The following is a 70436-nucleotide window of genomic DNA, read 5'->3' as shown; positions in this document are numbered from 1 at the left end:
CAATAGCTTGCCTGTTGCCATATATTAAAATACCATCCGCCCAGCTTAATGATTATCTTTAGAATTAATAACCTTGCTAGCCCAGGTTTGGGTCCTAATAGTGGGAAATTGTATTAAATACTTTGCTAAGAGCAATCAGCTTTTTGATAAGGCTAATGGCCCCGCCCCTGGCCGTTTCTCATCACTGAGCTCTCTGTTTTCCTTCCCCAGCAGAAGGCCATTTTGTCCATATCGCTTGTCATCTAATGTCAGCGTCACCTGGTGGGGTTCCTGCTCCATCTCTCGCCCCCATCCAATCCATCTTAGGTGCTGCAGTGAGATTTATCTGTGGAAGATGTGGCTCTGGCCCCACCATGCCCCTACTCTATAATCTTTCATGGCTCCCCATTGCCTGCCATATGAACTGCATGAACAGGCATCTAACTTTCTGCAATCTGGCCCCAGTTGCTCCATCCTCTATTCCCTTTCAGTTCAGTTCAGTCGCTTAGTCGTGTCCACCTCTTTGCGACCCCATGAATCGCAGCATGCCAGGCCTCCCTGTCCATCACCAACTCCCAGAGTTCACCCAGACTCACGTCCATGGAGTCAGTAATGCCATCCAGCCATCTCATCCTCTGTCGTCCCCTTCTCCTCCCGCCCCCAATCCCTCCCAGCATCAGAGTCTTTTCCAATGAGTCAGCTCTTCGCATGAGGTGGCCAAAGTACTGGAGTTTCAGCTTTAGCATCATTCCTTCCAAAGAAATCCCAGGGCTGATCTCCTTCAGAATGGACTGGCTGGATCTCCTTGCAGTCCAAGGGACTCTCAAGAGTCTTCTCCAACACCACAGTTCAAAAGCATCAATTCTTTGGCGCTCAGCCTTCTTCACAGTCCAACTCTCACATCCATACATGACCACAGGAAAAACCATAGCCTTGACTAGATGAACCTTTGTTGGCAAAGTAATGTCTCTGCTTTGGACAATTACTTCTCTATTCCCAGGGCATACGCCTGATGTCAGAGACATAATACCTGGGACTGAGATTTAAGACAAAACATGGATTGGGGATTTGGATAACCTCGAGTCAGATCCCAATGCTACCACTTTCTAGTTTGATCTTGTGTAAAATGCTCAACCACTTCAAGCCTCAGTTGCTACATCTGTAGAATGGGAATAAATTGTTGTCTCCCTCATATGGCTTGTTATAAGGATTGCATGTGATCAAGTAGGCCAAGGGCCTAGCCCAGGGTCTGGCATACTTCCAGAACAGGTGTGCAGTTAATGCACACCTTTTTTCTAATTCTGCAACTTTTCATCCCTCTACCTGGTGAATGGAAGAGTGTGGGGCTTCAGAGTTCAAGTAACTGGGAATTTAAATTCAGGCTTGAGTGATCTTGACAAATGTCTTAGTCTCTCTAAGCCTCAGTTTCTTCATCCATGAAATGGTTATGATTGTCCTAACTGATTATCACTATTATGAGCCTTAAGGAACATAATACAGGCAGAACACAATATTACTGCACAGAGCAAGTGTTTGATAAACATTAATTGCATTGTCATTACACTCCCAGACATCAAAACACCAGTCGAAGGCCTTCTCCTCCAGGAAGCCCTCCCACATCTCACTTTTTATGACTCTGTTTTGTATTGTTTGGTACTTTCCACATATTTGGATGTCTCTATATTTCCCCTCTGCCACCTCTTAACTGGACTGAGTGCTCAGGGACCAAACCAAGCCCAGCTCTGCACTCTTTCCCAAGACCCTTGAGGCCTTGCATGAAGTTTGGCACAGAGTGGGTGCTCATTCTTGACGCAAGAATGACAGTAATTATAGCTAATTAATGCTGAGTCTCACTATGTGTCAGGCACTGTGATGAGTACTTTAAAGCAATGAATTCTTGCAGCAGTTAATTTTTAACATTCATAGTAATTAACAAGTAGTTCACTCCTAGAGCAACTAATAGCAATTTATTCTTACAAGCAAACTCTGTTTGTATTCTATTAGTATCTCCAGTTTATAGGGCAGGAACCTGAGGTGTGAAGAGGTCATACAGTTAGGAAGTGAAGGACTGAGGGGTCAAGTGCACCCTGAGGGCTGCTGTGAGTTCTCCACCAACAATAGGGAGCTAGAGTTGGCAGTGTTTCCTAAGCTTTTCTCAGATAATCCCAGTAGGCAGAGCCGTGGTTTTCTTTCCCCAAGGTGGATAGCAGTGCTTGCTCTATGCCCATCTCTAAGTGAGGCCCTCCCCAAAATTATCTCCTTACATTGAACACTGTTATCTTCATGTTATAATAGTAGCAACCGAGGCTCAGAGAGGTGAAGCTATTCACCTAAGGTCACACAGCTGATAACTGGAGGAGCTAGGATTTGAACTGGCATCCAGGGGGTGCCAGTCTCCTTCACAATTGGTAGGTTCAATTAGAGCATGAGTTTTTCCCTCCAATTTTTGCAGGACCTCAGCCCTGTCTTGACCTCTATGCCTCTGTCCTGGGATCCTGACACCCTGCTCTGTGGTCTGCAGCCCCTATTCTTGAGAGTTAGGAGGGCTCTGGGGTCCTTCTCTTCGCCTTCTCCTCCCCACTAGCTGGTGGTCTCATTTTAACACCAACAGAGTTGCCTTCCTGGGGTCCCTGTGCTGCCTGGCCTCTGGTCCTTGTCCTTTTTGGCTCTGGGCAGCTGAGCCCACCTGGTCTCCCTCCTCAAGCCTCAAACACTGGGATTGGGGCATTAGAGGCAGGAGTCCACCTTGTCCTTCCTGGGAACTTATTCCAGGCAGAAGAGGGAAGTCAAAGCTTTGGAGGCAGAGGGAGTGGGAGTGGGAAACACAGGGAGACCTAACATTAATGCTTCCTCCAAAGAGAGATGAGTAGGGGCTGTCAGTGGCAGAGGCCAGAGTCAAAGCCAGTGAGGTCAGTCCTTTGCAGGTAGGGGTGAGCTCTGTGATTCCAGACGAGGTACAGGAACTGGGGCTCACCCTCCTATGTACAGGGGACAAGGAGCAGTGAAGTGAAGAGTACTCAGACTCCAAGAATAGCTGCTCTGTGTCACCTTTTCCCTCCCTCCCAGGAGCCATCACCAGGACAGTGATTAGGTGCTGCCGACAGGTGCCAGGCAGACTGCTTGCTATCACCTGCGAGGCTCCTGACAGCCGCTCCAGCTGCCTCCCGTCAGAGAGAACACACATCTAGGACCAGCCTGATGAGGCTGTCTCCAGACAGGTGGCTGTGGAGAAAGAGAAGCGGAGACAGGTGGCTATTAGAGTGCACACCCTGGCCACCTCCCCAACGCCACCCAACCAGAGGCTCCGAATCACCAGAGGGCCTTCGGGGGCCTTTCTCAGGCTCCTTTGACCTCGCCAGCACATGCATGTGTACAAGCATACCCTTAAACAGGAGTGAGAGCCCATTCACGCACCGTATGACAGATATCTACCTTTGCCCAGACATAGGTGTGCAGAGCCGGCAGTGGAAGCATCTGGACTGGAGTGTAAGCGTATACAAACATGAATATGTGCACACACACACATCACACCTGTTCTCAAACAGAAAAGCTGCCATAGGTGCACACATGTCCTCATTCATGCCTTGATTCCTATGCACTCGTGAACACAAACATGTGTGCAACGTATTCACACATGTACACTCAGAGTCTAAATCTGGCTTCTCTACAAAAAAGATGCTAAGATAGGGATTTGAATACAAGTAGTGGACTTGGGGTGGCAGGAAGCACAGGGCGGAAGACAAGAGACAAGGAGGGTGTGTTAATGAATGATTTGCCCATGGAGGTCCCTGGTATGTAAGTCCTGATGACTTACATACATTCTCAGGAATTGTGGACACACTCTGGAGTGCACTTTGGAACTGTGTAAGGAAGTTGGAATGTTTGTCTGAAAATCCTGTCCCTCAATGGCTGAGTGTTGCTCCTGGGCACTAATTCTCCTGAATTTCTAAGCTGAGTGCACCCAGGAAACGCCCTTAGAAGGAGACACAGAAAGCCACTAGCATAAGCAAGAGCTGTCCACAGGGGCCCGCAGAGTAGGCCAGGAATATGAGTGGGACACTGAAAATGTCCACTACACACAGGGGACACCCCGACACAGGTACCCTCAAAAACATGTAAAGGGGGAGTAAAGATACGCTAAAGACACAGATGGTGACTGCAGCCATGAAATTAAAAGATGCTTGCTCCTTGGAAGATATTATGACCAACCTAGACAGTGTATTAAAAAGCAGAGACATTACTTTGCCAACAAAGGTCCGTCTAGTCCTAGCTATGGTTTTTCCAGTGGTCATGTATGGATGTGAGAGTTGGACTGTAAAGAAAGCTGAGCACAGAATTGATGCTTTTGAACTGTGGTGTTGGAGAAGACTCTTGAGAGTCCCTTGGACTGCAAGGAGATCCAACCAGTCCATCCTAAAGGAAATCAGTCCTGAATGTTCACTGGAAGGACTGATGCTGAAGCTGAAACGCCAATACTTTGGCCACCTGATGCAAAGAACTGACTCATTGGAAAAGCCCCTGATGCTAGGAAAGATTGAAGGCAGGAAGAGAAGGGGACGACAGAGGATGAGATGGTTGGATGCCATCACCGACTCAATGGACATGAGTTTGAGTGAACTCCAGGAATTGGTGATGGACAGGGAGGGCTGGCATGCTACGGTTCATGGGGTCGCAGAGTCGAACACGACTGAGCGACTGAACTGAACTGAACTGAATGATTAGACACTTAAGGTTTTCTTAATTGCTGTGAACCTGTAAGTCTCACAGTCTTTGCCATAGGACTGAGTGTATGTATTGGGGAATTTAAAACTCTGTATTCACTTTCTACTTACATAGAGCCTCAGATCAGCCACAGGTGAAAGATTATGGCCTTCTCACATCTTTCCTAGGCATGCACATGGCCTTCTAGAATCCCGGGATATGTTAGGGATTTTCAAAGTCCCTCATTCATTCCCTCAGTTTTCTTTTAAGATTTTTGGTTACCCTTTTCTTAGCTCTAACTAAGATATTGCTGCCTCAGGGAGCTGTGATGTTAAACAATTGCCTCTGATTGTTGTCACAAAAGCCCTGGGACATAGAACTTTTGCACAGAGAGAGCTCTAATTCAGGACAAATAAAGACCAGTTCTAAAAATGAAATTTTTGAGCAATTTGCCAAACAGGTCAAGTAATGACGGTTCTATAGGAGTGAAACTTTTGGGGATTTCCAAACCTGCTCTGTCTGCTCTAGTGGCTGCTAGGCTGATGGTTTGCACAGTCACTGTGGTTGCAATGCTGTCGGTTTTACCATGGAGCTGGGGAGAGGGGATAAGATTAAAGTAAATCGAAACATCACAAAACTCACTGTTCTTACCAAGATTTGGCCATTTTTCTTGAATTAACACCCCTCACGTTGTTGTATGCCTTTAGTTAATTTCCAACGTTCAAAGCAAATGTATTCGAGAGTTTTTCCAGTGTTCTCGTTGTTTTTATGGAGGATTAGATTTTTGGAAGTCCTTCCTCCATCATTCCAGAAGTCAGCCGCTAAGATGCTGACCTTTCCTCTGTATCTTTTTCATTGTATTAAGTTTTTACCATGTCTAATTATTACCCAAACAAAAAGAAAATATATATGAAAGCAAAATATGGTGTTTACACACATGTTCACACATTGATGCAGGAGCCTACATGCGCAAACACATTAATCTGTCTGTGACACGTATTTCTTCATCCACATGGGGGCGTGACAGCTTTGTGCTTCAGAAAGATCTCCCCACCAGGACCTCCCTGGTTGTCCAGTGACTAAAACTCTACACTCCCAGTGCAGGGTGCCCAGGTTCTAGCTCTGGTCAGGGAACTAAATCCCACATGCCCCAACAAAGATCAAAGATCCCACACGCTACACCTGAGACCTGGTGCAGCCAAATAAATAAAGGTTAAAAAAAAAAAAGTCAAGCTGGGATTCTAAAAGAAAGATCTCCCCTACTCTTGGCTCAATGTGGAGAACAGAGAGGATGCAGTGGGAGGAGAGAAGCAAAGAAGAGGCTGGGAGTCATCTGGCAGCAGTGATGATGTGTCGGGGACTTGGTCCAGGGGCAGCTAAAATTACCCTGGGCATCCCATGGGCACACAAGCCCAGGCACATACATAGGCAGGGACATGATCCACGTGTTCAGGCACGCATGCATCCTGAAACATGCTGTTGAAGTTAAAGAGGGGCTGGAGGACTGGATTGTAAGGGAACTTACAATAAGGGAACTCACCATAAGGGAACTTGGTGAGAAGGACTGGGCTCTACAGGACAGGGAGGAGGGAGGTGTGGTTGTCCAGGCCTGAGTCCCTGGGCCCACCAGCCTCCCCTCTATCAGGCTGAATCCATACACTGCCTTCTGCTCTGGAACATCCCTTTCCAGCTATGCAGACCCCATCCTCATTTTCAGCAACCCATCTCTAGGGCACAGCTTTAACAGTCACTGGGGCCCCTCCTTGGCCCCCTGATGTGTTATCAACTCCTCTTGTATCACCCTAGGTCACTTCTCTTCCCTGTGAGCGGTTTCTACTGATGTGGGTTATGTTTGTTTCCTGACCTCATCCACCTCCAGAGTTCATCTCATCCTTAGCTCTGAGCCATTCCACAGTAGGAAGCATACACACAAAGGATGGAAGCGAGCTGAGTAAGACCCTGGATGTTTCAGACACGCGGTGTGTGTGCTCAGTCGTGTCTGACTTTCTGTGACCCCATGAGCTGCAGCCCACCAAGTTTCTCTGTCCACGGAATTTTCCAGGCAACAATATTGTAGTGGGTTTCCATTTCCTTCTCCAGGGCATCTTCTCGACCCAGAGATCAAACCCACGTTTTCTGCATTGCAGGCAGTTTCTTTACCCCTGAGCCACCTGGGAAGCCCTCATCCTGAATCCCCAGCAACACCAAAGATTACAGGTCTCCTACATCCAAGATTCAGGATTTTTAAAAATACAATTTATTTTTATTATGACTTATTTCAAATATCTAAAGAACAGTGTAATGAAGACCAATGTACTCACTACCCAGTTTTAACTTAGAATGATGCCTGACTTGCTCCTGTTCTTGGTGGCTTAGTCGCTAAATCATGTCCAACTCTTGTGACCCCCTGGGCTGTAGCCTGCGGGGCTCCTCTGCCCATGGAATTCTCCAGGCAAGAATACTGGTATGGGTTGCCATTTCCTTCTCCAGGGGATCTTCCCGACCCAGGAATCGAACCCAGGTCTCCTGCATTGCGGGCAGATTACCAACTGACCTACAAGGGAAGCCCAAAAACCTGGCAGTGGTTTGGTCACTAAAATTTGTATATTTATACTATCTATTTGCATATTTACCCTACAAATTTGTATATTTATAAATATATATTTTATTAGTTATGACCTTTTAAAGAAATAAAATGTTACAGCTACACTTGAAGACCCCTGTATATACCCCTCCTCAATTCAATCCCCTTCTCTTTCTCCCTAGCCCAAGGAAACACTCTCTAGGAATCCTTCTGTGTTGTACTTTAACTGTTTATGAATGTTTCCATACTGCTGGTGAGATTTTGATCTTTACCTACATATTAAATAATACTTAGCCTTCTGTGACTTGCTTTTTATTTTTTTTCCACTCACCATTATAGTTTTGAGATTTATTCATGTCGATACATGTGGCTGAAGTTCATTACCTATAACTGGTATGCTCAGTTTACTAATTTGCCACATTTTATTTATCTATCTTCCAATGGAAGATTGTAATGGGAATTAAGTAATCCTGGTTTTTGTGATTTTGAGATTCCAAAATCCCCAAATTATATCATTCTAATATCTCAGTGTTGAGAACAGAAGGAGAAGGGGGTGACAGAGGATGAAATGGTTGGATGGCATCATCGACTCAATGGACATGAGTCTGAGAAAACTCTGGGAGATAGTGAAGGACAGGGAAGACTGGCATCCTGTAGTCCATGGGGTCACAGAGTTGGACACGACTGAGCAACTGAACAACAAATGTTTCAGGGTAGTCAAATGATCCTTTCGAAGTATGTATCCATTTTCTTATCTCCAACTGGTGTCCTACTGGTCTTAAGTTTGCAAAGCCACACCCTGAAAGGAAGAGGAGGGCTTAGGGGCACAAACAGCAGAGGTGGGAGGCAGGCTGATGGTCTGGAGAGTGTCCAGGCTCTCAGGCACCCCTGAGACCCCAAGACAGCTCCCTCAGCTGGGCTTGGGATGAGGAATCAGAAGGAGCCTTGAAAGCTGAGGCCTCTCGGAAAGGAGTCCCACCCAAATTCCAGGCCTGAGGATGGTAACAGAACTGAGTCAGGTCTGGAGGACTTGAGAGCAGGGGTGTTGTTGTCATTGTTTAGTCTCTAAGTTGGGTCCGATGCTTTGCAACCCCAAGGACTGTAGCCCATCGGGCTCCTCTGTCCACGGGATTCTCCAGGGAAGAATACTGGAGTAGGTTGCCATTTCCTCCTCCAAGGGATCTTCCTGACCCAGGGATTGAAACTGCCCTCTTGCACTGGCAGGCGGATTCTTTACCACTGAGCCGCCAGGGAAGCCTGAGAGCAGGGGTGACTTGTGCCCTACTCCAGACTGAATCCGAGAAGAAAAGTCTGGGTACACAGACCCGAGGTGACCTCTCGGAGGTCCCCGTGCCTGGCATGGTGCATCAGGGAGACTCCCCAGCCCCAGAGGGGCCTCTGGACAGCAGGACCCCAGGATGACCAGCAGCAGAGAGCAGGGCAGCGTGTCTTGATGGTGGACAGCAACTGAGGGTCAACTGTCGTTCCTGTAGACCCACGTCAGTCCCCAAAATGTCCTCCAGCCACATCAAAGAGAAGACCCCCACCTCCCTGGGTTTCTCCCCCCATGGCAGCCCCAGGCCCCTACCTGGAAATGACATTGCCCCATAGGAAAGCGAAGGAAGTGACATTTCTTGTACACCTGGGGTGAGTGGAGAATTACACCCATCGTACTTGACACTGAGGGATCTGGGTCTCCAGGGAGATAAGTGTCCCAGGTTCTAAGATTCCAAGCTTCCCAAACCGCATAGTTCAAGGTCATCGTGGAAGTAGGGAAAGTCTAGTACTGGGGCTCCTGAGGCCTCTGCCGGGATTGTGTCCATTTTTCTGACTCTCCAGGCCACCTCAGAGGGCAGCTAAGGAATAAGGAGGTTTGGGGGGAAGCCGGTGATCTTCTTGGCCCAGATCCTGCCAGGCCTGGATGAGGCAGGGCTCAGAGACCCCCATCAGTCGAAGCTGTAGTGCCTTCCTTTGCAGAGTTCCCAGTCCAGTCACGGGGCCAGGTGGGGAAGCTGAGACCCAGAGAAGACCTGATTTGCTCTGGTCACACAGCCAGCTGCACAAACCCCAGCCCCCTGACACACAGCCTCCCGCCCCTCTCCTGTCCTGACACCTTCCCCGGTCCAGGCTGCATCCGACCCTGTGCGGAGGCAAGCAGCCTGGGTTGGGAGTCAGAGGTCGCCTGGTAACGTGTTCCCCACCGCTTGGGCAGTTGTGGCCGGGCTCCCCGCCCGGCCCCAGGCCTCTCACAGCCCGCAGGTTGCCATCCATTTTCTGTTCACCTCATTTGTCTGCAAACCATGAAGAAAAATTGCCCCATCTCTCTGTGTCAGCTACTGCTATGATAGATGGCCTCCATCAGACCCCTTACCCCGAAGGCACCCTCCTTCTCCCCCAAATTCCCCAAGGCCAACGTTCGACAGTTGGAATGTTACTGAATCAGCTATGGGGGAGCATTTTCAGAGATCATTCAGCACCCGCTCTCCCTGCCTTGTCTTTGTGGAGGGAAGACATTACCCATCATTGCTGTGCAGACTCAGGCAATGCATGTGACCTCTCTGCATAATAACCCCCTCCCACTTCTCCCCCCAGAAGCCACACAAGATCTATTTGCAACTTTTACTTCACTTGTTCTTTCCATCATCGCTGCAGGGTACCTGATGAGAATAATCCTAATTTCTATTTACCTTTTGTGCCAAGGCCTACGCTGAGCACCGGAACCCACAGCCACTGCCCTTGATAAGCCTTGGCATCTTGAGAGAGAGCCTGACACGCTAAAAAATAAGAGCACCACCCCAGTGTAGAAGTGCAGTCATCGAAAACTTCCTAGATACATAGGTGTCAAAGAAGGGGGTCCCTCTGCTGGGATGGAGGTGGGTGTGTGTAGCTGAAGGGATGCTCTGAGGAGGTGGTCTCTGAACTGGGTTCTGAACTTCTGAGGTTGGGAGCATGGTCTCTGAGGTTGGACTGGCTGCACTGGTATCCTGCTGTGTGACCTTGGGCAACTTGCTTGGCTTCTCTGAGCCTTTCCACTGAACTCCAAAGAGCTGGTAACAGGAATCCTTAGGGGGCTGTGAGGGCCAAGCGAGGAAGGCATAAAAAGTGCTAAGTGTAGTGCCTGTTACAGAAGGTTAGCTGATGCTCTCAATTTGTGGAGCACTAAGAGTGCCTAAGTGCTCCCCAAGTGATAAAGAACCCCCCTGTCAATGCAGGTAGATATGGGTTCGATCCCTGGGTTGGGAAGATCCCCTGGAGGAGGACACAGCAACCCACTCCAGTATTCTTGCCTGGAGACTCCCATGGACAGAGGAGCCTGGTGGGCTACAGTCCATAGGGTCCCAAAGAGTTGGACATGACTGAAGCGACTTAGTACACATGTGCCAGAGTGCTTAGAGGGCACGATGGAGGCAAATGGTCCAGGCAGAGGAAACAGTCTATGCACGGGGGTGGACACGGGGGAATATGAGCTGCTGGGAGATGCTGGAGCTTATGGTGTGTGGCACGAAGTGCTGAGAGAAGAGGCTGATGCAGACAGGGCTTGGAAAGCCAGGAACTTGTACCCAAGCCTGAGGGCAATGGGGAGCCATGGGAAGGTCTTGAGTGGAAGAGTGGCAAAGTCAGACTGCATGTTAGAAAGTCACGCTGATGGTGACTGGGGAAGAGAGGTTGGAGGGGTCAAGCTGGGGTCAAATGCCCCTGAATATTTCCAGCAGGACTTCAAATTCTTTGTGAAAAACCAGAGCCTGGTTTTCCTAAAGGCCTCAGGTACCAGTGAGGTTCTCATCTCAGGTATATGCAGACCGGGATGGAGGGAATGGAGGAGTCCAGCTCCCAAGCAGGAGGCCGCTCAGCTAGATTCCGGCTGGGGTGAGGGGGCGGGTTTGTGGGGAGCAGGGCAGCCTCAGCTCATGGGCCCTTCCACTGTGGAGTCGGTCCAGTGATTCCCCCTCCAAGGAGCAGTAGCTGTCAGGCGTGTCCAAGCTGCGCTCCTGGCTGCCTCAATTTCACATCCCCCAGGCAGTGCAGACACCGTGAGTGGCCCAGAAATTGAATGCAAAATCAAAATGCAGCAAATAAATGGATGCAAAAGTCATTTGGAGCCAATAATAGGAACCACCTCCAGACTCTGCAGCCGAGAGAGTCCCGTGGAGGCTGAGCTGGTGGGGCACCCCCCTTCCCCAACTTCCACTGACCCCCAGCTCTCCTTCCACTGACCCACATTACTGGATGAGCTTCAAGGTCACCCCGTTCACCACCTTGGCATACAGACAGAGAAACTAAGGCTTGGAAAGAGAGGCCGAGTGGAACCCAAGGGCCCCAGAGAATTAGGGCCCTGGCATCAGCCAGTTCTGAGTTTTGATCCAGGTCCTCCACTTTCTAACACACATGACTTTGGGTGGGTGGCCCAATGCTCAGCTTCTCCATCAAACAAATGGGGAAGAGAAATCCCTCCTCACAGTTTAAATGGGCAGAAGGAAGGTAATTCTGAGTGTGGAAGGACCCCCAGCCCTGAGCAGAGACAGAAGAGTGGGAGAGGAACGTGGTCATGCCAGGCTTTTTCATGGCTTCTCTCTGAGCCTGCACAGTGCCCAGCATACAGTAGGTGCTCAGTGTGCATCTGCTAAATGCACGGATGGTGGAATGACCGCATGGGAAACCAAAAGCAGGGTTCGGCTTTGTTTGCTCACAGAGCCCAAGTCTTGACTGGTGATAGGCACACAGTAGGCGCTCTGTAATTCACACAGGAAAGAACCGTTTTACACTTCGACTTCCTTCTCCCACTAATCCCCTCACCAAAGAGCTCCAGCACCCCAAATTCCTCCCACTGTGGGTTCCCTGAATGTTGTTGTTGCTCAGCCACTCAGTCCTGTCCAACTCTTCCATCCCATGGACTGCAACTTGCCGGGTTTCCCTGTCCTTTACTATCTCCCGGAGTTTGCTCAAACTCATGTTCATTGAATCAGCGATGCCATCCAACCATCTCATCCTCTTTCACCCCCTTCTCCTCCTGCTCTCAACCTTTCCCAGCACCAGGGTCTTTTCCAATGAGTCAGCTTTTTGCATCAGGTGGCCAAAGTACTGGAGCATCAGCATCAGTCCTTCCAATGAATATTCAGGGTTGATTTCCTTTAGGATTGACTGGTTTGATCTTCTTGCTGTCCAAGGGACTCTCAAGCATCTTTGGCAACACCACAGTTAAAAGCAGCAATTCTTCAGTGCTCAGCCTTCTTTATGATCCAACTCTCACATCTGCACATAACTACTGGAAAAAACAGAGCTTTGACTATACGGACCTTTGTTGGCAAAGTGATACCTCTGCTTTTCAACCGGAGGTGGGGGAACAAATCGGCTTTTCATCTCCTCATTGCTCAGATATCAGAAAAAAATGTGCCAACATCTGCTGGTCACAGACACCAACCAGGCACTTTACGGCTTATTGTGCAGGCACCCATCAAATGCCTCTGTTGCCCACCCCTCACCCCAGCCTCATCAACTTCACAGATGGAGAAAGAAACTCAGAGTATTGTCACGACTTGCCCAAGGTCAGGTGGCGCCAAGCAGGGATGGCAGGAATACGATCTCCTTCTCTTTGTATCACTCATTCCTCCAACAAAAGTACAGTGAGCACCCGCTGGCTGGATCAGGCTTAGGACTTCGGGGTCTCCACTCAGGGCTTTGAGGGTCCTGGATAAGAAGGTTGAGAGCCAAGGCCCACCCTGGGCCACTGGGAGCTGTGGGGACCAGGGGGCCTGAGGTCAAATGAAAGACAAGAGGGGCCTCAGGCTGGGCCAGGTAGGCAGTCAGTAGAGGAGAGAGGTGGAAGGGCAGAAGGAAAGGCAATACACCAAAAGCATCCACCAAGCACCTCCTGAGCCTCCAGTATGGGCTTCCCAGGTGGTGCTAGCGGTGAAGAACCCCGCCTGCCAATGCAGGAGACACGGATTCAATCCCTGGGTTGGGAAGATCCCCTGGAGGGAGGCATGACGACCCACTCCAGTATTCTTGCCTGGAGAATTTCATGGCCAGAGCCTGATGGGCTATAGTCGCTAGGGTCGCAAAGAGTCAGACACAACTGAGGCGACTTAGCACACACACACACACACCCCTCCTGTACACCAGGCATTGAGGATACAATGCTGATTAAGGCAAAAGCAGGCATGAAACTTACACTCCGGTGGAAGATGGAGACAGACATTGAACCAACACCCTGATTTGTAAGCATTCATTAGAAATAGAGGTAAGGGACTTCCCTGGTGGTCCAGTGGTTGGGAGTCCGCCTGCTAATGCAGGGGGCATAGGTTTGATCCCTGGTACAGGAAGATTCCACATGCCGAGGGGCAACAAAGCCCATGCACCGAAACTACTGAAGCCTGTGTGCCCTAGGGCCTGTACTCTGCAACAAGAGAAGCTACTCCAATGAGAAGTCTGAGTACCTCAACTAGAGCAGCCCTGCTCCCTCTCCCCACCCCCACCCCCGCTGCAGCAACTAAAGAAAGCCCAAAAGCAGCAACAAAGACCCAGCACATCCAAAAATAAAAATAAATAAATTAATTAAAAAAAAAAAAGAAATAGCGGTAAGGACTCTGAAGGGAAGGAACACAGTTCTAGGAGCCTGTGACATAGGGACAGAAGCTGGGCCTGGAGGAGGGGTCAGGGAGGGCTTCCTGGAGGAGATGGTGCTGGGGCTGAGATCTGGAGGATGAAGAGGGAGGGAGGGAGAGAGAGAAACAGAGACAAAAGGAGTGAGAGAGGAGTAGAGACAGAGAAACGGGGAGGGAGAAAGACAGAGTTAGAGTTTAAGAGAAGATGCTGGATAAAGAGAAGGAGCCAGAAATGAGAGACAATTGGAGGGCAAGGTAGACAGAAGTGATCCAGACTCAGCAAGCTAGACACATTGACACAGAGAGAGGGCTGGGGAGAGAGGGAGTGAAAAGAGAGACAAAGAGCCAGGGAGGCAGGGAGGGTGAGAGGAAAAGAAAGACTGCAAATGACTCCCAGCTCCCCACCCTCTGTGCCTGGACTTTCATCTCTGACATGGGTAGAACCTGAATTCCCCTCGAGGATGCGAGGGGCGTTTAGGCTGGAGCTGAATAATGCATTTCACGTTCCAGGGCTGTTTTATCTTTCCCTTTGTAAACCTGGGTTCTGGAGTGGAGGCTGGCGGCAACCCATGGAGATATAGAGGCGGAGTGAGGAGGTGGGCGCTGCTGCAGGGGGGCAGGGCCAGGCCAGGCCCCCCATCTTCCCACATCCCCCACCCTCATCCCTCTACACTCCCACACCCCGAAACCCCCACCCCCACAGCACCCCAGTGTCTCATCCTGGTTTTCAGCTGGAATTTAGTTCCTGTTAAGGAATCAGCTGTCAGTGAAGGCGCTTGTTGTTGAGCGGTAACTGTTAACACCAACTGTTGTTGGTGTTAATAGGATGCCTTCCTAGGACGCTTTCACTGCGGGCTAGAGTGCTCATTGTCAACCAAGGTTTTTGTTAAATAGCATGTTTGCAGTTTACTAGGGCGTTAACTGTTAATCAGGATGTTTACTGTTCACTAGGGTGCTAACTAGGATGTTCAACAACAAGAAAGGTTTCTGTTAAGTAGAGTGTTTGTAGTTAATTAGGGTGTTAATAATGAAGGTACTGGCTATTAAGTAGGGTGTTAAATAGGAGGCCTCGGGTCTGATCTCTGGACAGTCACTGACTTGCTGGGCAACACGTGTGAAGCATTGCCCTCTCTGGGCCTCGGATATAAAGCAGGGTGTGGACCAGCATGTGTGTGAGGGTCCAGTCACCTGCACTGTTTGAGGCTGTGCTCATCAGGTCTATTTCCCAGTTATGGAGGCCCACGGGGGTGGCTCTGTCCTCGGTGCGCACCCAGCCTCCTCCGGACCCATCCGTCTCCACTCACCCCGGTCCTTGTCTCCTCCAGCCAGACCCCTCCCGGATCCTGAGAGCCTCCTCCAGCCCCAGGTCAGGGACTCTGCAGTCACCAGCGCTTCTCCTCTCAGGAAACTAAGTACCAGGAGCGGGTGTTGGAGAGGATGCCAAGACTGTCCCGTCAGGCCTCTGCTCAGGGCCTCCACCCCTTTGCCACTCCAGCAGGCTGGTTTGGGGCCATACATACACACACACACAAATCTGCAAACACACATTTGCTCTTAGGGCAAAGGCCACACCCAAACAGGCCCACTGCCCCCCTCAGCTCACTGAACCCCAGCCCCCTCCAGCCGCACCAGCCCCCACACTGAGCCTCCTGAGGCTCTCACTTCTCCAGGCCCGGGCCTTGGCACAGGCTGCTCGTGTGCTTGGGTGCGTGTCCCTCACCCCTTCCTCCTTGCTAGCTGACTGACTTGTGCTCAGCTCAAACACCATCTCTCTGGGAAGCCCTCCCTGAGCCCCAGGCCACCTCAGAGCTGCCTGGTTTATGCACTCCTTAGAAGCACCAGGCATAAAAAATTTTAAAAAAAGGAAAGAAGCACCAGGCAGAGTTGCAATGACCAGGTTTGTGAGGATGTGATGCTCTTCTCTCCTGTCTCCGTTAGGCTGGGTACTCCCTGAGACCATGTCTGTTTTGGCCTCCTTCACACACATCCCCAGTGCCTGTCATACAGCGTGGTACCCAGAACACTTCATATGCATTTATACAATGAAGGAATGAGTAAGTAGATAAAGAAGTGAATGAGTAATGGTCAAATCTTCACACATACACAGCCAGAGAGAGAGAGAAATATGAGAACACACACATACACACACAGAGGATTTAGAATTAGGAGACCCAAAATCAAATCCCGCTTGCTCCTTTCTGTCTAGGTGACCCAGAGAAGTGTCTGGACCACTGAGCTTCAGGTTCCCCATTTGTAAAGATCAGGATAAATAAATAATCCCTGGTGTGACGTGGGGAATGAAATGCACTAGTAAGTGGCAAGTGCCCCACCTTGGTCCCTTTTGGAGGGATGCTGCCCGGTCCACACACACATACGCTAAGCCTGGCCAGAGGCAGAGCTCCCATCTGGGGCCCTGGCTGGTGCCTCTTGGCCAAGCAGAGAGCACAGCGGTGGCTGTTGGTCCACACAGTGGGCCACCCTGACCAAATGCTTGATGGGCATTTTCTTATTTAATTCTCTCCACAGGTACCTCTGCTGCTGTTGCTGCTAAATTGCTTCAGTCGTGTCCGACTCTGTGCATCCCCATAGATGGCAGCCCACCAGGCTCCCCCATCCCTGGGATTCTCCAGGCAAGAGCACTGGAGTGGGTTGCCATTTCCTTCTCCAATCCATGAAAGTGAAAAGTGAAAATGAAGTCGCTCAGTCGTGTCCGACTCTTAGCGACCCCATGGACTGCAGCCTACCAAGCTCCTCCACCCATGGGATTTTCCAGGCAAGAGTACTGGAGTGGGTTGCCATTGCCTTCTCCGCAGGTACCTCTACTAACCCCCATTTTATAGAAAAAAAGACTGAGTCTCTGAGAACGTGTTTAGGATGATTGTGGGAAAGAAAACAGGACCCTGTACAAGCAACCCCACCTCTGTACTTCCTTTGCAGGTCCCTCTCTCTCTCCCACCCCTGATGCTGGCATCTTCCTCCATCTCTTGCAATCCTTCTGGTCCCCCACCAGCTGCCACCTTCCCCTCCTCTCAGAAGAGGACAAAGAGAGTGAGGGATAGGTCTGGGCTTGGCCTGGGTTCTGCCTGCCTCTGCCACTCACTAGCTGTGTGCTCTTGATTGAGTTGTGCCTCATTTTCTCCATCTGCAAAGTGGGGGAATAATAATACCACCTAGAGCTGTTGCAAGGAAATAAATAAGCTAATAGAAGTGGACGCCCCAAGCCGCTTTCCCTGTTCTGTGTGTTAACAGCTCACCTCCTACAGATTTGCAAACATATTCAGAGACCTGACCTTGGGCTGAAGTGCCTGGGTCTAGGCACCCCTCGAGGGGCCCGCAACCAATGACTGACAGGTCCAGGAATGTGAAAGCCCAGTTCATTTGCTTCCAGGTAAGACAAGCCCTGAAGCACCCCTCCCACTCCAGAGCTCCCCATGGGATTAGGCTGCTCCCTTACCTGACCCCTCACCTGGACACACTCGTGTCTTAATACATCTCTTGCACAGGAGTCTTGATCTCCAGGTCAAGACTTCTAGGTACCCTGGCCTAAGAAACAAGTCAAGCTGTTCAACATGGGCCTGGCTTAGAGGAAAGGCTCAATGCATTTGGGTGACTGTCATTACATATATATTTTTAGGCCACGCCCTATGGCATGTGAGATCTTAGTTCCCCAACTAGGGATTGAACCCATGACCCCCTGCATTGGGAGCATGGAGTCTTAACCACTGGACCACCAGGGAAGTCCCTAGCTACTATCATTTTAATTTTTGGCAACCCCAAAATAAATACCTTTGTCTCTTGAAGCCTTAATTTCCTCATCTGTAAAATGGGCACATTGACACCTGCTCTGCATAAATCTACAATAAATAACTGAGTGAGAAATAAACACATGTCCCACCTTCACCGAGGAGTGGCCCTGGGTGAAAGTTCCTGCCCTTCTTTGTCACTCCCACCTCCCAGCTCTCCCCCTAGTCCCAGCAGTTAGGAATCCCCACCACTGCTTGACCCAGAGGAAGAAGCCCCTACTTCCCTCCCCTAGAAGCAGGAAGACTTCCCATTAGACTGCAGATGCCCTGAAATCAGCCCAGCCCTCCTCCCATCTGAACAACTGCCCTCATAGCTATAATCTACCCTCCCAGCCCTTCTGGATGCAACTGCAGCGGCCTGGGCAGTCACCCCATCCCACAGTGTACTACAGCCAGCTTTTGCTAGTTTCACCAGAAGCAACTGGTACATTTTTAGAAATTTTGAGAACTGGCTGTTAAACTGTTGGCAACTTGAATAAGCCACAGTGGGAATGTTTACACCATGGAAATTGGCAAATGGTACCAAAACAAAAAACAGACTTTTTTTTTTGGAGAATGAGTTTACCAGCATGCAATTAATTCTATCTCTTTAGCAGACCCGCATCTGAGCCCCTGTTCTGCCCAAACATATAAAATACTTTGTATTTTTTTAAGTTTAAAAAGCTAAATTACTTTGATTTCTGCATGGGGTCTTTTCACAGATTTCTTTTCTGTGGGTACACGGTTCACCTTAGGAAACAAACAAACAACCAAAAAAACAGATTTCATATTCCCCTCTTGGCACCTCCACCTTTCAATATACATCCCTCATAGAAAGCCACATTGTGACCTCTTTTCAAAGATTTCTTAACTCAAAGGGTCTTAGAAATGTTGACTCCCAGAAACCCCAAGTTATAGAAACTTTAGATTCTGAAATCCTGAAACCTTTGACTCCTAATCTTAGACTTGGAACATCCCAATTCGGGGATTTGTTTCAGAGTTAACAGGTGAGAAAATATTCCACCCCAGGGTAGTCAAACTAACCCTGTCCCCCTGGGAATTCTTCAGGAGACCCCATGCCGGAGCCATCCACTGCTCAGCGGGTCCAGAGATGGAACGAAGCCTTGCCTTTTCAGTTGAGCCAAGTGAAAGTCACTCAGTTGTATCCGACTCTTTGCGACCCAATGGACTATGGAATGGAATTCCATGGACTATGGCCATGGAACTCTCCAGGCCAGAATACTGGAGTGGGCAGCCATTCCCTCTCCAAGGGATCTGCCTAACCCAGGGATCAAACCCCAGTCTCCCACATTGCAGGTGGATTATTTACCAGCTGAGGCACCAGGGAAGCCCAAGAATACTGGAGTGGGTAGCCTATCCCTTCTCCAGCAGATCTTTCCAACCCAGGAATCGAATCAGGGTCTCTTGCATTGCAAGCGGATTCTTTACCAGCTGAGCTACCAGTTGAGCCAAAGACCAAGTATTTGGTGTGAGTTTACGGTCTGTTGTGTGTGTGTGTGTGTGTGTGAGCACTCAGGCACTCAGTCATGTCTCTTTGCGATCCCATGGACGATAGCCCACCAGGCTCCTCTATCCGTGGGATTTCCCAGGCAAGAATACTGGAGTAGGTTGCCATTTCCTTCTCCAGGGGATCTTCCCAGCCCAGGGATCAAACCTGAGTCTTTTGCATCTCTTGCATTGGCAGGCAGATTCTTTACACTGTGCCACCTGGGAAGCCATGGTGTCGTAAAATACATATATTTAAACCCTGGAATTTCACTCAGGGTGGCAAGATGCCCACAACCATCATGAGAGGTGTCTAGCAGGCAAAGCCACACTCTTGCCATTTTACATGCTCATGTTTACAGAAACCCCAAATGGCTCTCTCCCTCCTCAGTCATAATTGAAGCTCTATATAGTCCTCAATCAAAGAAAATTAAAATCACAGACATTTGGGTGGAAGGGACCTCACAGTCAGGCCCTGTCAAATGCTGAAATCTCCCATACAGCATCACATACCCCCACTAGAGAGTTCATTCAGCATCTGTTTGAATTCCTTCAGTGGCAGGGAGCTCACCACCTTGCAAGACAGCTCTTGTCACTGTGGCTCACCTTTAATTATACTGTTGGAACAAGATGTCCCTTCCCATAGTGTCAATCCTTAGTGAACACCTCCAAGCTCCTCCCCTACAGCAGCTGGGACATGGAAGAATCAGGCCCCGCCTGACTGGGGAGCCCTAAAACATCAGTTTTGGGATAGAAATGATGCTCTGGGTGCTCGGAGAAGGACTAGTCACTCTAATGAGCCTGACGACTCCCTTGAAACCAACCGCCCCCCCCACCAATTCGGCATGTAATTTCTGAATATTCATGGACCCCTAAAGTCCCATGATCCAGTACAAATCTCTTATCATGTAGATGAGAAAATTGCAGCCCAGAGACCAAAGAGACTTTCCCAAGGTCAAGGTCACACAGTACTTAAGAGGCAGAATCAGGATCCAAACCTACATCTTCTGCCTCAAATCCTGCCAAGTTCCCCCTAGACCACCCCACCCCCATCAGGCCCCATTTTCCAGCCCAGCCTAGACAAGCCCAGAATCTGAGATCTGAAGCAGAGCCTCCCCGCTGCTTTCCCAGCCTCCCCCCTCCCCATCCCTGGAGTTGGGGAGAGGTTCGATCTGCCTGGCAACCCTCAACCACAGTCGCCACAGGAGACCTTGGTGTGTACACAGGCCACTGAAGGGGGCGGACAGCTGGGCCCGGTGATGGGTGGTTTTAATATTTAAACATAGTTTGCTGCTGCACAGCCAAAGGCAAAAGCCAGCTGCCTCCTTTTTCTTCTCCTTCCTCTCCTTCCTTCCCCCACCCCCCACCCCCCGCCTTTTTTTTTTTTTTTAAATCTTTAATGTCTCCCGCCAGCCCGCCAGTGGGGGAGGTGTTGCTGGAGTGTCATATTTCAAAGGGTTGCCACAGCTGGAGGGATATTCAGAGCATTTCCAGCCAATCCATTGTGTATAAATATATAGATATATATATATAGGTTTCATTATCCCCTTCAGGGCTGCCAGAGAATATATTCTTTTAATATGTATAATATATTTGAGCTGCTACATGACTCGCCGAGGGGGGAGGGAGGGTGGGTGGCCCACAATTGACATTTCAGAGGCATTTCAGGGAAGAGAAACAGCTGACTTTGGGAAAGGGGAGGACTGCGTTCAGTTGAGATTGGCTTCTGGGGTCTTGTCGCTAGGATGGCATGGGATCCCCATCTTCTGCCTGAGCCCAGCGTGGAGATTTATCTGGTCCCTTGAGATGCTTCAGCTGATCCTTTTGGGTATCTGTAGCTTTCCACTGTTTGGTGGTGTTCAGCTGTAACAAAAGATTTGGGGGCCACATTACCCAGATCTGCCACAGTCACAGAAGTTCAAGGCTGTATGCCTGCTGTGTAACCTTGGGCAAGCAGCTTAAACTCTCTGAACCTTAGTACCTATGTCTGTAAAAGGAGATGGCAGGGCTGCCTTGCAAGGTGAAATCAGATTGTGTCGGTGAACATGGAAACAGATTGCCAAGTGTGTGCCCACAGTGGGGGACGTGACCCACTTATGGGAGTGAGGTTGGGGTAAGGGAGGGCTTCCCTGGAGAAGCGCCAGAGACCTCAGAGATGACTCCAGAAGAAGAGGGTCAGGGCAAGGGAATATTCCCTTCTCTCCCAAGCCAATATTCCTTCTCTCCCAGGCCGGCAAGGCTAACGGACCTTTAGACCATTTAAGACCCACTAGTGGGATGAGTCCAGAATGAACTGGGCTGCCCTCAATGGGCAGGCTTAGTTTGGAGTGAGCCCAGGGCCCAAGTGCCCCTGACTCCCACCTCTGCAAGTGCATGGTACAAGGCTTGAACCTCTGTGTTCTGTGTTGCTTGCCAATTCCTCTGAGTGATTCCCCCAGCTACTTCCCAGGAAGCAAAGTAATATCTTTCTTAGCAGCTGGGATTATTTAGAAATGAGGTCAAAATTAAAAGGAGGCTTGTTTTCCCCTGGCATTTCTCAGCATCTCGAAATCTCCAGCAGCCTCTGCTCATTTGTCTCGGGGTTCCCTCCTCATTCTCTTGCCACTGCCTCTTCCCTCACTTGGGTAGAGCCACCTGGGAGAGGAGGACAGAGGTCACCAGGGTCCCAGTGGAAACAGACACCCTGAGCTCTGGGGTAGGGGTTCCCCCACACAGACCCAGACCGGTTGAATCAGCACCCCCAGGAAGCTTCCGAGTGGATAGACTGGGGGCCCAGGGGTCATATTTCCCAACACTCCAGGGTGATGCTGAGGCCAAGTTTAGGAGCCACAGTGCTTGAGTTCAGAACCACAATCCACCCCCAAAGCCAGGGGAATAGAGGCAGGCTGGAGTCTGTTCTGGCATCCCTAAGTGTCTGCCAGCACTCTTCAATTCTGTGACCCTCCCTCTCCACTTGCTTTCCTCACATCCTTCCCCATCTCAGCACAGAGCACTTCCAACCACCTAACTCTTTAAGGCATCATCTTGGATTCTCCCCTGTCCCTTACCTCTCATCTAACAGAATCCACCACCCGCCTGGCCACGCTGATCTGAGGCACTAGCATTTCTCCACTGAATTATTACTACCGCTTCCTCTCCGGCTGTCCGGCTTTCACGCCCTGCCCCAGCCCGTCCTCCTCCCAGCAGCCAGAAGGATCTTTTAAAAATATGAATCTGATCATTTTCCTTGCCCTATTTCCCCCCTTTCCACATGCCTCGCCTGTGCATGACTGGCTCCATCTCATCTTTCAGCTCCTGGTTTAAATGTTGCCTCATTAGAGTCCCTCCCCTGACAGTTCTGGCCAAGAGCAGCTTCCCCCTCCTTGGTTACTCTATTTCTGCCCTTTCCTGGTTTCCTTCACAGCACTGATCCCAATTTGTAATTATTTGGTTGTTGTTTACTTGTTTGACAGTCTGTCTCCCCACTCAGGAGGGTAAGGTCCTAGGGGAAGGGCCTCATTTTCCTGTTTATTGTTCCCTCCCCAGGACCCAGCACAAAGACTGTTGCCCTGCGCGGGCTTCCATATCAAATTCTGGAAGAGCAGGTATTTGATTGGCCCAATTCATCATTTTGAGTCAGGCTGCTTAGGTAATAAAAATACACACCCTCAGGTCAGATGACAATCCCATTTTCCAACTGAGCAGGGTCCAGGAATGAGCAGGGTGGTCTCCTCTAGAAGCAGTTGTCTGTCCAGGGCAAGGATGGAGTCCCCAGGACATTGGTCCAGCCACCTCTTAACCCACAGATGAAGCAGAAAGGACAGGAGAGAACTGAAAGAGACGGTTCCCTACACACCGGTTTTACAGATGAGTAAACAGGTCTTTGGGCTTTTCTCTGTGACTCAGTGGTAAAGAATTCACCTGCCAACGCAAGAGATGCAAGCACCATCCCTAGGTCGGGAAGATCCCCTGGAGGAGGACGTGGCAACCCACTCCAGTATTCTTGCCTGCGAAATCCCATGGCCAGAGGAGCCTGGGGGGCTACAGCCGGACACGACTTAGTGACTAAACAACAAAAGGGACCTTCAGCCCCTCCCTTATACTGGATGACTTCCAGAGGGCAAGTCTCCCCAGTCTTGACCTCCAGATCTCACCCCGGGCTCACAGACCTCGCAGCAGCTAATGAAGTTCTCTGAGGGGATTGAGAGGTCGAGTCTATCCCCCTGCGTCCGAGCAAGTCTGAGCGGCCCAGTGAGAAGACAATCCTCCTGCCTTACCTCCCAGAGAGGCCCTCCCTTCCCAGGCCAAGTCTAGAGAAGGGTGTGGTGCGGTGGGAAATTGGGCCTGGGATTTGGGAGATCTCAGTTAGCCTGCCACACGTTTTCTGAGCCTCAGTTTCCCTTTCTGGACGAGATGAAGTATTTTGAGGTTGCGGAAGGCTCGCACCCGGCCCAGCGCGGTCTCTCGAAGTCCCCAGTCCGCCCTCCGCCCGCAGCAAGGCTGCAGCGCAGCTTCTCCGCGAAGCGCCGGCGCCCCCTGCTGGAGTGAGATGGGATGACAGCCCCGGCCCCGGCCGCCTCCGCTGTCTCTGGAGGTGGCTTCCCGGGGGGTGGGCAGCACCACCGGGCCTGGAACCACAGGCTGGCACAGAGACATCGGGCTGGCAAGAGAGTCAGACACACAAGGGCACGGATACATTCCAGGCCCACCCTAAAACATGGGCCCAATACCACCCGCGCCCTTCCCATTGTTCCAGGAGCACAGAAAAGCAAGGGGCAGAGGATGGCAGAAGGTGTGCACAGAGTTTGGACACATGGACCACAGTAGGGACTCGTATGTGTGTCCCAGAGGCCCTTCATGGTGTGTGAGGAAGCGGAGGGGGGTGGGCTGCATAAATACCTGGTGAGGGAAAGGCCCCCAGTGCCCCAGCGCTGGGAGAAATGCCACATGCAGGGGCGGCAGGCTGAGTCCTAAGGGACACGAGAGGAGGCAAGATGCCTCTGCCACATCTCAGGGTTACAGGAGACCCTCAGGAATTCCAAGTGTGAGGATCAAGACCCCTGGAGCCACCATGTCACTATTTCGCCTCTCCTGTGTGCATTGTCCCCCTGCAGGGCTCAGAAAGTGTCAGGCTTCCCCAGCAACCACAGTAGGAACTGGCCACTGGCGAGGAGGTGCCCCCAAACCCAGCGGACCCCTGACTCAGAGCCCTGACATTTGGAAATCAGCCCTCCCGACTTTTTATTCATTCATTGTGGACATGCCACGCGCTTGCTGGACACTGTCTGCATCCAGTGAGCCAAGTCCAGCTCTGAAGATGCAGAGCAGGGAAAAGGGACCATATACAAAAAGCAAACAAATAGGTAATATAATCCCGTTGATTATCCAGCAGGTTTATGGTTCAGTATACCCAAGGGAATTGAAAACATACCACCATATGCCCACCCGCAGACGTACATGTGACTATTCATAGCAGCTTTAGTTCTGATACTTGAGACATGCACACAGCGCAGGTGTCCATCAACAGGAAAGTGAACAAATCACCTGAGATCCATCCATATGGTGGATACAGCTCAGCCACAGGACTGCATGAAGCCCCTCACAACAAGCGTGTGTATGCGTGCTTAGTTGCTCAGCCGTGTCCGACTCTTTGCAGCCCTACGGACTGTAACCCGCCAGGCTCATCTCTGTCCATGGGATTTTCTAAGCAAAAATACTGGAGTTGGTTGCCATTTTCTTCTCCAGGGGATCTTCCTGGACTTAGGGATCGAATCTGGGTCTCCTGCATTGCAGACAGACTCTTTTACCATCTGAGCCACCATGGAAGCCCCATAATGATGAGAGAGAATCTCAGAAACAATATGATGAGCAAAGGAAATCAAACACAAAAGAACACATGCAAAATTATTCCATATATGTGGAATTCTAGAAACGAAATAGCTGAGCTATAATGACAAAAAGTGGACGGGTGAGTGTGTTGTGCAGGGAGAAAGCCATCTGACTGAACTTTGGAGTGACGGAAATGTTGATTCCACTGCATACCTATTTGTCAAAACTTGGCAGACTGCACACGCTAAATGAAGGTCTTGTAAGTTATACCACAATAAAGAGGTTTTTTATACATCAGTGTCTCTTTTGCTGTCTCATATACAGGGTTATTATTACCATCTTTCTAAATTCCATATATATGCGTTAGTATACTGTACTGGTGTTTTTCTTTCTGGCTTACTTCACACTGTATAAAAGATGCAATGCCAAGAGTTATAAAGACAATAGAATGAAGGGAAAAGGAGTGTGTTTAGGATTATGTGGTCTGAGACGCCTCTCTGAGGAGTGGATATTTAAACTAAGAACTGAAATAGATGAGTTGGACTTGGGTGTGTCTTAGGGGAAGCATCTCAGGGGCAGGACCAGCAAGTGCAAAGGCCCTGAGGCAGGAAAGCCCCTCCCTCCATGCTCCAAACACCTGAAACAAAGCTTATGCCACCAGCAGATACCCAAAGGCTGCCAATCACTGGCCTAAATGAAACAATAAAAAGGAAACTTTCTACCCCTTCCACAGTCTTGGTTTTCTGGTTGTGCCTACAGACTGCTGTAACTGGTGGGCTATTAGGGTGCACACTAGCTCTGGGTTTCATTTGGGTGGATGAAACCTATGTCTCCAGGGCAGGAGGGAGACATAGGGGTATCCCTGGCATTTCTTGCTTCTCTGTCTCCCCTGGGGTCCCCTGAAAGCAGACCCTGAGGAAAGGATGCAGGTGCTTTTGCAGGGAAGTGGTCCCAGGAGGCACAATCTAAGAGCAAGAAGTGAACCTAGGAAGGGAAGAAAGCTTAATACAGGGTTGTTAATGTGGGGCTCCTGCTGTGTGTAATGGGGGCTGCATCTGGCTGGGGGTCTCTGGGACATTGCATGAAGCACATGAATGAGGGCCAGTCCTGGGACATGAATTCAGCTCGTCCAGCTGCCCGGTGTATAGGCTGACCCGGTTCTGGCTAGAGAATGCCCACTGGCAGAGAGACACTCAGAAAGATGTCAGCGAGGATGGTCCTGTCTGTGAGCCACCTGCAGCATGGGCTGAGGGAGGGCACCAACCGCATCTGCTGCAGCATCTGACTGGGGACACGGGGCGGGAACTACAGAGTTCTGCAAATTATTATTTCATTGCAGGATATAAGAATCCAAATCTCATAAGGTGCAGCCACTCTAACATGACTGACTCTGGCACCACCTTAGAAGTACCCTGGTCCCTTCAAGCCAAAAACCAGGGCTTCCCCCAAATCCTCATCTTTTTTACTCCCATATCCAATCAAACCCCAAGACCCATGGATTCTTGCCTCCTTCCTGCCCTGTAGGCTCTGGACTCATGTCCTCCTATCACTGCCCAGTCAAGCCAGGTGGCCAATGAGCCGGCAGTGTGAGCCTCAGCGTTCCAGCCTTGCCTTGCTCCTCCCTCGCTCCATCCTTGCTGTGGCACCAGCCTCAGCAGTATTCATCAGTCGTCTATCCCTGATCTACCTGCTTTTGTTATTTACTTAATATTTTCCTTCAAGTTGACGTGCCTGTTTGATTTATGTACATTTATCTTCAAAACAAACTATTAAAATCCCATACTATTTTAAAATCCTTGTGAAATCATGAATTTGACATTCTATCTAAAATGATCCAGCCTCTTTCCTGTTTCCCTCCTTGGTATCCTCTTGGGGATCAGGAGTGGGTGTTTGGGTGGGCATCCTAGGGGGGCTGTTCCCGTCAGCAGGGAGCCTGATTCTGGGTACCACTGCCAGCCCCCAGCTACTCCTTCAACATTCTATCTAAGCTTTAGCATCTCCCCTCTGGAATACCAGCTCTCTTCTGGCAGCCCTCTCTGCCTCCTATCCCCCTTACCCCATCCAGACCACCTCAAACAGATGCTTTATAACCCAGGGTTGGCCACACTACACCCCTGCTCAACCCCCTTCAGTGGCTCCTGTACCAGTGAGACAGGGTCCAAACTCCTTTCAGTATTGGAGGATTTCTTGACCTCACCCCCTCCACCTCCTCTGCGTCCTCAACTGCCACCCTACAAACACACACACACACACACACACACACACACACACACACACACAATTAGAGTAGCACTCACCTGCTTTCAGGCTTTTAGCTATGTTGTTCCCTCTGCCTGACATTTTCTTCCCACATCTTTATGTACCTGATGCTCTCCTCTTCATCCTTCAAAACCTATTTCAAATAGCAATTGCTTTCTAGATTGTATTCACTCTCTGAGCTCCCAGAAGAATTAATCTCTCTCTCATCTGGCTTCCCACACTCCTCTGTCTGTTACAGTACAAACCATCTGGTGTCATAGAAGCTTGTTTAGATGCTCCTCTTCCTATGTGGCTGGGGGTGTTTCTTTTAAGGAAAAGGGTCTGAGGTGTGTCTTATTCATAAAGCATTCACAAATACTTATTTAGTACCTTCTGTATACTAGGCACAGTGGAGGACATGGTAGATACAGTCATGAGCAAGACAGACCCAATATTTCTCTTCTGAATCTCACAGCCTACAAGGGACTAAATACACAGACAAACAAATGAGTATATAACTTCCAGATTGTGGTAAATCGTATTAAGAAAGCACCCTCGGTGTTTGGAGAGAGAATGACAAGGAATGAATTTGGATAGGGCGGAATAGAAGGCCTTTTGTGGGGTGACATTCGAGCTGCAACCTGAAGAAGACAGCAGGAAGAAAGGCTGAGGGCAGTGTTCCAGGCAAAGAAAACAGCCATGCAAAGGCCCTGAGTTGGGAAAGTGATATATTTCCTGATGAGCATGGAGGTCAAGGTGTCTGGAGTAAGAAGGAGAACAAGATGAGGTTACAAGGATAATGGTGTCTAGGGACTTTCACTGGTGGTCCAGCGGCTAAGAATCTACCTTCCAATGCAGGGTATGTGGGTTTGACCCCTGGTACTCTTGCCTGGAAAATCCCATGGGCAGAGGAGCCTGGTAGGCTGTAGTCCGTGGGGTCGTGAAGAGTCGGACACGACTGAGCGACTTCACTTTTCACTTTCATGCATTGGAGAAGGAAATGGCAACCCACTCCAGTGTTCTTGCCTGGAGAATCCCAGGGATGGCGGAGCCTGGTTGGCTGCTGTCTATGGGGTCGAACAGAGTTGGACACGACTAATGCGACTTAGCAGCAGCAGCAGCAGCAGCAGCAGCAGGGGAACTAAGATCCCACATGCCACAGGGCAACTACTGAGCCCACACACTCCAGAGCCTACATGCAGCAATGAAGATCCAGCACAGTCAAAATTAAAAAAAAAAAAAAAAGGATGGTGGTAGGCAGATGACATAGAATAGAGGAGACATGGCTGATGGTGCTTCAGTCATCAGCACACACACACCCTGCTGCCTTCCTGTGTCTTGCTGCCTGAGAGTCACTTACCCATAGCCTTGAGCTTGGCTGAATTTCAAGGACAAATCAGGAGAGTTAAAGCCCAGGGTGACCCTGGATCAGTGAGGATCAGAATTTGGAGGATAAACACCCCCATCTTCCCTCGGGGCCAAGATGAGTCCAGGATGTGCCCTGGGAAGGGAGACACCTGGAGCACCAAATTTGAGATTCTCACAGTTGTGCAAGCGTCGAGTCAGCATCTGAGAGCAAGCACCTCCTTAACTGTTTTTTATAATCGCTTTATCGAGATGTAATTTAAATACTATAAAGTTCACCCTCTTAAAGTACACCATTCAGTGGTTTTTAGTATATTCACAAAATTGGACAACCATCACCACTCTCTAATTCCAGAACATCTTCATCACCCTGAAAGGAACCCTGAACCCATTAGTCACTTCCTGTCTCATTCCCATCTCATCCCAGCCCCAGGCAGCCTCTCATCCTCTTTCTGTCTCCATGGATATGCCTGTTGTGGACAGAAATGGAATCATTCAGTATGTGACCTTTTGTGACTGGCTTCTCTCACTTGCTGTTGTTCAGTCGCTAAGTCGAGTCCGACTCTGCAACCCCATGGACTGTAGCCCACCGGGTTCTTCCACTTCCGGGTTCTTCCCTCCGTCCTCTACTATGTCCCAGAGTTTGCTCAAATTCATGTCCACTAAATCAGTGATGCTATCAAACTATCTCATCCTCTTTCACTTAGCATAATGGTTTCAAAGTTCATCCAACATACCATGGATGTGTCAATACTTCATTCCTTTTTTATGGCTGAATAACATTCCATTGTCTGGATAAACCACATTTCAGTTTATGCATTCCTCAGTTCGCAGACGTTTGAGTGGTTTCTACTCTGAGGCTATTATGACAGATGCCGCTATGAACACTCATATATGGTTCTGTGAGGTAGTGTGTTTTCATTTCTCTCGGCTGAATTACTGGGTCATATGTTAACTCTGTGTTTAACCGTTTAAGGAATTGTTTTCTACACTAGCTGCACCATTTCACGAGCCCAGCAACAGCATGTGAGGGCCCCAAGTCCTCAACACCCTCGCCAGCGCTTGCTCTTGTCTGTCTTTTGGATTGGAGCGATGTGGTGGGGTGGGGTGGGGCGGTGGTGTGAAGTGGTACCTCGTGGTTTCTCCTTGGCTTTGGCACCCTAGGTACCTCGCTTGTCTCACCCTAGTCCCGGCTGGCGATTCCTCGCCCGTCCATGGGGCCTTTCGCATTCAGATGCCTTCGTCTCCACATAGTCCCTCCGAGTGTCCGCTGCGGGACTGAGCCCATGGTCCACAGCGGTAACACACCGTCACAGCGCCCCCTGTTGGCCTTCCCGCTCATCTCGCTTCCCAACTCCCCACACACGCTTCCTGTGATCACCTCCCGGTTAAAGTTCTTGTCCCCAAATCCTTATCTCAAGGTTTGTTTGAGAGGAGCCTGAACTAAGACATATTGCCGGAAGGGTCGCAGTGAGGAATTAACGTTGAAACTCTCTAGGAGTGACAAGAGTTCTAAGCAGTCTGGGAGGCTGTCATTGTCCTGGGACTGGCACTTGCCCACCCGGGGCTGGAGCTGGGTCCCAGAGACTAAGGCTACAGGGCCCTGGGGGTCCTGGGTCTAATGCTTATGCACTGGTATGTGGGGCTGGGTGCTGGGCACTCTGGCAGGCAGGGCTGAGTCTAGGAGTAGGCGTGGGCTAGGGGTCTTAAGGTAGCCTGTCTGCTGGTGGGGGGGGGGGGGGGGGGGCGTTGGGGGGCTGTGTCATCGCCCAGCTAGTTGCTTGGCTTGAAGTGCTCCAGTACTAGTACCTACTGCTGGGCTGGGGCACAGCTGGCTCCTGAGGCTGGTAAGCTAAAGGGAGGATTCCACAATGGCACTTGCCAGCACCAGCGTCTGCATGGTAGAATTGTTGTGTATGTGGATTCGGCTCAAAAAGCCAACAAACAGGCCAGGTTGGTGGAAACGAAACTTTGCTTTATTTCAGATACTGGCAACTGTGGGGTAGGGGGCTATCTGTCCAAAGGCCACACCCCCACCCCAACTCCCAACAAGCAAGGGACCAAGAGCTTTTATAGGCAGAAGTGCGAGGCAGCTACATGCAGAGACAGCACATCTTTTAACTTCTCTAACAGTCATCAGATTGGTCATCAGTGGTCTGGCCAGCATCATCTTGGTTGTTTTAGGTACAGTGAGTCTTCAGTTCCAGGGTCCATTTGTTCCCATTTCTTTACGGCCAAATCTCAGAACTGCGGCAGCTCGTGTCCTGGGTACAGTCTGGGTTGTCAGGTAGCTAACTTCTCCACCTGGTGTTCTAGACTCTATAAGAGAGCTCACAGGATATGACTCATGGCTCAGAATATTATCTAGAGCCCTTGAGAAAGAACTAAAGATCCTTGACTATGCTTCTTGACTACATTATTATTATTATTTTGTCTCAGACTGTCTCCCTTTGTTTCTGCATTTCTCACTTCTCTGATTAAACTTACTCTTTGACTAAAGTTTTCCACAGACAGAAGGCAGGCAGAGGACATGGGGTGGGGGGGTTGGGCGGGGCAGGGCAACGGGGTGGGCAGGACAAGGACCGTAGGGTCTAATCTGTTTCAGAATGAGCTTGCAAAGATGGGAGGGAGTGTCTGTGTCCCCAGGGTGAGCCCCAGTTGCCTCCTGCCTCTCTGGGAGACTCTCCAAGATCAGCAGGTAGGTCCGAGGCAGGCTTCTTTCAAATTACTGCTTCTGCCCTGGGTCCTGGAGCGTGTGTGATTTTGTGAGTGCCCTTTAAGAGTGGAGTCTGTATTTCCTACAGTCCTCTGGGACTCTTGAAAGGAAGCCCTGCTTCCCTTCAAAGCCAGATTTTCTGGGGACTCATCTTCCTGGCCCAAACCCCTGGGGTTGGGGAACCTGATGTGGGTCCCAGGCCCCTCACTCCTTGGAGAGAACCTTCCTATCTTGTTGTGCTTCCTTCTTTGTAACTTGTGTTGTAACAGATCTTTTCTGGTAGGTTCCAGTCTTTTCCATCAATGCTTATGCTATCAGCAGTTCTAATTTTGGTGTGCCTGTGAAAGGTGGTGGGGCTTGGGGTCTTTCTAACACCCTCTCAGCCAATCTTTCTACTCACTTTAGTTACTACACAGCTTATTTAAAAGCTTTTATTGTGGCAAAAATACACATAAATATTTTATCCTTTTTGGCGCCATTGTAAAGGAAATGTTTTCCTTAGTTTCCTTCAGATTGTTCATTGTTTGTGAACAGAGATGCAGCTGACTTTTGTGTGTTGACTTTGTCTCCTGCTAATTGGCTGGATTCATTTATTAGTTCTAACAGGGCTTTGGGTGAAATCTTGAAGGTTTTACATATAGGATCATATCATCCATGAAGAGAGATCACTTTATTGCTTGCTTTCCAATTTGGATACCTTTTGTTTCTTTTGATTGCTTAACCTGGTTAGAACCTTCAGTACTGTGTTGGATAGAACTGGTGAAAGCAGACATCCTTGCATTTTTCCTGATATTAGAGAAAGAGCTTTCAGGCTCACGCCGTTGAGTATGATGTGCGCTGTGGGTTTTTATGTATGGCTTTTATTATGTCGAAGTAGCTTCCTTATTACTAACTTGTTCAGTGTCTTTCTCATGAAAGGCCAATGCATTTTTTTCAAGGACGTTTCTATATCAGTTGAGATGGTCATGTGGGGTTTCTTTCCCCCTTTATTGTGTTAATGTGGTGCATTACATTGATCGATTTTTGTATGTCAAACCATCCTTGCCTTGCTGGGATAAATTTCACTTGACCATGATGTATAATCATTTTAATATTCTGCTGAAGCAATATTTTTATGGATCCACCTGATAGATTAATGAAAATAAAAACAAAAATAAATGAATGGGACCTAATCAAAGAAAAGTTTTTGTATAGTAAAGGAAACCGTAAACAAAATGAAAAGACAACACTCAGAATGGGAGAAAATATTTGCAAATGAATGAAGGACAAGGAATTAATCTCTCCAAATATAAAAATAGCATATGCAGCTCAATATCAAAACAATGAAAACAACACAATAAAAAATAAGCAGAAGATCTAAATAGACTTTTCTCCAAAGAAAATATACAGATGGTTAAAAAGCACATGAAAAGATGCTCAATATCACTAATTATTCAGTTCAGTTCAGTCGCTCAGTCGTGCCCGACTCTTTGCGACCCCATGAGTCGCAGCACGCCAGGCCTTCCTGTCCATCACCAACTCCCGGAGTTCACCCAGACTCACGTCCACTGAGTCAGTGATGCCATCCAGCCATCTCATCCCCTGTCGTCCCCTTCTCCTCCTGCCCCTAATCCCTCCCAGCATCAGAGTCTTTTCCAATGAGTCAGCTCTTCGAATGAGGTGGCCAAAGTACTGGAGTTTCAGCTTTAGCATCATTTCTTCCAAAGAAATCCCAGGGCTGATCTCCTTCAGAATGGACTGGTTGGATCTCCTTGTAGTCCAAAGGACTCTCAAGAGTCTTCTCCAACACCACAGTTCAAAAGCATCAATTCTTCGGCGCTCAGCCTTCTTCACAGTCCAACTCTCACATCCATACATGACCACAGGAAAAACCATAGCCTTGACTAGATGGACCTTTGTTGGCAAAGTAATGTCTCTGCTTTTGAATATGCTATCTAGGTTGGTCATAACTTTCCTTCCAAGGAGTAATCGTCTTTTAATTTCATGGCTGCAATCACCATCTGCAGTGATTTTGGAGCCCCCCAAAATAGTCTGACACTGTTTCCACTGTTTACCCATCTATTTCCCATGAAGTAATGGGACCAGATGCCATGATCTTCGTTTTCTGAGAAGCCCTTTATTTCAATATTACTTCATTTGGGATTAAGATAAACTTCTAGGCAATAATGATTCTCATTGTCAAATGATTCTCATTTTCAGAGTTTTTAAAAATCCAGCAGTGAGAATCCCTCTTCAGATATATGTACTCAGATAGTCCACAGATTCTTTCATTCAACAAATATTTCACCAGGCGGTCTGCTAGAAAGGAGGCTTATATCAGGAAATGAAACAGGCAAACATCCTTGCCCCCATGAAATTTACATCATGGAGGGAGAAGACAGATAATAAACAGTAAACATGCTGAATGAATAAATTACATAATATGTTAGAAGGTGGTAAGTGCTGTGGGAAAAAAATAGGATTGAGTGAGAAAGATCTGAGTGTGGGATAGGTTGCAGTTTCAGATAGGATGGTGAGGTCTGCCTTGTTGAATAGATGGTACTTGAACAGAGATTTACAGGAAGATGTCTGGAATTTGCGAGAAACAAACACGAGACTGGAGGGCTGCAGAGGTGATGTCAGAGGGGGAGCAGGGAGAATCTGCTAGGATTAAAGGGACATTGGGGATTCCGAGGAGAGCATTTACATGATCTGATTTATTTTTTAATGAAATCACCATGGCTGCTGACTCTTGACCACAGCAGAGCAAGGCTGGAATAAGGAGGCCAATAAGAAGGCATTTGCAATAACCCAGGTAAGAGATGATGGTACCTTGTATTAGAATATTAGTGGCAGAAATAGTGAGAAGTGGTTGAATTCTGGAGTTATTTCAAAGCTGGAGTCACAGGGATTGACCAGATGTAAGAAAAGTGTCAAAGATAACTCAAAGGAGAAAAGGGAAGCCTTGCCATGAGTTGAGACGGAGAACACTGCAGGCAGAGCAGATTTGGAGTAGGGGAAGGATCAGGATTTCTGTTTTGGATACTGAGTTTGAAATGCCTGCTAGATATGCAAGTGATGGTATCCAGTAGACAGTTCAGGAAAGTGGTATTAACTCCCTTCTCTGTCAGTGTCAGACACTGAGAATTAATTCCTTATCAACAGGTCGTGGCTTTTGCATACCAAACTTTTGTTTCTGGAAACCATATGAGGCACTCCCCGGATCAGTCCTTTCATGGACTGTGTCAAATTATTTACAGATGTCTGCAAAGTGATGGGAGAAGGGTTCTTCATCTCTCAGAGCTATTAATACTATACAAAGGAAAAGCACTTGCTACTGGGAAGAGCATCTATCATGGGCACCTGAAATCATCTGGAAAACCAGAAAGAGCATCTGAGGAAGCAACAATAAAACTAAGACCTAAGAATGAGTTTGGCTCAGCCAGATGAAGAAGGGGAGGGACAATATTCCAGGAAAATGATAGGGGGTGTGGCACATGCAAAGGCCCTGAGGCAGGAGGGAAAAATTTTGAAACTTTCTCTTTCAATTGCCTCTTAATTCCATGAGCCCCAAGATTTTGCTGATACATTTCCTTTTTACTTAAATTAGCTGAAATTCCACTGCTTTCCACCAAAGGAGTATACACTTCAAATTTTAGGCAGGAATGTTTGGCTACAGTCTGCACTCTTTTCTCACAGTCACATCAACCTGAGCCTCAAATCCTCACCTTGATGGACTCACTGGCCAGTTCCTGTGTTAATGGACATGTGGATCCATCTGGCTTCTCCAAGGAAAGTCAAAAGAGTATTCTTGTGTGCAACTAAGTATTGAAAGGCTTCTGATTTCCTTTTCTCCTCATGTTGGTTCTTCAGAGGGAGTCGATGGCATGATCCTAAACACGCAGACCTAACATGGTCTCTCTCCGCAGCACTTCTTGCATCTATTACCTCCTCCCATCCCTGTGTCTGGGGCAATCACGCAGCACAACCCTAGACAGACAAAACAACAACAAATCTCTACCCTCTGGGGTATATTTGAACTCAATATAGTCTCCTTAAGCCTGCTATTCCCTCAGTCTTACCCATTTCAGTAAGTCCATCCATTTTCAAGCACAAATCCCAAGAATCATCCTCAATTCCTTTCTTTATCTCTTCACATTTTAAGCAACCAGCAAATTCTAACAGCCTTGCCTCCAAAGAAACAAACCAGCCCACTTCCCTGCATCACCATTGCCTCCACCCTCCATGAAGCCACCATCACCACCTAGACATCTGTCCCGGCCTCCCCACCACCTCCCCACAACCTCTCTGGTTCTCCAATCTATTCACTTCACCTAGCGTGATCTTTTAAAGATACAGGTATTTTGCTTAAAGCCTTTCAAAGGCTCTCCATTGTCTTAGGATAAAACCCAAACTCCTTTAAGACCTTGTGTGATATGACCATGACCAGGTCAATCTCTTTTCACCCCCACAGATCCAGCCACACTGACCTGTCTGTGTTCTCTAGACCAGTCCTGATCTCTCACCTCTGGGCTGTCTCAAATTCTATTCTCTTTTCCTATAATACTGTCACCTGTATTCATAATCCTTTCTCATCCTCAGGAATCCAGTTAGATGTCACCACCTCCAGGAAGCCTTCCTTGGTCTCCCTCACACTAAAGGGACCTTAGGTCCGCTTTTTTATGATTCTTCTCCTTCACACAGTGACAGCTTGTAATCTCCATGTCTGGCTCCTCCACCATCAGACTGTGAGCTCGGTGAAGTCAGGGGCTTTTTTGTTCCTGTTCACCACTGTATCCCTACAGCCTAGCATGATGCCTGGCTTACACTAGGAACTCAGTGTTTGTTGTAGGGTTGGATGAATGAATGACAACTGGGATTCTGCAATCTAGGCTTTACAGCGAGTCTTTGTCAGGATCCCATTATCTTCTGGGATTGACTCGGTCACCTGGGAAGGAAAAGCCCCCTCGGTCCTAAATTCTCCAAGGAATATTAGGGAGACATGTTACAGCTTATTCAAGCATGAAAGTCTAAGCTTCATTTATTGTCCCTAAAACAGCTATAGATTATAGTTATGTTCTGCATGAGGCAGGAATATGATTTTTCATGTTTTCTCAGCATTCATGCAGAGGCCTGACATAGAGGAGTTAAAAATGCAAACTTCAGGTCCACATGGCCTGGATTCAAATCCAGTTCTGTCACCTACAGCTGTGTAGCCTTAGGCAACTTCCTGGCTTCATCTTCCTGAATCTTCCTTTCCTCTTCTGTAAAATAAAGGTAGTAACAATTTTCTTCTTATAGAATTACATTGAAAATTAACTAATACAACTCATGTAACATTCAGTGTCTAGCATAGGGAGTATCTAACCATTACTGGTGAAGAATGTAACAGGTATTGTTCATACAGTTAATATTGTTAACTGTATTATTCATACAGTTGATAATAGGTTGAAGACAATTTAAGAATGTCAGGCATTTCCCCATATTACCACTAGATGTCGCCACAGACTAGGCTAAAACAGCCATAAGTTCCAAATGTAGAAGCCCTGAAGTCTGGAACCAAAGGACCTGGGAGAGACTGAAGACAGCTTGGGCAGGAACTTCTCAAGGTCATGATAGCAGGTCTGGGACTTGACTCCGCTTGTCCTGACTCCTTAAGGATGACAAATTTAAGGGCCATGGTTGGGAGGCGCCCTCCCCACCAGGGTTCCCCAGCTCATCCAGCCCTGGGGATAGCCTGTTCCGTCCATTTGTTGCTGTTCAGTCACTAAGCTGTGTCCAGCTGTTTGTGACCCCATGGACTGCAGATCACCAGGCTCCCCTGTCCTTCACTATCTCCCAGAGTTTGCTCAAATTCATGTCCATTGAGTCAGTGATGCTATCAATCTCATCTTCCGCCTTCCCTTTCTCCTTTTGCCTTCAGTCTTTCCCAACATCAGGGTCTTTTCCAGTGAGTTGGTTCTTTGCATCAGGTGGCCAAAGTATTGGAACTTCAGTAACAGTCCTTCCAACAAATATTCAGGGTTGTTTTCCTATAGGATTGACTGGATTGATCTCCTTGCTGTCCAAGGGACTCCATTGGTATTAATAGGTAGCTCTGAGTGCTAACTTTGTGACGCTGTTAACAGAAAAAGGGGCTTCCCTGTGGCTCAGCTGGTCAAGAATCTACCTGCAATGCACAAGAGTTGGATTTGATCCCTGGGTTGGGAAGATCCCCTGGAGAAGGGAAAGGCTACCCATTCCAGTATTCTGGCCTGGAGAATTCCATGGATAGTCCATGGGGTCGCAAAGAGTCGGACATGACTGAGCGACTTTCACTTCACATACTTCACTTAACAGAAAAGGTGCTATTCTAAGCATGAACTTCTTGAATTCTCAGGAACAAACACACAGGACAGAGTCTCAAGTTTTCCTCATTATACCCATGGGAAACGCGAGGCACAGAGTGGTTAAGTCACTTGTTCAGTCACACAGCCAATGAATGCAGAGTGGGATTAAGACCCTGGCATTCTGGCTACAGTCTGTGCTACCAGAGCTCACTGCTTGGTAATAGTGCTTTTTATTACATTTTTAAAATTAGAGTATAGTTGAGTTACAAAATTAGTTTCTGGTGTGCAGCATAGTGAGTCAACATTTTTATAGATTATATTCCATTTAAGGTTATTGCAAAATAATGGCTGTATTTCTCCATGCTGTACAATATACTCTTGTTGCTTATTTTTATACACAGTAGTTTGTGTCTCATAATCTCCTATCATTGTCTTGCCCCTCCTTTCTTCCCTCTCCCTACTGATAACCATGAGTTTGTTCTCAACATCTGTGAGTCTGTTTCTGTTTTGATATATATTTGTGTCTTATTACATTTTAAATCTTTTGATATCACGTAGCTTCTTTGGTGATTTAGCAAATAACTATTACTCTCTTCCAGTTAAATTTCCTGACTTTCCTGTCTTGATAAGGAAATAATGTCGATCTGCAAAAAAACATAATTGTCATGTGGAATGATGATATAGGAAAGTAGGTCTTATCGGTTACCCAAAGCTTGTGCTATAAATAACAACCTTTTGCTGATTCGTTATCATTTAGCTCCAGATTTGCCATCCAGTTCCAACCAACTTCCATGGAGCTGGTTACCAGCTAAATCAGATGCTTGGAGGAAAATGAGAAAGGGCAGAGATTGTCCTGGCTTTTCATCCATCCATCCATCCATCCACCCATTCATTTACCAGTTACTGCCTCCTCCTTCCTGCCAGGCCCTTTCCTGGGCTCTGAGGCCAAGAAGTGACCTCAGAATGAGCCCTGCCCTCAAGCAGCTGTAGCCAAGTGAGAGTTAACAGATGCAGGAAGTGCCCACAGATGGGCGTTGCGTAACCACCTACCTCCCTGGACTGTGTACATAGGGTGTTTGTCGTCCTCGTTTCTCTATTCTCCATGCCTAGCACAGGACTGGGCCACATTTTAGGTGCTCAGTAAATGTTTGCTGAATGAATGCAAAGGCTTTGTGGAGGAGGCAGCGTTTAACCTGGGGCTTCGACACTGGAGAGGCTACTGACAGGTGAAGATGTGGTGGCGGGTAGAAGGGATCACCCCCTCAAGAGGATGAGTGACAAGGCCATCTTAGAAGGATCATCCTGGCTGCAGTGTGGGGAATGGTGATTCTGGGTGAGATGGGGAGTCGGGGGGTGCGTGAGGAGGGAGTCCTGCTAGGAGGCCAATACAGTGTCAAGGAAAGAGAGGACTGTGGTCTGGACCAAGGCTTTGATAGTGAGGCCAGGAAAGGCCTGAGGGGAGATTGTGAAGGAATGGACAAGATGTGGGAGGCGTGAAGCAGGAGAGGGTGGGAGTCACAGATGAGTCTGGGCATCTGGGGGAGAGGGCAGGTTGGCTATGCCTGGCAGGAAGTTCAGGTCTTTTGAGCAAAATCTGAGGGCAGAAAGACCTTCCAGGTCCCTCAATTCAGTGCTGGTATCATTTCTACTACCTGGAACAGAGCTGGGCGGGAGGGGGATGGGTGCAGCTGTCCAGTGGGTAAAGGGAAGAGAAGTCAGTTCCTTATGAATTAGAGGCCCTGCCTCACCTTCACCTGTTTTCTGGGCCCTGAGGGAGAGAAGGTTTGCCCCTGGGACCTTGTCAATGCCCAGAGGGTCGCTGGAAGGTGACGTTCCTCCAAAAACGCACGTTCTGATTTTTGCTCAGCTGCACACGTTGCACACCATGGATGGCAGGACCTCCTCCTCCTCCCTCTGAATAGCTTTTATTTTTCTTGGGATATAACATACATAAAGTACATAAAATCCTCTAATCTTAAGATATAGCTTGCTGAATTTTTGCCCACATCATCACCATCCAGACTGAGATATGGACCTTTGCCAGCACTCCAGAAAATTCCCTCCTGCTCCTCTCCCATCTCTATGCCCTCCTCTGACCCAGGTGACTACTATTCTGATTTTTAGAACCGTAGATTAGTTTTGCCTGCCCTTGAACTTCCTGTGAATGAAATCATACATAATGTATTGTTTTGCGTCTGGATTCTTTCAATCCACATACTCTACATGACTATAATCTATACTGTCACGAGTCAGCAATTCGTAGTTTTTTTTCTTATGCCATGCCACTTGGTTTGTGGGATTTCAGTTCCCCCACCAGGGACTGAACCCAGGCCACAGCAGTAAAAGCCCAGATTCCTAATCACTAGGGCACCAGGGGACTCCCAACAATTTGTACTTTTGTATATATAAACATAGTATTCGATTGGCTGGACATGCCATAATTTGTTTATCCATTCTTCTGCTGATGAACACTGGGTTATGTCCACTTTGAGCTATGAATAAATCTGCTATGAAAACCCTTGCACAAGAGACTTTCCTGCCAGTACAGCGGTTAAGAATCTGCCTTGCAATGCAGGGGAGTTGGGCTCCATCCCTGGTGGTGGAATTAAGATTCCCATGTGCCACAGAGCAGCTACTGAAGCCCAAGTACCACTAGAGTTCCTGCACTGCAAGGAAAGGTCCTAAGTGATGCCAAAAAGATTCCGTGTGCCGCAACTAAGATCTGACACAATCAAATACATATTTTTCTAAATCCTTGCACAAGTCTCTTTGTAATAAGCACTCATTTGTCTTGGATGAAAAGCAAGGAGTGGAAATTCTCGGTCATAGCATAGGTGTCTGCTTACATTCAGCAGAAACTGCCAGTTTTCTGAAGTGATTGTACCAATTTCCTCTCTCACAGGCAGTGTGCAAGAGTTTCGGTCGCTCCACACCCTTGCCAATGCTTAGCCTTTCTCTTTTCTAAACAAGAGTTTCCATTATGAGACTCCTCTTTTCCTCCAGTGTTGGATGGTGGGTGCACCTGGCCTGAGTACACAGATCCCTCAGTCCAGAGGCAGCAAGACAGAAGTCACATCTAGTTTGAGCCTTACCTCCAGGGGGAATGGTCACCTCCTTGATGTGGATGGGACTCCAGGAACTAGGGTGGCCATTTCATGACCATGAGTATGAAACCAACATGAGGACAGCGGGGCAGACCTGGAATGGACCTGAGAGATGGAATATCTGTGAGGACGTGGCCAAGCCATTCAATTAATCTACCACTGAGTGGCAGGGTACTTATTTTTTTAAGCCAAGTGAATTAGGGTCTTCTGTTTGGAACTAGAATCATAAAGGATACAATCCATAAGTCCCCCTGGTAACCAGAGCGAATGGTGCCATTTCCCTCCTCCACAGCAGTCAGCACCACTGAACACTCCCTCCACCCTTAAACCTTCTTTCTGGGATCCCATGCTCACCTGGTCCTCCTCATACCCCTTGGGTCACTGCTTCTCAGCCTCCTTTCTTGTCTCTTCCTCCTCTGCCTACTTTTAAATCTACCTTTGTTTTCTAGGCTCTCATCCAGACCCATGACGTGCGTGCTATGTGTCGATGCTACCAAAATATGTGTCTCCAGCCCAGAACTCTCTTCGGAGCCCCAGTCTCATATACAACGGCCTGTTGACCCTCTCAATCCAATCATTGCCCAGGCTTTTCAAACTTGCCTTCTTAGCCAAACTTGATCTTTCCCCTCAATCTGAGCCTTCTGCAGGCTTTACCACCTTAGTCAAGGACTCTTTCATTCCTGCATACCCGAGGCAAAGATGGAGGTGTCATCACTAATGCTTCAACAACCACCCACATCCCATCTGAGATTCTTTGCATCTCCACCTCCCCAAGCCACAACCTTGCCAGGGTCACAGGTTGGCATCTGGAAACCTTCAGCAGCCTTCTACCTGGTCTCCCCACACCCACTGAAAGTGTTTCCTGAGCCATGAAGCTGGGGTGGCCTTTCAGAAACCCAGACCTGGTATGATTCCCATGATGCAAATGGTTCTCCTTACTCTCAAGGGAAAATCCAAATTCATTAGGTAGCACTATCTGCTCTACTTGCTCATTCCTCACCCTCACTGGCTCCTTCCCTCCTCCACAACATCTGGGACAAGTGGTTCTTTCTGCCTAGAACGTTTCCCTTCTCAGTCTTGCCCCAAACAACTCTTAGCTATCCTTGGTTTTTAGCCTAAATGCCAGCTTCCCAAGAAGAGTCCACCCTCACTCTTCACCCTACATTTGTTGTTGTTGTTTAGTTGCTACCTTGTGTCCAGTTGCAACCCCATGGACTGCAGCCCACCAGGCTCCTCTGTCCCTGGGATTTCCCAGGCAAGAGTACCCGAGCTGGTTGCCATTTCCTTCTCCAGGGATCTTCCCGACCTAGGGATCGCATCTCTTGCATCTTCTGCATCGGCAGGCAGATTCTTTACCACTGAGCCACCTGGGAAGCCCTCACCCTACATGAGGACTCCATTAATTTTTCATAACACTCTTCATTCCCCCCCAGCACTTCCCATCATGCATAATTATATATTGATTTGATTAAAATTATTAACAGTGATCATTTTGATGTTTTAAAATTTTATTGACATATAGTTGATTTACAATGTAATTTATGCTATACAGCAGTGACTCAGTTATACACACATATATATTCAGTTCTTTTCATATTCCTTTTCATTATGGTTTATCATAGAATACTGAATACAGTTCCCTGTGCTTTACAGTAGGATCTTATTTATCCATTCTATATGTTGCATCTGCTAATCCCAGATTCCAAATCCATCCCCCTCCCCCCAACGTCTGTTCTCTATGTCTGTGCGTCGGTTTCGTAGATTTGTTCATTTGTGTCATAGTTTAGATTCCACACGTAAGTAATTTGATAACCAGTCTCCCACCCTCCCCGACTTTCCCCCACTAATCGGGCAGCGTTTTGAGTTAAAACAGTGCCTATGTCACTCTCCATTCTATCCTCTTGCCTTTAGCACTGCACTTACATAGTAAGTGCTCAAGGAATGTGTTTAATCAGCTAATAAATGGATACATTGAGTCATTTAATTCCTATAAGCAACCCTGTTATGTAGGCATCCAATCAGACGGGGAAGCGAGGAGTCAAGGCAAGTAGCAAAGTACAGCACAAGGGGAAGTTAGGTCCTGATCCAAGTCAAATCGTAAATTCTGAGCCGGAATATTTCCGCTCCTGACCGCTGGCCTTGGTAAAGGGGCAGGGGAGGAGGCCGACTTAAGGGTTTCCCCGCAGGACACGGGTCATCCCCAAATGTGTAAGTGCTCACCTACGGAGACTAGGGTACACCCCCTCCGCTCCCTGAGTGTAAAGATCACAATCTACTGCATATGCATGAGGGGACCAAAGGCGCTGTGACTCGGGGCTGTTCAGGATGCGCCTGATCAAAAACTCTTCGGATTTGAAGCGTCCAGAGCCCGCAGATTTCGGCACACACTAATAAAAACCTTCAAATGGTCATCTATGCAAATGTTAAGAGTGTATGAGGCCAGGGCGAGCCCCCAGAATTTAGGTCGCTTGATCAGGCGTCTGATGTAGGCAGCCCGATTCCAGGAGAGGTCCTCGACCGGCTCGACTAGAAGACGAAGGGGGCGGCTCCCCGGCTTCCTGCGGCGTCGGTGGCGAGCTGAGGTGGAAGAGGGTCGCGGCAGCGAAGGCGACAGCAGTGGCCGCGGCGCCATGGCGGGTCTCGCAGGTACCGTGGCGTCGGCCTCCGGGGGGCGGGATGAGAGGCCCTCATGCGACCGCGCCGCCATGTTGTCCCTTCGGGGTCACCTTAAGGCGTCGTCCGGTCCCTCTCTGGGGTTTTCCTTCCGCGCACCCTGGGGGCCGCCCCTGTCCGGTGTCACGTGATCGCGCTGTTTGGCCTCAGGGCCGGGCCTTGTGGGGGGCGGGAGGTGGGGGGAACTACCTTCCCGGCCCGAGGGCGGGTCCCGGGCCTCCTGGGTTCTCGTTCTGGCCTCCAAGGTCAGCGCTCGCCTGTCAGCTCCCGGGAAGGGGCAGGCAGAACCGGGGAGCGCGGGGCTGGGGGTGCGACCACCGTGTCTTCAGCCCCTGGGACCCGTGGCAGGGGGCCCAGCTTGTGAGAGATCTGTCACTCTGTCCCCGCCACTTAAGTTGCTTTTTCCTCCTCTTTTTTTTTAAATCAGAAGGGGCGTGGGGGAAAGGGGGGAGAAAAGGGTCTCCCTCCCCGGGTCCCCGCCGTGGTGTCTGGGGTGATAGGTTGACGCTCTGCTTTGGGGCGCGGGTGGTTCTTCGTCTCTCTAATTTTACACCAAGTCTAGACACCCGTTCCCTTTCCTACAATGTACATGGGGAGTGGCTCTCAAAGGCAGCTGAAGGAATGAAATGCCTGGCACACTAATGGCCTGGAAAGAATGGGGGATGGGGGACAGTTGATTTTTCCTTCCCTCTTCCACAGCTTCTTTAATTTCCTTCCAGGCCTGCATGTCCCTTTGCAACGCTAAATGTTGGGGCACACTGGGGTCTATCTTAGGAAAGAAATGGTCTTTCTGTTTATAGGTATGGATCGTGTTTTATCCCTTACAGGGAACTGGTGTCTTGGGGACCACTTCTCTTTGCCTTGCCTGACATGGTACCACCATCCCCTCAGCCTTCTGGACGGCAACACCAAAGCCAGAACCTCCCCCACCCCCAAAAAAAGTTCCAGCTTAAGTGCTAATGCCAAGTGTTAGATTTTGTTTATTTGTTTGTTTGAAATCAGAGACTAATTAATGTCAACCAAAGCTGTTGAAAGATTTCGGAGCCCTGGTCGGTTTCCAGTGACCAGATCACTTGTGTAAAACTAAAACAGGTCTTGGTAGAATTTCTGCGAATAACAGTTTAACCTTTTGTCTGTAATCTGTTGTTTCAAAGAGGAATCTTGAAGCCTGGGTTTGGTTGTGTTTTTCTGTTGTTGTTCTCTTATCTTCGAAGCATATGCATTCCATTTCAAGCCTGTCACTGTGAGATATACCAAGGACCCTGTGTTGCTTGCCTCTCTGACTTCCTGTTCTGGGAATGCTCTGGAATCTGGATCCTGCTGGGGAATGGGCCCCGTGGGAAAGGGAGAGGGGAGGTTGAGCAGGACCATAACCAGAGAAGATGGTGGCATGTCTCTGGGGCTTATAGAGGAAATCAGAGGTCACCAGGGAACAAGACTGTTGTGAGACTAATGTTTTGTATGTGTGTGCACGTTTAAATCTCTGGGGGTGAAAGTAACTGCAAATTTAGAATCTCACTTTAGGGTGCTGGCTCCTGAGTAGGTACAAGTTTGAAAATAGTTGTCTAGCAAATGGCTTACAGCACACCTGCTCACACTTCCAACCCACGCGTAATAAGCTGTTGCTGTCCTGCAGCTAAAGCTCAAGAAACCTGTCCTTCCATCACAATCCAAATGTTCCACAGGGAGAGGTAATGGTGTCACATAGCACTCCATACCTCTTAACGGTCAGGGTACCTAAACCCCTCTGGGGTTTAACTGAAGCTGGTTAGGCTAAGAGACTAACATCCTCTGGGGGCATTTGTCCCAAGAGCCTTGCCTGCTGTTGGAGTCCCACTCAGCCATTCCAGTTCCTTCATAACTCATCTGCTCTATCCTTGGTCTCGTGGGGGCAAAGCGGGGGTGGTAAAGAAAATTTAAGGAAAGGGGGGTGCTGTGGACTAAGGGCTTTGCAACAAAATTGTAGTCATTTTTAACTCCTCCCATTGTTCTCTATCAGAATAAAATGTTTTAATGGTATTGCTTCTGGAAAAAAAATTGTATAAACAAGTTAGGTTTGGACCAGACTCTAAGCACTGCACAGGAGTAGAAAGTGAACATATTCCTTCCGTCTCCTCCAGTGGACTGTGTTTCCTCCCATAACATGAGGGCTTGATGCGGGGCAGAAGGGCGGGGGGAGTGGACATTGTGCATTTAAGCCACCTGTGTGAGTGCAGCCCACCAGGGCAGCCCTGGCCGGGGAGTCTGTCATCTCATCATGCCGCACTCAGAGTCCTGCCGATGGATGGATGGAGGAAGCCCTGCAGTGGGGCTTCGCCAGGATCATCTGGGAAGCCCTGGGGCTGCCAGCAGCCTCCTGCCTTTTTAAAGGGGGGCCTACTGTGTCAAGAGCATCCAGACACTTCCATGCTGCCTCATCTCGTCTCCCTAAGCCCGGCTGCCTTATACCTGGGCCAAGACTAGAGCATCTGGGGCATTGGGGCCATGGGGCACACCCCTTGAAGGCTCTGCAAGGAAGGGCACCCTTCATTGAGAACAGGTGTTGGAATATGTTCACGGGTCTCCCAGTTTAGTGTGGAAAACCACGAATACTCCCAGTCTTGAGGCTTGCCAAGATATGGGCTTCAGAAGGGAGGTGTGGACATTGCCGGCTGCTGAGTCACCCTGGGGCATGAGGAGATCTGCCCCGCCTTCAGGCTGTGGTAAGGACTGGAACCACCCAGCCCGAGCCTTGGATCCTACATCCCCACCCCAAGCCTCAGATTGCACATCCCCAGTCCTGTTGAGTCCTGATCGCCACTTTGATGGCCGAATGTTTCTATGATGGCCAAATGTTTCTAGCAGGTTGGGGTTCCCTGGGATCTTAGCAGTCCTTTCACAGAGGGGAACTAAAGGGAGGACTAGGAGTGACCTGACCAGGTTCCCTGGGCTGACCAAGGCAAGGCCACTATCTGAATTGAGGTCTGCACCCTCCACCCCCTTAGTTTTCTGACCTTGAACTCAAGTTATAGGTGCCTCTGAAGGTCTGGTGGTTGGCCTGAGAAATGCTAGGGCCTGGATTAGGGGCGGGCAACATGAGGCTCAAGGGATTGAGGTCCTTTGTGCTCCAGAAGTGTTTGCGACAGCTGTGACTAAGGGATTTAAGGAAGTGGCAGAAAGATTTATGGCCCTCCAACTCACTCCCTGGATATTGACCCGGGAACAGGTGTGTGGTGACAGGAACATATAAAGCCACAGACGAGGCTGAACAGGCGGCAGGGCCACTTGGTGGGGCAGTCAGCTGACCCCACGTAAAAGAAGCCCTGACTCACTGAGGAGTGGGAGAGAGAAGTCAGGAGCTGAGCAGCCAGCCCACCTACCCACCCTGGCATGATGGCAGGGGAGAGCCCAGGGTCGGGGACCTGGTAAGCACCCTTAAGAATATGGAGGCTATGGGTGGGAGAAGCCGAGAACCCAGTGATGGGGAAAGTGAGCTGGAGAGAGGTTCCTGAGGGTTGGGGAGGAGGCCCTGGGGGACTAGGCCGGCCTGGCAGGATGCCCATGTCGTGGTCCTGGTAGAGGTTATAGGGCCTGAAGGGGTGAGCTGGGCAGGGCAGGGCCACACCACACCTTTTATCCCAGGGAAGCGTGGCGCGCTGCAGTCCATGGAGTCGCAGAGTCAGACCTGACTAACGACAGAACACCAGTAGTGTCCAAACCTGTGTACCCCATGCTTATTTCCTTGGGGATCCTAGATGGATCCCCAAGACTTTGTGTTCTCAATTCCTGATTACCCTCTTGGTCCCTAGTACCCTCAGGGACGTAGGGCTCCTCCCACCTTTCCACTCCTCCTCCTTTCCCTCCTCCCACTTCCCCCCCTTTCCCCCTCCTTCTACCCTTCCCTTCCTCCCATGTTTCCCCCCTCCCACCTTTCCCCCTCTCCCATCTTTTCCCCCCTTATCTTTGCCAAGACCCCTATCCCAGGATGAGTGAAGCCCACCCCTTTGGGGAGGGATAAGTGGTCCCTTATTTCGAGACCACAAGTGAAGATGGTTCCCCTTTTTCCTGTGGGTGGTGGGGGGTGAGGTCCTTTTTCTTAGGACAGTGTTGAGATGAAACTGGGTGTGTGAAGGTTTATTCCCATTTTGTTGCCTCCCCCACCCCAAGTAGTGTGCCCACCCAGACCAGTCTTAGAAGTATCTTAGAAGTATGTGTTGAAGCCACAAGAAGTGACAGGAGACAAAATTTTTGGTGCGCCTCCACTGCCCCGCAGGGTCCTGGGACACTGTGCGAGACAGGGGAGGTACTTTTTTATTTTTAGTAGAGGCGGTCCCTGTCCTCCAGGAGCTTACAATCTAGCCGGGGAGACACAACTAATGCACACTTATTCAATCATTACAATTAGCAATTACAATTAGCAATTACCACAATATTGACCACAATTGCATGAGACCTGGGGGATTCAAGGTCAGTGAGGGGCTGGGGGCTTGGAGAAGGTGTTTTGATAAAGATGGGATTCGTTTTCGTGCTCAGTAGGTCCAAATTGAGTGACACATTTCTTTGGGGTGGCAGTGAGGGAGAAAGGGGAATCGAGGGAGCAAAGGCAGCAAGGCTGGAATGCACATGCCGTAGGCAAAGGACAGTGAGGGCCCTGCTCTGCTTCTTAACCCTCTCCCCTCACCCTCTGCCCTCCAGTCCTGCCACACAGGCACAGAGTTGTCGCTCGTCTGCTGCACCGAGATTCAGGGCTTCGGCTGGTGATGTTGGAATGTCCATTCTGCTGGCTGGTGTAGTTGTCTGGATCTCTGTGGTGCGGCCTGCTGGCATGGCCATGGCTGCGGGGCTGGGATGGTGCTGTCCCGACTTGGTCCAGATCTGAATGCGTTGCCTGTGCCCAGATCTCAGGAGTCTGCTCCCCCTAAGCCCTGTTCCTCCCTCTAGGCCACCCGCAGTGGGAGGGGTGCAAAGGGGTGGGGAAGGGATCTCTTGTTGTCGTCATTGTCGGTGCTGCTTCTCCAGGGGCCTACCAGCCCCTCACTGACCTTGGCAAGTGCTCCTCTGGCGAGAGGGCACAGGGGACGCCCCATTCCTGCGCGGCGCTGGCTCCCATGCTGGTGGAATGGCACAGGAGCACCTGGTGACACGGCCGCCCAGGGGAGGGGGCTGGGGCCTCAGTTGGGGGCCCGCTGGCGGCGCTCTCCCAGCACGTGCCGTCCGGTTCTCGACACCGTGTATGCCAGCTTCTGCAGGGAGTACCTGAACACCTGTGGCGAGTGAGAGACCCAGGACCTGCCCTTAGAGGCGGGCACCCGCAATGTCTGCAGCGCTGCCGGGCCCGCCCTCGCCCCGCCCCCTGCCCCGCCCGCCTGTCCAATGAGGAGAGGCGGGTGCGGGCGCAGCTTGTCCACGAGTCAGGGCAGCTGGAGCTTTTCCAACTGTGCTGAAGGCTGCATGGCCGCAAGCTGATTGGACCCACAACTTAGGTATACCTCACTTCTCGCAATGGGCTGTGTCCCTGGAGGATTTCGAAAAGCGAATCCTACCCAGTAAATGCAGCATTCCAGGAACACCTTGAAGGAAATATGCGATTCCTTTGGCAAAGGATTCCTTTAGCAGGGAATTCTTCCAACAAGGGGTGCTTTTAGGGTAGATGATTTTATGGACAAAGCGCTTTCTTCTAATTTATTTCTTTTTACACAAAGCAATTTCACTATTTTTAAATAAAGCGAACTGTCCTTTTTCGGAAGCACTTTTCCCCTATTTTTCCTGAAAAGAACCTTTTCCTCTAATTGCTTTCTTCAAAGCGCTTTTATTGATTCATAATTTCTGTTAGCTCCTTTGTCTAATTTTTTTCTGCAGTGCGTTTTTTATCTAATTATTTTTTTCTTCCAAGTGCTTTTGTCTGATTCTTCCTGCAATGCGCGATTTCTCTAATTCATTTTTTCCCGCGAATTTTTCTGATTTGTTGTATTCGTGGCTTTTGCAAAGTGCTGGGTTTTTTCCCGAGAAATGCCTTTTTCTAACTTATTTTTTGTCCCACCCCCGCAAGTGCTGTATTTTCTAAAGGAAAATTTTTCCGCAATGCGCAATTTTTTTAAGGCAGAAAAATTTCACTTTGTGAGCGGTAAAGTCTCTCTTCGCAAAACAGAAGTGCCCCGCCTCCCTCCTGGGGTCGAATCTGGTGTAGCAGGATTTTCTTACCACGTTGGTCGCTAAGAGCCTCGGCGATCATCAGCGGCAGGCGCCCGCCGCGCCCCAACTCTTTGTTCCCGAGCGGGCGCACTGGGAAGGGTCTACGCAAGGAGGAGGGCGCAGGGAACGGGCGGGGGCGTGTGCAGTGCCGCCCGCGGCACTTGGGCGGGCAAGGATCGCGGCAATTGGGGCAGGACGGGTTGGGATGCGGCAACTGCAACGCGGGCTTGCCGGTTCTGGGGACGCGCATCGGGACCCTCTCCCACCCAGAACCCGAGCATGCTTACCTGCAGCAGCACGCGGAAAATGTACCAGCCGATGATGAGCAATTCAGCCGACGCTGCCGCCACTGCCGCCATGGTTCCGAGACTGGTGGGTGGGTGGTTGAGAGCGAGTGCTGCCGGTTCCGAGGTCCGCTGGCCTCTCGGAGTCCGCTGTTGGGCGCACTGCTGCAGCCGCGGTGGCCGCGCCTTAAGTATCTGCCCGCTGCCCAAGTGCGCATGCGCGCTTGGGCGGGGGGTCCGTGAGGAGGGGTAGCTGGGGGCGCTCCTCATTCGTCAGAAGAGGAAAAAAAAATAATCCATCTGCTCTTTCCACATCGACCCCCGCCTCCTGAGTTCATCTTCGCCCCTTTCCAGAAGATTCCGCTGTGCCCGCTCTTTGAATTTTAATTTAAAATGGAGGGGAAATGTAACTCTGAGTTAGCGCATAGGGTGAAAGTAGAGGCGCGCACTTCTTGGTAGCAGAACCCCTCTCTCTGACCCCAAGCCTGCAGATTCGAGCCCAGTGTCCGATGCTGTGCAATATCGCACCTTTGGGCTCAGGTGGAAAATCAAGGGGACCTAAGTTAGAGAGGGATCATCTGCCCCGCGGAGCAAAAACAGGTGCCCCTTCTAGAAGCCTTGACTTCACAAGTCCCCTGCTCAGTATTCTTTTTCTAATACTCAATGTGTTAGAAGCCCACGTCCTCTGCAAGAGTCCCTGCACGCAGAACCTTTCGGGGATTCCTCACATCCCGCTTCTTACGGTTGTTAAATCTGCAGCCGTGGCAGTTGTAGGGAGCTGAGCCAGGACACTGAGCCCTAGGTGGAAGAGCGATAGTCACCGGGTGTCTACCTTGTGGGATGGGAAGTGGGCGGGATGGCGCCTTTGTGTGCGCGGAAGGGATGGGATGAGCTCTCCAAAGTAGTGGTCTGAAGGCGCTCTGGGATAGTTTTCTGCTAGGTGAGTTATTTCAACCTCTGCTCCCCTACCCCCAGGCCCTGGTAGGTCTTCCTCAGCCCGTGAGGTTCTTTGTACCTGTTAAGCTGGACGCCTGGAGTTCGGAGCGGGGTTTTGGTACAGCCACGGGAGGGTTGTGGCTGCTGCGGTTCAGATAGCAGGCGCGGCAGGAAGACCGGATTGCGATCTGCGAGTGCGGCCCTGGCGTACCAGTGGCCCACCGCTCAAGCGCACTTCTCTCCAGCGACTGCCTGGCACAGGCGCCAACTGGCATTTGCCCCAATATGGATAGACAATTAATTTTGATTAAAATCGTATGGAGGGCAAGTTCTATACAGTGCCGGCGGCAGATGGAGAGCGTAAGTGAGCTTGGGCAAGTGGTCATGTTGAATGAAGCAGAAGGGTGATTTTTTTCTTTCTTTTTTTTTTTTCCTATTTTGACTTTCGAAGAAGTTGGCAAGTTTTGGCAGAATGACACTAGATTATTTGAAAGAGCCAAGCTCGTTCTGGGCTGCCATCTTAAAGCAAAATATTCGGAGATGCTGCGGCAGCTTCGCAGAGATTGCGAGGAACCATTGCCTGCAATCTGCCGCCTGCGGTGCGTGGCTACTTTACACCAAGCACCTGCTGTGAAAGAGACTACAGGCAGAATCCTTTTCTTATTCCGCGGGGGCACAGCACGGAGCCCATGGCCATCCGGTGGCAACCACAGGGCGGTATTGTGAGGTCTGGGCCCCTTGAGGACGGGCCGCAGCCCCAGGAGGCGATACATGATCTCTGCTGGGCAGGGCCCAGGCAAAGCCAGTCCACTGTGCCGGACCTGCCTAGAGCCCTCTGGCCGAGCTCCCCCCCACCCCCCCAGAAGGGGAGATACCCAGGACGCTTCTTCAAAGGGTGGCTTGAAGAGGAGTAGACTTCCATGGGAGGGCAGGGAGGAAAGGGCATTCACATTTGGTGTTGTTAACCATGATCCATTTTTCCAAATAAGTATACATTCTGTTCCTGTTTTTTTTTTTTTTTTTTTTTTGTCTGTTTGTCTGTCTGTCTGTTTTGTGTCTGTTTGTCTATTGTGTTGACTTTTCTCTTCAGGATCCCTGCTGCCTTGGTGATCCCGGGCTGACAGCCAGAGAGCACAGCGGCTCAGCTCCTGGAGAGCGAGGGTTGAAGAAAGCAGAGGGCAGCCGCCCGCGCCCGCTAGCTCCTATTAGGTCGGTTCCTGCAGCGGTGCCCGGTGGCCTTGGCGAAGGCCCTGTCCGGCAGAGATCATGTATTGCCTCCAGTGGCTGCTGCCCGTCCTCCTCATCCCCAAGCCCCTCAACCCCGCCCTGTGGTTCAGCCACTCCATGTTCATGGGCTTCTACCTGCTCAGCTTCCTCCTGGAGCGGAAGCCTTGCACAATTTGTGCCTTGGTTTTCCTGGCAGCCTTGTTCCTCATCTGCTATAGCTGCTGGGGAAACTGTTTCCTGTACCACTGCTCCGATTCCCCGCTTCCAGAATCGGCGCACGACCCCGGCGTCGTGGGCACCTAACAGCCAGCCCAGTTAGCTTTCCAAGGAAGCAGAAGACGGGAGGGGAGGCATTGACATAGGTCATAAAGCATTGGAGTTTCAAATCCCGCAGTCCCGCGGGTGCCACATTCCTGACGGCGCCTTTTTGGCCTGTGATGTTTTATCCTTATAATGTGAATAATGGGCACTGAGCGGTGCTTTTATTGTAGAGTCCTGTAGTCGTGGGTGGTCTTGTGGTTGTGTGTGTTCTGTCCCCATCTTGGCCCCCGGCTGGCAGGATGGCCACCCCCCTCGCCGCATTCCCACGAGGCATCTGCACCCATCCTGGTCAACTGCCCCAGCATGACCGGGGCAGATAAAATGCCAGTCTCATTGTCACCTCTGTCCTCCCTTCCGAGTATTACTGACTCCTCCGTCCCTCTCTTGGCTTCCTGTAAGTTCTCTTTACCCCTTTCCTTTTTTGGGGAGCACCTGTTCAAGACAGTGCTCGTTTTTGCACTTATCTCGAATATAAAGAGATTGCTGACGCCCGAGAGCCTCGCTTTTTCATCTTTCTTTCCCAGCTGACAGGCTAGATAGCACTGTGTCTCGCCTGCTGGCCACAGATCTTCAGTATTTTCCCCCAAGTCATTTTGAAGGAAGAAGTAACAGATTTTCATCCAGGGGTCTGAGCTCCTGCTTAGCCACCCAGCTTCGCTTCCTTTGCCCTTCCTCCTGCCTTTCAACTGTCGTGAGGAGGGGGGCCTCATTGTGTCTCCCATGCATGCGCTGCAGGATTGATGTGCAGTGTGTTTATGTAGATCTAGCAGTCCCCAGCCGAGTGAATGGGAGCGTACTTGTGTGTTTCATAACAGCCAGGATCCCCTCGATACGTGTTTGGATATTTTTTGGTGTGGTGTGCTGTGCGTGCTGCGTGTGTGTTTACGTACCTGTACAAGTACATGTTGTAAATCCCCTTTAAAGAAGCTTTATCGAACGTGTTCTGATTTTGAGGTGTCACAATAGCTAGCTCATAGGTGCCTCTACAGTGTGTATTTAGCATGGGGATTGCAGAGTGACCAGCACACTGGACTCCGAGGTGATTCAGACGAGACAGAGGCGAGCAGTGGCCATCGCCCTCGTGCCAGGAGTTCCTCCAGTCCTGCGCGTGTATAGACTGTACCTTACGAAGAATACACAGGAAGACTTTGTGACTGTCACTTGCTCTTTTCTTTTTTCTGCGCTTCAGTAAAAGTGTCAGCAAACGAGACTGTCTCCTGGCCCCTGCCCACTGGGGATCAGCATGGTTGTTCCTCCAATCTAAAGCATCCATCTTTCTCTTGCCTGAAGCAGGAGGGAGATGGGCCAGGCAGAGGACAGAACCGGAGGCAGTCCATCTAGGGAATGGGACCTCAAGGCCACACTTGTGCGACATTTGGACTGCTATTCTGGAGCTTTTATTTCTGGTGTGTTCGTTGCACAGCTGTTTGAAATGTTTAATAAAGCTTTATAAACTTTACTCTGTGGTTTTATGTGGCTGCAGTCCGTTTGGGTAATGGTATTGGATTTCTGAGTTGGTGGGGGGCAGAGGGTAGTATGGAGGGGCAGAGTCCTTGGCGCCAGAGTACCTTAGCCCGAAAATTCGATCTGCTCTCTGGAGAGCAGATGGTGGGATTGAGGGCTGGGGAGCAGAGGGCAGGCCAGGCGGTGAACAGGAGGGAGCCTGAAAGTTTTCAGAGAGGAGACATGTGCGTTTCTCAGCTCCCATGGCTTCTCGCCTGAAACTGTTTCCCTCCGTAGGAGATCGGAGTAACCGATCCCTTGACAAACAACTTAAGACAGCTGGAGCTCTAATCATCAAGGATTTTTATGGTGCTGCTTTTGAAGTAAAAATAAAGTGAAACCCCTTTCGGCATTTCAAATGGAAAAACAAATAAGGCCTGCCAGCCACGCCAGGGGCTCCGGGCGATGGCTGGAAGCGCGGTTCTATGCTGTCGATGTGCACGTGCTCCCGTGGCCGTGACCTTTGAGACAAAGCCGGGTGCCTTGTCAGGGCCCCATGCTGGGTGTCCATCTCTCCATCTTGTCTCCTAGAAAACGTAACAGGAGCACTGCCTGTCCAAGGCACAGGACTATTGTGAGAGTTTATTGTGAAAGAACTTGGGTCATTTTACCTAGATTGCTAATTTATTGCTATAAAGTACTGTGTAGTTTTCTCCTGCCCTCTTCAATCTCCCCATTGTCCGTTTATCTCTTTTTCATTCCTACCGTTGCCTATCAGCACTTTCTTTTTTCTTGGTCAAAACTTGCCAAAGATTTGTTCATTTTAAAGGTATTTTAAGAGAACCAAACTTACTGATTATATCTGCTGGGTGTTTTGCTTTCTGATGCTTCTGTTTTTTCTCTCTGCATTCTTTCTTTTTTTTCTTCTGGGTTTCTGGATGTATTTTGTGGTTCAACAAAGTCTTGTCAAGCTGAGGAGTCCTACATGTGGAAGGGATGGTTTGTTCAGCAAACACGGAGTCCCTGTCCTGGACTTGCTGGGGATTTCAGGGCCAAGACCTGGGCCTGACTCTCCAGGAGCTCATGACTCTAGCCTAGTGGGAAGACTTAAGAAAATAGACAACTGCAAATTCCAAAAACAAAACAAACAAGCAAAAAAGGCTTTTGTGACCACGCTCTCCCATGGAGACACCTGGATGATAAATGAAGCCAAGATTATTGCTTATTTTGCTCTCCTCTAGAAAGCAGCTTTCTGTCATAGGTCAGGCTCACTAAAGAGTCACAAACAGGCCTCCCTCCGAAAGATTTATGGCCCTTTCCAACAGGGAGCCTGCAGGCCGCCCCTCCCCAAGGTGACTGCCAGATCAGCATTCTGTCTGTCCAGCACTGCTCTCCATCTTACCGCAGCAGCACCCAGCCCCTCCTCCTGAAATACCTTTCAGGAAAATGAGAAGGAGATGCCTTTCCTGCAAAAGAGCAGGGTACGAGGTCTTAGAAAACCACACCTGGCAATTCTGGCAGTCTCTGTGGCTCCTAGTGTGAAATGACTGGTACCTGATAACCACAGGATTCCATGAGGCCTTGGTCTGGGCTTTTGTAGGAGCTGGTCCATGCCCTCATCTGGCCCTCAGTTTCCTTATAGGTAAAATGTGGTTTTTGGAGCACACACAGTCTTCCTACCTCTAACATACAGGAAGTCCTTTCTCCTAGGGTCTTCGTGTCCTCCTGGATGCACTTGAGGAAGGTGACTGAGCTCTGGGAAGGTGGTATTGCCCTTGCAGGGCAGCCTGCATGTGCTTTATGATTTATTCACTGTACCATGTTAGCCCAGGAGGCCTCTGTCAGGAAACCTTCCTGGACTTCTGCCCTCTCCCGAGAGATCCACTTGCCCAGGTGACTTCACTCAGCCCTCTGTTGAGTGCTAATGTTCATTCAGACTTCCTCAGTGACTGGGTTTCCCCCCACCTCCCAGGGTCTTGTGTTGTTATTCAAGCCAAGGTACTCAAGCCATATGGAATCCTGTACGGAACTAGGCCTTGGGGCCACACAGTGGACAAGATGGATCGTCTCTGTCATCAGGGAGTCATCTGAGCTAAATGGAATGATGTTGGCAGATAATCCCACAGATAAGATATAACAAGCGCCCTAAGAGGAGAGGACCTGGTGAGGTTCAGGCTGAGGCCTGAAGACCAGTGTGAGTGCTGGAGCCATGAGATAATAAAGGAAATGTTATTTCTCACTGTCTAATCAAAGCATCTCTGGCTTATAGCTAAAGAGACTGACTGGGCTGAAAGTAACAGGAAGGACTATCAGGATCTGCCTGCCCTGGAGGGCAGTGTTGGGAGAGAGTGAGAGGGTCTAAGGTTGACATGTTGGTGTCAGGCCCACAAACTCAGTCCTGAGTGAGAAGCCTTCAGTTTCCAGCTGATGGAACCATCACAGATAAGGGTGTGCTGGGGATAGGGGTGACCCAATCACAGCAGCGTTTAACTTAGGATGGGATTTTTTTCAATTGGGAACACAATAGCATTTGAGCAGTGAAAGCAACAGGTTGGCAGGAAGGCCCCTGCCCTTTCTAGATCATCACAAATGGGGAGAAGTGGATCCAAGGAGCCATGATGGATGAGGAAGACAAGGCAGGGAAAAAAGCAGGCTGGGGAGGGAAGACAGAGAAAGGTGAGAGACTCCCATTGAACAGCCACAGGAAACCATCAGGGAGGGGTCGTTCTTGTGTTCAGTCAGCTGGCCAAGCCAGAACCCAAGCTCCTGGCATCTAGTGCAAAGCTCACTCTCACTCCCAACCCCCTCCCCCAGCCCACCCCCAATGGGAGAAAGGGTCACTGCTCTGGCAAGAAGGAAGAACTAAGCAGTGCTATCCTTGGCGAGCAAGGGAAGGTGATCCTGACTAATAGCCAGAAGAGGGGCAGAGTTTGGTCTGCCAGGTTCAGGGAGAGAAGTCCACATCTTGTGAAAAACTTGGGTTATAGAGTGTTCTTGAGGTAAAAGGGAGTAGCTGGCTGAGCAACAGCTGAAGGTTTCAGACAGAAGCCCTGGGTCTCCCTCTCGGCTGTCAGGTCTTGGTGGGGTGAACTTGGGGAACAACTTAGGACTGACAAATGTGAGAGATGAGGTTTTGGGGAGCCTAGACCCTATGGCCCCGCCTCTGTGACCATATGTCCCTGAGCCTCAGTTTCCTCACCAGTAAAACGGAGATCGTAGCACCCACTGGAGCTTGACTCAAGGCCGATCTTCACACATGTTCTCGCCTCTCTTCTGTGCCCCCACTGCCCTCCACCTACCCTAGCTTCTTAAGGATGCAATCTGATCACCCAGCTCTCTCGCTCATTCATTCCTACAGGGAGTATTTGCCAGGCCCTGTACCAAACCCAGAACCTGAGAAGGCTGTGCGCTGCTTGAGGAGCTCAGCAGGAGGGAGAGCTCCGAGGCAGTCCTGTAGGCGCATAATTACAGTGCCCGTCATCAGGGCTGCACAGAGTTAGGGAGAGATCTCATTTGGGAGGCCGTATGTCAGCACCTCCACAGGAATTCCCTTAATTATTTTTTACAAGCCCCAAAATGACAGTATCCTAAAAGGGAGGGGGGCACCTAGACAGTGCTCTTTCCTGAGAGGCCAGAGTCCTGCTTGGCCACTGGCTTGCCCAGGACCATCCAGGAATTTTTGCCTCTTGGAGAGAAATCCCTGCCTGTACGGCCTTCTCCTCACGAGGGACCCGGATGTTCGAGAGTGTCGCATCAGATACGGGTGAACATGAACCTTCTCCACAGGCTGGCCATTGGAGCAGTTCTGGCCTCTCACCTCTCTTCCTGGCAGCTTGTGGAGTGTCTACACGGGGAGGCCTCACCACTTTTTCCAAACCTAAACGCTGCCCCTCGCCGCTTCACACTGCTAGTGGCAGGGAGCTGAGGCCGTGGCCCCATTCCGACCCTCTTCCAGTGTGACCTTGCCCTCCTCTGCCTCCCCTCCAGGCCCATTTCCCCATCTGTTCACCAAAGAGGGGCTGACCCAGGAAGCCGTCCACATTTCCAAAGCCTTCTGTGAAATATCAGTGGACTTTATCCTTATTACTTCAGTCTGAGAAATCTTGATTGAGAGAAAGTGTGTTAAAACAAGCATTTGATCAAAAAATTTTTTGCATTAAAGAGTAAACTCTACATCTCTTGGGTGCAGAAGTAAGTGTCAAGAGTCTTAGAGTCAAAGCAGACTTGGAAGGGTCTCTGAGGGAGGAAGACAAACACAGCCCTTCCGTGGTTCCCTGTCACTTGTGGTCTTGACTCCTAAACTTGGCCATCAAAGCCCCGCACAACCCTTGAGGGTAGGGGCTTGAACTTTGTCCCCTAACCAGGCACAGTACTTGCCTGACCAGGCATGGCATAGACTGCTAGTTGGCTTGCCAGCGGGTGGATGGCTCAATCAGTTACTCTCTCGACTCCCTAAGGAATGAAGTGGGTCGGTCTTTCTTAGAAGTGAAGGAATTCAGTTTACCTCCCAAGTCTACTCTTGGCAACTCTGAAGTGACAGTATTTTCCAGCCTCCAGACTAATATTTTACACACAGATATCACAGACACTAACATGTCACAAAAGATGCGTGAGAAGAACCTCCTGAAAGGCTCAATAGCCTGGTATCCTTCCTTCAATAACAGGTGGCTGTGAGTCACCTCCCCTCAGTGGGCCTCAGTTTCCCTATTTGTAAAGTGAGGCATTTGGGCAAGATAACCCTTGAGTTCCTTTCTAGCTCTGGCATCGCCCTCAGATGCCCTGGTTCCTAGAGCAGTCATTGGACAGGGGTCATGATGACTCCAGGATCTGGGTCAAGTCCACATCTTGGAGCATGGCGGAATCGTGGCGATGGCTGCAGCCCCCAGAAGATGAGCCAGGCAGGAACTGGCTGAGAGATTTTTCTGCTCATGGTGAAATGTCCTGGCAGAGTCTGTGCAGGTAGGTTGATGCAGGTGAGGGGGGGGCTTCGGCTCTCCCACCCTTGTGGTCCCTGAATAATGTTTCCTTGTAGAGTCAGAAGCCAGCCAAGACTGTTTGTTGGGTGCCAGCTAGATTCAACCCCTCATACTGGCCAAGTGGGTGAACCATCTGTCCACACACTGTCCTGGCCAGGCTTCCAAAAAGGCTTTTTGCTGCTACCCTTAAATGCTCTCCTGCATTTCATTGTCACTGTGTCTGGAGTCATACCTTCCCATAGCCTTTTGGTTCCCTGTCTAGGTGGCATATTCTCTGAGGATGTTGTGGTTGTGATGCCATCATCAGCCAGGAATAACTTAGCTTAGTGTCAGAGCCACAAGGGGAAGACTTGTCCAAGGTTGGAGCTCTATTGAAAGAAAAGTAATAATCCATTTTCAGCTTCCCTGAGAGCACATACCCAAATTCAAAAACTTTTGATCAGAAAGGAGACATAAATTCCATTAAAAACCAGAGAGAAAAGGAATTGGATATTGAATGTATCTGAAAGCGGAAGCCCCTCTAAGCTAAAAAACAACAAAGTACAAGAAGGCAAAGACCAACCAACTTGACCACATCAAAGCTAAGTATTTCCAAAGTCAAACAGTGTCACAAACAGAGCCAAAAAGCAGAGCGGATGAACTGTTTGCAGATCTATAATGTGTAAAAAGATGACACACAAATCCTTAACAGTAAAAATAACCCTCACCCTTACCCAACAGATAGCTGTGTCATTCACCTCAACAGCATACAGAAGAGAAAATAGACTTGACTGAAATTTTTTTGAGAAAATAATTAAATTTCAGTAATAACAGAAGATCAACAATAAAAACACAATAAAGAAGCAGTAGTTTTCACCAACAAATTTGGGGGGAAAAGTCTACGAATACTGAATGCTGATGAGATACAGTCAAACAGGCACTAAGTACAAAGGGAACTGTGAATTGGTATAAACTTTGGAAAATAATATGATAGTCAAAGAGAAGGAGAGAGATGAAAGTTTCAAGCAAGGGCCAATGACCTATATATTAATACAACATTTGAGTGCTTTGAAATCTGCCTGCAAGGCAGGAGGACCTGGGTTTGATCCCTGAGTCAGAAAGACCCCCTGGAGAAGGAAACAGCAACCCACTCCAGTATTGCTGTTGGGAAAATCCCATGGACAAAGGAGCCTGGTGGGCTACAGTCCATGGGGTGGCAAAGAGTTGAGCACGACTGAGTGACTAACACTGTGTGCCACCCGTAGTGCTGGGTGTTAGAATGTGAGGATAAATAAGACACTGTCTGCTCTTGGGCATACGGTCGAAGAGAGAGAAAAACACACAGATTCTAAAGTGATATGTAGTGAGAAGGCCAGAGAGATGCTTGGGACATGGGCAAAGCATGGAGCAGCCCAGATGGGTGGTGCAAGTATGAATCTTCATGGGAGTATCCAGGGAGGTTACTCGTCTCTGCTTCCTGTCTCTGGTTACTTGGAGACATTTAGAGGTGTGAGAACCAATGAAAAGATGATTGCTTCGGTCCAGGTAGAGAAGACAAGGCCTGAATTAGGGTCGGGGCAAGAGGATAGACAGAAGGTAAAATTAGGAGAAGCTGCTGACCGACTGGTTGCTGGGTCAAAGAGTCTAGGATGCCTTCCCTGTTTGTGTCTTGGGTGGATGGAATACTGAGGAGAAAGAGCAGGCTTGGTGGTGAGAAGAGGATTGTTGAGCCCAATTTTGCACAAGTTAAATGAAAGGTGGGCATCCAGGTAGAGATGGCCTATGAGGATCTAGGAGAGAGCTTGGACCCCAGCAGGGATTTGAATGAAAGATTCAGATCGTGACTAATGGCGACTGTAGCCATGGGCTTTGCTGAGCTGCCCTTGGAGAAGGTGGCAGCTGAGAAGAGAAAGGAGGGTCTAGGGCTGAGAATCTTTCCCCTGTTGAAGGGTGGACAGAGAGAAAGAAAAGCCCACAGAGGCAAAAGAGACAGCAGAAAGAGAGGGGGAAAAGCACCTGGAGCCTGTGTTGGCATGGAAACCCAGGGATGTGGAGCGTTTCCAAGAGAGAATAATCAGTCAACAGAAGAGAAAAGCCAGTTAGATAGGGACGGAGGGCCCACCACACGGAGCAGTTAGGAGCCCCTCAAGCCCCACAGGAGCAATTCCTGTGAGAGGTGGGCCTAAAGCCCCCACAAGGTGGGCAGAGCAAAGTGAAAGGGGGGTACAGCAGGCAGCATGGCACCTGTCCTGAGGAACTTGGAATATGATGGAGAAGCTGCCAGGGTTATGACTTGGGTCAGAGAGATTTCTAGGCTGGGCTGAGAGGAAGGCAGGATCAACGTGATGGAAGAGAGGCTGAAAGGGCTGTCACCTAAAGTCGTCTTGTCTGTGTAAATCAGAGGCAAGATCAAAGAGCATGGATGGCAAAGAGGAAAAATGGCCATAAGTGACCTTGACTAGAGCTGTTTCCAAGAAAGTCTGTCTGCCAGTCTGGAGCTCACAAAGGAGGTGTGAGCCTGTCCCCAGGGGGTAGATGGAGAACTCAGAGAAGTGCAGAGTTCATGGAGCAGAGCCAGACACTGAGCTGTGACCGACATTTCAGGGACGGATACAGGGATGCTGCTGAGGAGTCTAAGCGGGGCGAGGTGGTGGGGCGAGGGGGGAGAAAGGGCTGAAAAATTGGGGGCCCTGGAAGTCCAGGGAGGAGAGAGCTTCCAGAGGTCAGCATGACCATTAATGTGCGAAAGGCACAGAAGTCAGAGGAGATGAGAGTATCCCTGGTCTTTGGGGACCCCAGCCATAGCAGCTTTGGGGTAGGGGGCAAAACCCAACTGGGTGGGGGTGATCTAGAGACTGCTGAGAAAGCAGGAGGGGAAAGGGAGACCCGAGGGGACAGAAGTTTCTAGAAGGTACTGTCTCTTACACATTGACATTTGGAGGGAGGAGGGCTATGTGAGGACACAAGAGCAGGGACAGGTAATGAAAGGGGCCCCTGGAGCAGTGGGATTAAGTGTATAGGTGAAGGGATTAGTTGTGTTGGTGGAAAGGGGCAAAATTAAATCATGTACATTTTACCAAGTAACCTGATCCCTGTGTTTTTCTGAAGGTTGTTTTTCTGCCCTCTGAGTACTGACTGCAGCTCTAATTAGCAGTAGTTTCATCCTGCCTCCTGTTTGGGGCTGTGTCTTATTCATTTTTGTACCTTTCGGTACCTAGCAACAGGCAGCGAGCTAGGTAAAGACAGAATAATTATTTCCTGCTTGAAATCAAATGTCTGAAATGGAGGTTCAGAATTTTTTTTTTTAAACCACAAAGATTCTGTGACTATTCCCAAGGAATCAACAAACAGGGAAATGAAAGTCAAAGTTGAAGCTGTCTGTGAGGCTGTCTGGGTCTCAGGAAATGCACTCTGCATTCTGGTGTGGGTACTGCTCTTCATAATTTTTAATGGTGAGGTTGTGATTGTTGTTTCATCTGGTCATTACAAATCCACCCTCCTGTCCTTACTGAGGCAGACAGAGACTGCTAGCCCCATTTCACGGATTAGGAAACTGAGACCTAGAGTGGCAGGATAGAAGGAAAGAATCATGAGCAATGAAGTCGGTGGGCAGAGGTCTTGAATACTGCGTTCAGGGTCTTCACACCACTCCTGGTGTAATCTAGCACGTGTGCTCAGGCACTGTCATGTCTGACTCTTTGTGACCCCATGGGCTGTAGCCCACCAGGCTCCTCTGTCCAGGGATTTTCCAGACAAGAATACTGGCATGGGTTACCATGCCCTTCTCCAGGGGAGCTTCCTGACCCAGGGATCGAACCCGTGTCTCCTGCATTAGCAGGTGGATTCTTTACCACTGAGCCACCTGGGAAACCCAGTATCTCCTTAGACCAAGAAGGAGTCTTGGTCTAACTGGTTGCACTTGGGCCTCATGCCATCGCCTGATAAGAGCTGGGTGGCAAGAGGTGGGGCCTGAAGGAGGGGCTTCTGTGGGTTCTGTGTGAGAGAGCATCCCATGTCGCACCACAGCCATGTAAAATGGAGAACAGGAAATCTCCCTGAACGTAACAAGGGCTGTTAAGGAGGCAATAAAGAATGCTGGAAAGCCCGACATCCCCACCCTCGCCCCCAGACATCTACTAAGAAGGAACCAGACAGAGGCAGGCAGACTTGTTTAGGAGGCCATTGTCCAGATAAGAGTGAGAGAAGTCTGAACTCAACCAGTGGAGAGGGAGTAGATCCAGAACTTAGAGGAGATTAAAAACCAGAAATGATGATTGGCTTTTAGGAGGAGAGAGAGAGTGAAGACAAAAGACTCCTGTGTGTCTTGGGTAGACAGTGGGGAGGCCCCTGGGAAGATGGGGAGTGAGTTTGAGGGGCAAGACAGTGGTCTCAGATACAGCCAAGGGGTCAGGATCATAGTCAGGTAGAGCCCAGCAGGCACTTGAGTCAAGGATCAGGGGATCAGAAAAAAATTCTGCTGGGAGTACTGGCCTAAGGCCGTGGCCACTCAAGTAACAGGAACCCTGAGAATGAGTAAGATCACCAGAGAAAGAGAATGGGACGGGGCCCAGGGCAGAATCCTACGGTACAGTGACACTTGAAGTACTAATCAAGGTGTGGGTAGGTGACAAAGGAGAAAGAGAAGGAAAGGCTTGAGACATGCGACAACCAACCAGGAGAGTGGGTTGCCATGGAAACCAAGGTAGTGAAGGGTTTCAAGGAGAAAGTAATCAACACTGTCAAATGCAGCAGAGAATTCCAATAAGATAAAGACAGACTCCCCCCCCCGCACCCCCGCCTTTGGATCTGATGATTAGTAAGCTTTGGATGCCCTCAATAAGAGCATTTTGGGGGAGTGATGGGGCAAAACTTGAATAATGTTGAGATGTGAGGAGGAGGTGAATTCGTCACCGAGAGTTCTTTGAGGAGTCCGGAAGGAAGACTTGGAGATGTGAAGGACAAGAGTGGGGAGGTTGAGCAAAGGGAAGACAGGAGCAAGTTCATAGGCTGATATCCACTCCCAGATTCGATAAGTGTTGTTTAGTGACAAAGTTGATTCATTCCACATATTCTAGTTTACCACCTGTTTGTGCCTGGCAGTCTGCCCAGCATTGTGGATTCTGTGGTGAATGAATTGAAATAGGCAGATTTCTGTTCTTGTGGCATTTATATGATAGTAGGGGAGAAAGATGTGAATCACATAATCACACACATAAATGTGTGATTTCCAACGTTGACAGAACACACTCTGAAAGAAAGGTAGCGAGTGCTGGAGGATGTACCAGGGCCCCTGCCCCAGGCCAACTCCAGAGGCTTCCCTGCAGTGGCGACACTTGAACCAAGCTGTTAAGGGGACAGAGTTCATGGGACTGAACAGATTCCAGAAGAGCCTTATGGCCAGAGGGACCCGCCCGCCTGTGCACAGAGAGGCGCACTGAGGCCAGAGAGGCAGGCAGGGCTGGGTGGGCAGAGCTCTGGAGGCCGGGGCTGAGCTCCTGTGTACCTCCCGAGAGTGAGGGAAGCGTGTTTGAGACCTGCCTGAATATTTCCTGTGCTCTGAGACTGGCTGGTCCTGGAGAAGTCATTAGAGGAAGCACAGGTGGACTTAGGGAGACAAGTTGGGAAGTTTCTGTTGTCCTGGTGGACAGTATTTGGACAACACATTCTGGTCGGTCTTGGTGCTGTATGGAAGGAAGATGAGTAAGGAGGGGAGGAGGTGTTCCAGACGACCCCTGAGTTTAGGGCTTGCCTTACTGGTGGTGTGGCAGTGCTTTCCTCAGAACTGGGGAGCCCTACAAAGAAACGAGGTCTGTGAGGCAGACCCCCAAGTCTGGTGGTAGACAGCTGAGACATGCAAGCTAGGAGCTGGGGAGGAAGTGGTTGAATGCGTGGACCTGGAACCCAGAGTGAGAAATCACAGAGACCGTTTCAGTGCTCCTGCGGGATCCTGAGTGAAAATGTGAACTGAAATGGTATCAGGTTTCTGGAGCATTCTGAGGAGATGAGGGAGGCTGAGGAAGAAGAGGCCAAGCATCAACATTTGGGGGCCTGTAGAAAAAAAGATCCTCTTGGGGCACGGAAAAGAAAGGGCGAGAGAGGTCTTTCAACAGAAAGATGGAGTGGTCAGCAGTGGTTATGTGCAGAAAGGTCAGAGGTCAAGGGCAAATCCAGGAGCTCTTCTGAGGTGCAACTGCCCAATCGCCATGGCACCCCTGGAATTGGGCAGTGTAGTGTCTCTCCTGATTGGTACCCCCCCAGGGCCCATGGGAGACCTCAGGGGACCGTAGCAGAGACAGCCTGCGTAGGGGGTGATTAAGGAGAGAAGTGAGGGAGCAAAGTCTAAGGCCTTTAAATGAAATTTTAGTCTTCAAGGAAATAGCAATACTGGCATACAGATATTCTGAGGGAAGGGAGCCTGAGTAATGGAGTGATTAAGGATGGAGACAATTAGTGAAATGAGTTCCCACAGGGGTTGGGTTCAAGTGTAGTGGTGGATAAATTAGTTTGGGGCAATAATGTATATTTGACTGAATGGGGCAAAACTTAATTATTTACCTTTTAGACAGTATCTTGATCTCCATGTTCTTTGGGGAGCTTTTATCTGACCTGTGTACCAAATACAACTCTAATTAGCACCACTTTTATCCTGTCTCAGGGCTGGGATCATGTCTTATTATTTTTGGTGTTTCTCAGCACCTAGCAACAGGCAGTAAGGTCTTTGGGTGCCGAATCAATATTATCTGCCTTGGAATGAAAAATCTGAAGTCAACATTCAAACTCTTTGACCAAAAAGAATCTGTGATAATTCTCCAGAAGTACAGTGTGGGAAAGAATTGGTATAAAGTCCTGGTGGCAGGAGTTTGGGGTGGTGGAGGGTGGAGAGAGAGTACAAGAGTCAGCTGTCTTCATCCTTATACATTCTGTCCCATTTATGCCTTTCACATTCATCCTCTCATATGAACTTCACCTCCCCCGGAAGAAGGAGAGCATCACCTCCCATCATAGAGGAGGGAGCAGAAACCAGAGGAGGAACTTCCTCTAGTGGTCCAGTGGCCAAGAATCCACCTCCCAGTGCAGGGGATGTGGGTTCAACACCTCAGGGGAACTAAGATCCCACATGCCTCAGGGCGACTAAGCTCACACACCGCGATGAAGACCTAGCATAGTGCCCCCCTCCCCCCAAAAAAAACAGAAGGAAGTGCCTTGCTGACATCGAGCACAAATAACAGGAGCTGGATTCAACCTCAGTCCGTCGAGGATCACAGTCCGTCTTTCCAGGATCAGGTTGAGCTGAGAGAAAGAGGAAGAGGAGTCTGTGAGGTGCAGGTGGACGCTCCACCTGGACATGTGCGGAAGGTTGGAGGCACGCTCCGACAGGAGACCGGATATTAAAGCATCATATAAAACTTCGGTGATAACATCTGCAATGCTAGCACCAGAGCAGATAGCTCATCCGTCTTAAGAAGCCTCCCTACCTTGTGAATGATATACACATTCTACATTTACACTGAAGACATCTGTATTTTTTTTCAATGTTTGTCTTTAGACCCATCTTAAATGTATTTTCACGTTTAATGTGACACAGAGATCTAATTTGATCTTTTTCCGAACGGATAACCAGGTGGCTAAGCACCATTTATTGTTCCAGCACTATCTTTTCTCCCAGTTCCCTATGTCTACACTCTGTTCAGGTCTGTTGATCTGTTTGTCTACTTCTGGGCCAGCACCAGATTTTAATAAGCAAAAGCTTCATCTTCCTACCTGATCAGGTAAGTGCCCCTCCCTTCCTGGCCCTTTATTCTTTTTTTATTTTATTTTATTTTTTTCCTTTATTCTTTTTTTAAAAGTACGTTGGTTGTATTGCACATTTACTTTTTCACACACACACTTTAGAATCAGCTTGTCGAAGTTCCATGAAAATCCTGTGGGAATTTTGAGAGGGATTTCACTGAAGGGAGAAATGACATCTTTGGGATACCTGTTCTTCCCATCTGTGAACTAGTATCTGTCTCCATTTAATCAAAGTCTTATTTGTTTGGGTTGATTTTTAATGCCTTTTAATAAAGGTTGGTCGATTTTGTCGTAAAGGTTTTTCACATTTCTTATTAGGTTTATTCCTGAGTACCTTATCAGTTGTGTTCTTTTTATGAGTGTAAAAGGCTTTTCTTTTTTTCTTTTTGCTTTCCAAATTTTAATCAGTTTACTAATCACGATGCTTCATTCACTGACACACTCTCGGAGTAAATGTGCTTTGTCCCTGGGTACACAAATGAGAACACAGCACACATATAAAGTAGAACTAATTGACTGGAAATGAATTAGAATTTTTGAATTAAAATTTAATTATACAAGTAATACATGAATACATTTTCCTTTCAATAAGATTAGAGTATTACAGATAAAGAAGTCTCTACTGAATACACCCCACCCCCAGCCTCCAGCAAGACCCCTCTCGCCCTGCTGAGGTAACTGCTCTTAGGTTTTTTGCTGCTTATCCAAAATGTTTTCCAAAGCCCACTGAAGCATGTCTTCTGTTCTCTTTTGTGTGTTTGTTTACACAGACATGGTGTGTACAAGCTGGAGGTGTTACTCAGCTTAGCACGCTGTGAGACTCCTGGAATAGCTGACACTGGGCCACAGAGCTCCTTGCCACTGGCAGCTGGCGGCCCTAGCCAGTTACACTGTGTTTGATTTCCTATTTCCTATTGATTGACTATTAAAGCGTTTCCAGTGTCATTCCATTAAGACACACCTGTAAGAGCCTCTTAGGATTGCTCATTTTGCACATGTACAAGTATTTCTCTGGGATAGATACTTAGAAATGGAACTGATGGATTGTAGGGAATGCATATCTTAAATTCTAATAGAGATTTCTAAAAATGTTCTCCATTTGCTCCTTTCTCCTGCTCAGAGTGTGTGTGTCCATTTCCCCAGACCATGTCCAGGTTTTCCATTTTTAACCAGTGAAAAATAGTATCTTGCTTTAGTTGGTATTTTTCTTAATTACCTACGAGGCTGAAGTCTTCATGTGTTTACTGTCCATTTTTTGTCTTTTTGCTATTGATGTTTAAGAATTCGTTATGTATTTGAATATTAATACTTTGTCATGTATATTGCAGATGTTTTCTACATTGCGATGTGTGTCATTTAATTGCATAGTACCTTTTTGTCTTCGAGAAATTTAAATTTTGATACAATCAAATTTGTCAATCTTAATGTTATGCCATTTTTGCAGTCTTATTGAAGAAAGCCTTTCCTATGTCAAGGTCATAAATATTTCCTGTATTTCCTTCTCAAAAATTTATAGTTTCTACATACATACATATTTAAGCTCTTATACTATATCTAAAAAATAAATTTCTTATGCACAAATCTTAGGGTCTAACTTTAATCCCTTCCCATCCCCCCTAAATGGATAGGTAATCGTCCCAACACCATTTATGGAGTAATGTATCATTTCTCCACTGATTTAAAATTGCTGCCTCTGCCTGATACTAAACTCCAGTGGGGGTCTATGTGAGATCTCTTTCTTGTCCACTGATCCATTTGTCTACTCCTGAGCTTGATAATATGCTTTGCTAAGTGACGGGACAAATCCCACCCTCTTTTTTTTTGTAAAATTGCCTTGGTCATCCTTGCATATTTGGCCTACCACATGAATTTTTAAATAGCCTGTCAAGTTTCAGGAACAATTTTGCTAGTATATTGGGATCACATGGAGTTTTGGATATCTTTGAAGAAAATTGACACCTTTTTCATATTTGAATCTTTCTCCCACTGCTTATTGCTCTGTCTCTCAGTTCTGGTCATCTTTTATGTCTTTCAGGGAAGTTTTATTTATTTATTGTAACTGGAGGCTTTCTCTAGTTAAAATCTTGCATATTTCTTGATAAATTTCTTCCTAGGTTTATTACAGGTTTTGTTGGCAACTGTGAATAGGATCTCCTCTCCCCTTGTTTGTTTGGCCCTTGTTTTTCCATATTTAATTTCAACCTGTTTACTAATCAGTGGGCTTGACTTGCAGGCACACATGCAAAGTAACATTCTTCCTCCTTGGGCACAAACATGCAAGCACAACCACACTTGCAGAGCCGGCATAATTGGCTGAAATAAATTAAATCTCTCCAGATTAGACTTAATTAAAGAAGTAAAGCATGAATACATTTCCCATTTAAAAGTAGAACAATATGAATGTAATTAACGTTTCCTTTGGTCACCTGAGATCCTGGTCCCTTCCCCCTCCACACAGGTGACCACTGTTCAGAGTTTTATGTTTTGCCTTCCATAGTAAATATATAGATAGTATTGATGGAGGTATTTTCAATAAATTATACCGAGTCATAGGTCTTATACTGTATCCTGCATTTTTCCTTTAATCTTATATTTGGGGGGAGTTCCCCAGGTTAGTGATATAGCAGCTCCTGTTCCTGCTTTTTAACAGCTGTCTGCTTAGTATAGTACTCATGCTCACAACTGTACTGTTTCCCCTTCTCTGACATCCATAGACCGGGGGGTTCCTCCTCTCTGCCCACTATAATGACGAATACTGCCAGGAACACCTTGGCACCTGCCAGCTCCTGAAATGTTTCTCTAGGGTAGTACCTGAGAGTAGAACTCTAGCCTCTATGGTGGCCACTGTTTCAGTTTTCATAGACACAGCCCAGGTCAGCTTTGAAAGCTGCTGTGCCAATTTAAGATCCTTCCACAAGTAAATGTCAATCTCCCTTGTTTCAGACCATTGACAGCTTGTAAAGCTTATGGATCTGATGGATGATAAAAAGTGGTTTCTTCTTGGTTTCATTTGTGTTTTCCTGGCCACACCATGGCCTCCTCCCAAGTCTCCTGGCCATTCTTATTTCCTCCCATTGGGGTCATCTGTGCATCTCCTCTGTCCATCTTTCTTCTGTGTTGTTCATTTCTTCCTGACTTAAAGGATCTCTTAATTTTGTATATTAATTCCTTGTTTACTCTATGCGTTGCACATAATTCTCTACCATTGTGACCCTTGTCATTTTAACTGTATTGTATCTTTCATCATAGAACTTTTCATTTCTATGTCAAATTTAGAATCTCATCTTGCCTTAAGAAGGCCCTCTCTATACTAAGATCACAACCATTTTCCTGTGTTTTTCCTAAAGCTTTTGTAATTTTCCTTCTTGCATATATGTTTTATTATTTTCACATTTAAGTCTTTATTGAATATGAAGCTAATTTTAAGTGTGATATCAGTGCTTAATTTTTTAAAATGTCAAAATTGATAACCAATTTTTTCAATACCATTTATTGGATAACATGTCATTTCTTCAGTAATTTAAAATTGCTGCCTCTACCTGACACTAAATTCCATTGCGGCTTTATGTCAGAGCTCTTTCAGGTCCACTGATCTATTTGTCTATTCCTGAGCTTGATAAAATGCTGTGCTAAATGGTGGGACAAATCCCACCTTCTTTGTTGTTTTTGTAAAATGGCCTTGGTCATCCTTGCATATTTGGCCCACCACATAAATTTTTAAATAGCCTGTCAAGTTTCAGGAACAATTTTGCTAGTTTTTTAAATTGGGATCACATTGAGTTTTGGATAAGTTTGAAGAAAATCGACACCTTTATCATATTTGAGCCTCCCCTCGATGCTCACTGCAGTATCTCTCAATTCCAGTCCTCATCTATGTCTTTCAGGCAAGTTTTTATGGCTTTCTCTAGTTAAAGACCTACGTATCTCTTGATAAATTTATTC

The 70436-nt window shown here is 48.7% G+C and overlaps 2 protein-coding genes and 1 long non-coding RNA gene across 9 annotated transcripts in view; 2 read left to right on the top strand and 1 right to left on the bottom strand.

Annotated features, from left to right (window-relative positions):
* The first annotated feature begins 38668 nt into the window (after window positions 1-38668).
* On the top strand, window positions 38669-53764 carry BLCAP (BLCAP apoptosis inducing factor). Of its 3 annotated transcripts, none has more exons than XR_002182019.2 (3): window positions 38669-38815; window positions 40593-43339; window positions 51848-51875. XR_002182019.2 is itself a non-coding variant. In XM_019972393.2 (2 exons), exon 2 carries the CDS (start codon window positions 52024-52026, stop codon window positions 52285-52287), a length of 264 nt encoding a protein of 87 aa, XP_019827952.1. In that variant the 5' UTR covers window positions 42472-43339; window positions 51848-52023; the 3' UTR covers window positions 52288-53764. The 3 variants fall into 3 exon arrangements, 1 of the variants encoding a protein (XP_019827952.1); XR_011570215.1 differs by having other exon boundaries at window positions 38672-38815; window positions 41143-43339; XM_019972393.2 differs by lacking the exon at window positions 38669-38815 and having other exon boundaries at window positions 42472-43339; window positions 51848-53764.
* Window positions 47591-50010, bottom strand: NNAT (neuronatin). 2 transcript variants are annotated; one of them, XM_019972390.2, is made up of 3 exons: window positions 49825-50010; window positions 48835-48915; window positions 47591-48609 (listed from the first exon to the last, which is right to left on the bottom strand). In XM_019972390.2, exons 1-3 carry the CDS (start codon window positions 49894-49896, stop codon window positions 48517-48519), a joined length of 246 nt encoding a protein of 81 aa, XP_019827949.2. In that variant the 5' UTR covers window positions 49897-50010; the 3' UTR covers window positions 47591-48516. The 2 variants fall into 2 exon arrangements, with proteins under 2 accessions (XP_019827949.2, XP_019827950.2); XM_019972391.2 differs by lacking the exon at window positions 48835-48915.
* A 7635-nt stretch (window positions 53765-61399) lies between the features above and the next one.
* Window positions 61400-70436, top strand: part of LOC139186581 (uncharacterized) — a 12636-nt gene continuing 3599 nt past the window's right edge. Inside the window, exon 1 of one of the 4 annotated variants that reach the window (XR_011570211.1) lies at window positions 61400-70436. This exon is cut by the window's right edge and continues 2152 nt beyond it. This is a non-coding gene — a long non-coding RNA (uncharacterized lncRNA). The other 3 variants (XR_011570213.1, XR_011570212.1, XR_011570214.1) reach the window with 3 other exon arrangements.

The sequence above is a fragment of the Bos indicus genome, chromosome 13 (assembly GCF_029378745.1).
Source record: "Bos indicus isolate NIAB-ARS_2022 breed Sahiwal x Tharparkar chromosome 13, NIAB-ARS_B.indTharparkar_mat_pri_1.0, whole genome shotgun sequence".
Lineage (NCBI taxonomy): Eukaryota > Metazoa > Chordata > Mammalia > Artiodactyla > Bovidae > Bos > Bos indicus.
Note: the sequence above shows the minus strand (reverse complement) of the source record. Positions and strands in the feature narration are given on the sequence as shown.

Excerpts from the sequence above, each read along its gene's own strand:
- NNAT (XM_019972390.2), bottom strand. The coding sequence starts at position 49,896 with ATGGCGGCAGTGGCGGCAGCGTCGGCTGAATTGCTCATCATCGGCTGG. Across the intron at positions 48,916-49,824 it reads TTTTCCGCGTGCTGCTGCAG|GTGTTCCTGGAATGCTGCAT; the intron begins GTAAGCATGCTC and ends ATTTCCTTCAAG. Across the intron at positions 48,610-48,834 it reads AGCCCATTGCGAGAAGTGAG|GTGTTCAGGTACTCCCTGCA; the intron begins GTATACCTAAGT and ends CACTCGCCACAG.
- BLCAP (XM_019972393.2), top strand. The coding sequence starts at position 52,024 with ATGTATTGCCTCCAGTGGCTGCTGCCCGTCCTCCTCATCCCCAAGCCC.